Source organism: Pelmatolapia mariae, linkage group LG4 (genome assembly GCF_036321145.2).
Source record: "Pelmatolapia mariae isolate MD_Pm_ZW linkage group LG4, Pm_UMD_F_2, whole genome shotgun sequence".
Classification (NCBI taxonomy): Eukaryota; Metazoa; Chordata; class Actinopteri; order Cichliformes; family Cichlidae; genus Pelmatolapia; species Pelmatolapia mariae.
The window spans coordinates 14,014,073-14,086,161 of NC_086230.1; the positions used below are offsets into that span (position 1 = coordinate 14,014,073).

Sequence of the window (72,089 nt, forward strand, 5' to 3'; positions counted from 1 at the left end):
CCTGCTCTTTATCATAGTATGCCAGATTGAATAGAGGCATTTCGGGTCAAAATATTAGAGATTTTGGCTTTTTGGATTATATCTCTGCGCTGAAAGTCCAGAACTGGGTGCCAGAAAACAGATTTAGATAATTCCTGTTAACGTTCTCTTTGAACTCTGAGATGATGGTTACACTGTGGACCAAACAGTGCACTGGCTGATAACAAGACGCTAACAACAAGCTTACTCATATCACTCTTAGCACTTCTACATTTTTAAGTTTCTTAAGCTTTAAAGTTGTGAGCTCACGCTGACTCAGTTTTGGGAAAACTGTTGCAACAGTAAACAAATGGATAGGCAACAGTCATTAATAGAATAAAGTTTGGAAATGAAACCAGTGTAAGTGCCTAAAAAAAAAGAAAACTACAAGGTACAGGCTGAATTGTTGTACTGGAATTCAGGTACTAATTGCAAAAGTATCATACAGCAGTCTCACAAAGTTTTCATAGTTTGTGCAAAGCGCTCCAGCTTTCTATCTAGATTGATTTTACATTTATTTTCTTTATAAATGAATAAAAGGTAGTTTCAGGTTCCACCTTTTATTATTTTAATATTAATGTCTTTTTGCTCAGCATTACAAATGTGTAAGATGAATGCCTGTTTCGTGACAATGAATATATTTTTGCGTGACAGAAGCTGGTGAACTGCAGTTTGTGTGTTAGTGGTAAAGATTATGACCTGACTGAAGGTACCTGGCTTTTAAGATATAATGATATTTGATTCTTACAAGAAGTCTCCTTATACAGAGAGGCATCATATCACGCTAGATGAAATATGCAGGCATTGTAAAGCATAAACTGTGTAGTATTACAATGTGCCAGGTAAAGGCTTGTTTTTATTAGTCCACTGTGTATTCCTGTGTTTCTCTGCTTGTCACTGGGGAAACATAATTGCACTGAAATATGTATTTTGTAAAAGCCACATCCTGTATCCAGCAGGGGAAAATTCAAGGGAAACTCAGCCAAGACTCACACAAAAGCCAACTTTATTAACATTTCTTGACAAAGCCGCTACTTGCCCTGGCTTGGCAGACCTGGAAAAAGGTTACAGCAGGAAAGGGCAAACCTGAATGTGAGTTTTATGAAAGGATACTGCCATTTTTTTAAGGTGCTTAAAGGTTTATCAATTAATGGTGGCAGGTTACTGTATTATTGTGGGCCAAAAGCACCTGTCTCCTTTCATCTAGAGGGAGTTTGTGGCATCTCTCCCAGTTAGGGCTGTAATTGGGCGTTTTTTCATCCATATTTCTTTTCTTTCCAGTACACAAGTTTGGAAACCTTTTCCCTTGGTTTGGCATATTTTCACACAGAGAAAATTCCATATTAATCAAAATTTACCACTATAAGCCACATTCACCTCCATACTGGAAAGATGTGTCTATTTTGGGAACAACTGAAGTTCATACAAAAAGAAGGTGTTGTGTTCTGGAGACGTGGATCACTTGGAAAATTTCCTGCTGATGTTCATATTTATTGTTACAGTTTGCATACTCTACACATGTACGGCACTCTGATGCATTCCAGAATTCAAAATGTACTTGACTACAGGAAAGCCTCGGTGTAGTCCTTGTAGTTGGGTCAGATTGAGGTTGGATCACATTCTCACTATAAGTGAAATGCCCTGGAGTGTTTTGGAACCAGATCTAAACCTCCTCCTCAAAAGGGTCTTGGCATGCTCGTTTTGGTTCACATCCAAGTGCAATTCTTGTGTTCACTTGTCTACAAATGAATTACACTAAGTAAGTAACATTTAGTTATAAAGCACCACAGATATATGGTCACAAAGCAGGTCACAAGAAATTAGAGTAAAGAAAGAACATTAAATGCAATAAAAAATGCAAAGAAAGGTTGAGCTACAGAATAAATTCATTAAATGTAGCAACATGTAACAGCATTTTTTTAGAGTCAGCTAAATGTAATTGGTAGACTGCTCCAAAGCCTCGGTGCCACCGACTGAAAAGCTTTGTCCACCTGGTTTTCTGTCTCACAGGCGGAACAACCTGCAGATTCTGAGCTTATAATCGAAGACTATGAGCAGCAGTCTGCTCGATAAGAAGCTGGGATAAATAGTCTACAGCCTGGCTGTTAAGTGCTCCTATGCAAGAACAATGATTTTAAAATGAACTGTAAATACCTGAAGCCACTGTAAAGAGGACAAAATAGAAATGTGAGCTGATTTGCTGGATCGTGTTAATAGTTTGGCTGCAGCATTCTGAATCACTTGGAGGCATGAAGGAGGTAATTTATCTAAGCCGGTAAACAAGGCATTAAAATAGTCTAAAAGCAATGACACAAATGCATGAATAATTTCTGCTATAGAGACTATAATTCATAATTTACAAATGTTCCTTGAATGAAAAAAACAGAAATGGATTTTATATGCAAGTCAAAACCCAGAGAGAAATCAAATATTACTCCAAGATTTTGAACATTGGATTTTGTGGTTGAAAAATAATTAAGTAAGAGACTGACGGATTTTGGGATACAAAGCAGAAGGAGCTATGATCATTGTCTCAAATTTGTTGGTTTTTAAGACAAAATAATTGTTAGGAAGCTGATCCCGAATCCACTGGACAAGGGTGGACAGCTTATCCAGCTGGTGAGGCTTAAGAGATATTTACAACTTAATGTCATCAGCATAGAAATGATAAGAAATGTCAAAGTGCCAAGGGGAACAGCAAACATATGGTTAAATGAACTACACAGCACAGATGTGACAATATCGAGGCATTATAGAGGTTTCTTTCTTTGTTATTATCACTGGTTAATAATAAATTATACCTTGTTACTCTAATAGCTGTTGCCCATTTGTGTAATTATGACCCTCCATGCCAACTCCAGTTTCATAATGATCTTTTTCATCTTAATACTAGTATAATACTAGTATTTAAAATGATGTGTTTTTACAAGAAATGTCATAAGTCATGCCCTCCTTACTGATTATAAATTACTAATTATATTACGTTTTGGTTATTAAGAATTTAATGTTTGTTGAGGTCTTCATGAATTGGGAAGGCCAGAGATGGTCAGCCCTGTGGAGCCTTTTGGAGCACGACCATCTTCTCTTTGGCATTTTCTGTATAGAGGCCTCAAGACCAGATTGTTATCTAGTTTGGGAGATACAAAAGCTCATGGTTACTTTGGGATTGAAGAATAGACAGGGTAGTGGGTGTGAAACGAAACTCTCTGTGAAAGAATAAACCTCAGAATCGGGGTGATCATAGCTCCTGAAACATGTTTGCTCTCTTCTCCGTGATATCAAGTATTTCCATGATAAAAACATTCATCCTCTTATAGCTCACTTTTGAAACCTTGGTCTCACCAATTTATACTACAGTTATCCTGCTAAGAGGATGCTCTGACCGTGTGTGTGTGTGTGTGTGTGTGGGTGGGTGGGTGGGTGGGTGGTTTGAAGTCATAGAATGGCTTATTTCTGTGTAGTTTCAAGAAAATCACCTCTCATTTATCCTGACTGACCGCAAGTATTTTCCAAGGCTTTGAAGATACCAATGTAATGCTGCGATAACCTAGATACCGTGTTTATTTCTTGCTGAGCCCTTTTTGTGACTTATTCACAGTTTGACCGAGGCTATTGTCAGTGGGTTTCCTTTTTCCTTTTTTGTAATGCTTTATGGAATGGAGGCAGTCTGGGTCATCAGAGCAGAGCTATCAGCTTTTTGATGTGACTGGTTGGATTATATCTCTGCTACTAAAGTCCTCAACTGTGTGCCAGAGAAGAGATTTAGATAATTCTAGTTAACATTCCCTTTGAACTCTAAGGTGAAGGTTACACATCAGTTAAAAGGAAGAGGCTAATAACGGGCTCAGCTAATACAGCTAGCTGCATTTCTTCTTCTTTCATTTATTTATTTATATATTTTAGGCTCCTCTTTTCTTAAGCAGAGTTTTTCTGTCCCCTGCACTTTAGCTTAAAAGTTGTAAGTTTCCCATGACTAAAAGAAGCACACAGTTTGGTTACTATATCTATCCTCTTTTGATTACACTTATCAGGGTTGTGTTGGCCTGGAGCCTATCCCAGCTACCACAGGGAGAGAGGCGGGGTCCTGGAGATCACCAGTCTGTCACAGTGCTATATGGCTATAGCAGTAAAGAACACATATCTGTTTTCAAAAAGATGGAGCTGTGTATTCTGTGCAGAGCCTCTGTGTACTTATCCAGACTGCTGGTAGCAGCTCTAATACATCTCAGTCAGTACAGTCCAAGCACGACTGAGCATCAGGTGCCTCACTGGCCCACAGCTTTGATGTCCTTGCAGCAGGTTTAGAAAACCCTATTTTTCTGTTGTATGTAGGCATTAGGTGGTCGGTGAGCTAGTGCATCTTTTAAAATAGTCATCAGTGATCCAGTATGTTCACCTCTCTGATCAGGTATTTCCTTAATTGTCATTATTTTTCAGTTCATGGGTGATAACTATTACATAATATAATATCTTTGACATCAGACTATTGTCACTGCTGTTGGAAAAAAAATATTGAATGAACATAGTTAAATTCCAGTCAATTTCTGATACCCATTTTAAGTCCTATTACAGTTTTTATTACTATTAATTTAAAAAATTTTAGTAAGTCTAGAGTAAATTCATAAACAAACTACAATAAAAAGTCATTAAGTTTAATCCGACTCTCCCTGTCACGTTTTCAAGAGAATAGTTTTTGAGCCGACACGATGACAATGTGGGTTGTGGGAAAGCAGCCAGTAAATATGCAGAAGGGCTGGAAGAGGAGGCGAGTTGTAAAAAGTTGAAGTTGTCACACACAAAAACATACACACACATACACCTACAATGTGCAGGTTGCTCATTAAGTGTGCCATAGGGACTTGGTATGTGAACCTGCCTAGTGCTGCAGTGCCGTGCTGCAGAATGGAGGAAAGATGGGATAGTCATTGCCAGAGGAATGTTTTCTTCCAGGTGAAAGAGATGACTGTACTATTCTAGTCTACCTGTCAAAAAAGACTCACATAACTTTCCAGTCTTATTCTCCTCAGTGTGTGGCAACTATTATATAAGCAGCAGCGTAGTTAACAAGCTGGAGGTGGCTCTAGTAATTAAATCATCACAGATTTATGTGAAAACATATGCGCTCCAACAAGTGTTCAAACTCTTAAATGAGGCCTTTTATAACATGTAACATTCTGCAAGTAAGTTTCACACAAAGTACTTTCTGTACAAAATACCCACAAGCTGTCAAAGAAATCTGTTTTCTTAAACACATGGTGGACATCATTTGAATTATGCTAATGTATCACAAATGTGTTATTACAAATGAATATCCAATCCCCCACAGCCTAATGTGCACCTCCTGACAAAATGTAACTGCAGACCGCATGAGCTGTGATTGTGGCCATGCAAACGTGTGAAAATGTAATATGTAAAGGGCTGCAGTTGTTTCCGGCTTCCTCATAATGTTAATGCAGTAGCCAGCATTCTGCCAATGTAGCCATCTGCCATTTCCTCATTTTCACTGCTCTGCCAATCCATGTTTAAACTGATTAGAATCCAAAATTCTCTCGTTTTAGTACAGCAGTAATTTCAATATTGTTTTTGGTTTTTTTACATTCATTACCTTGATCCCTAACATAATATTGTCATGTCATTTTACATTCCTTATTAAAAGAAGCAGCTAACGAATGATGGTGAAAATATCGGATAAAGTGGGCTACACTGCAGTTCATTTACACCTGGATTTGCTTTGTTCAACGAGCCAGTAACCTGTTGTTTGTGTGAGAGTGATCTAAGCCTAAGGTCCTCTCATGGTCAGCAGTCAGTGTTTTATTATGAACATTAATTGACACGTCAATTTTTAAAAAAGCTGCTTAGAACTGGTTGAAAAAATTGCAGTTCCTACAGTTTTTGAAATATAATGTACACATATTCTTACAGGATATAACTCTTGAGCAGAAAACAATAGTTTGCAAAAATAAATGCACTAATATGCATGTAGAATATAGGTAAAGAGAAAGGACACCCTCTTTCTATCTGTGAAGGCTCTCAGTCATCCGGGTCATCATAGAAACCCTGGCTGATTGTGACCCACACCCGTTTTCACACCTTGACTCATGTGATTAGGTAGAGGATCAATAAGAGATCCATGACCCTCTTGGGGACACTCCCGTAGGGCTTAAATTCTGCGACTCTCCACCAATTGCTCTTAGAACTGAAGAAGCTTCTCGGATGAGAGGTGAAACGTCTTCAAGGAAACTTAAAGAAGTCCAGACGCTTTTCTTTTTTACACATTTACACAGGTTTTTAACAGGTTAAATTAGGGAAAACACAATCTAACAGGATCAAAACTTCACATATTATACTATGTAATTTATTTAACAAAAAGTAAGCCAACATTCATAAGCAGTGAGTGAAATCTTAGTACACCCTTACTGTTTCCATAGGATATAATGGGGTAAGTAGCAGCCAGGTGCTGCCAATCAAATGCGCTTGATTCTTTGATCATCGGCAAGTGTGAGCACCTCTATGAAAGCAGAAATTGTGTTCATTTGCAGGTCAGATGTGGGCTAACACAACGCCAATGAGGAAAGATATCAGCAGTGACCTTAGAGAAGCCATTGTTGCTGCCTGTCGGTCTATTAAAGGTTATAAAGCCATTTCCAAGCAATTTGAACGCCATCTTTTTACACTGAGAAAGTTTATTCATAAATGGAAAGCATTAAAATTCAAGCCTTTGATTTATGCAAAGTACTTAGTTTTTCACACGCTGGTCCTACATTTTGGCTTTTTTAATCATCTGAGATGCTGTATTTAACTAAATGTAAAAGGAAGTGAGGACTTTTTTCATTTGTAAGGCAGACTCAGTATTTTTTATTATGTCCTGATTTGTAAAACCTTAGAACTGAACAAGAATGTACTTTATTTTTTGCCACGACTGTAAATTCTATATCAGAAGTGACCCCAAAGTACTAATTGGGTGGCATTATTTGGAGTGATGTACATTATTTTATTTTATTTTATTTTATTTTATTTTTTTACTTCAAGCATGCATCAGTCTTTGTACCATTTTGTGCATTAACTTGATTGTGCCTAATCTTTCCTTGTTAGATGACATTTCAGTGGGTCAGCGCTATAGGTAAATATTAGCTTCACCTTGTCATATAAAGGCACTTAATTATAATGTATATTATTTCCATTAATTAATATAGTGAAATATATTATTATATAATATTTCTTTTTCTTGTTGGCAGCTTGTGAAAAAGCAGATTGTCTCACTTATAAACAACCCTGCAAATACCATAAACAGTAATTGTACACAAAGAGAACCAAAACAGCTGATGACCCTTATCATCAGGTCTGATTAGTGAAATTGTTGTGCACACATGTGTCACAAAGGGGACAACTGAAGGGTCTGTTTTTTTAATTTTAATATTTGTTTATTTATTTTCTTTCCAGTTTTGTGTTTTTTTTTTTTTTTTACTGATATTCTTAATTAATCTGCGTGTATTTCAGGCACACCCTCAGTAGTGGCTTGTTCATTGCCGTCTGCAGCATCCTGAGGCCAGGGGCATATGATGCAGCAGTGAAAAGGATCTCTGTGTTTGCTGTCTGTTTTTGTAAAGTAAAATCTGTAGGAGTGCTGCTTGAAGCTGAACAAAAGCAAGTAGGCAAGAATTTCAAAAAGTGACATCACTGGAGATGTCTGCTTTTCAATTAAATATGCCAAGGCAAGTACAATTCAGATATGTCTAAAGCGTCACCCTGCTGCTATGAATCAGTCAGTTGCTGGCTTTCATCACAGTGAAAGAGGACTTCTATCATTTAATCTTTGTGTGTTAGATGGATTCTTAGATTTTCTTCTTTTTTGGGGTGTTTTTTCACTCACTTCCTCTGGTAGTATTATATCCACCCTGCATCTAATTAGGAGAAGGATTTTTGTTTCTACTGGCCACACCTTTAAGTATATTATTACAACACATGCTACTGATGTCTTGTGAAACCAAGACCAATTTCCCTACATCAACTTTAAAACTCACATTTTTAAAAAAATAAATAAATAAAAAATCTGTCAATTCTGCTGTGTGTAATATCCTTGAGACAGTGTTTCAACAGGACTGAAGGCTTGTAGTAGCAACACATCTTCCAACCACTCATCGTCATTCATCCTGTAGCCTTTCTGGTCTTTCTCTGTCCTCCAATCTTCTGGCTCTTCTTCAGTCCATTTCTTTACTGATGTTGCTTAGCACTACATTTTTATATTTGCTGATATGTTTGTGTCTCTTTCTGAGTGAGCAGTAGTGTAGGTACATTCAGTATTGTGAAATCGGAATTATTAATGTGTAATGGGGGTACCACTTTTAGCTTAAGTGAAATTAAATCACCAGTTCATTTTTACAGGTTTCAAATACCTAACAATTAATATTTTAACTTTGAGCATAAGGAAGTCAGAGTGCACCAACTTCATTGTGTATAAAACATCTCTTATATGATAAAGTATGTTATAGGCTAGTCAGACTTTTGGACTGTGATGCTGTTAAGTCTCATATTTGTGAGTCTCATGACAGCTTTGAACCCAACAGCACTCAAAAAAGAATGGAGGACAGCAGGATGAGACATAACTTATTTTCTACTGCAACAACACAAAAGTCTGGTTGAAAATGGTTACCCTAATAATAGATGGTATGAAAAATGGATGTAGTTGCCATGAAAAGATGAGGGATGTGATACAACTACTAGTTGCTAGGGAAACCTGTTTTCTCCAGCAGGTTGGAGATGACCGCAGTGGTTCCTGCAGGTTTCTGGCTCTCAATGAGTAAAAATGGGTTGCAAAGAAATTGCTGCACCAAAAACATCTTAGCGATTGCCACGGTTGCCGATATTGTTCGTGTTTGTTTGCAAATATGTGCTAAGTGTTAACTGAATTGTAGTACTTGAAAACTCGAAAAACTGTAATGCAGGTTCGCCTTCAAAGTAAAAGCCTCAGCACTGCAGCCAGTATCTTTCACATGGTGCAAACTTGTGTCGCACTTTTCACAGTTTCATTACAGCTCAGAGAGTATTTGCCAGTGTTTGGGAAAACTTTTCTCTAAAACTTTCCCTAGCAACAGGTCACTGGCCGGTCTGTAGGCTTGTGTGACTGATGCTTTAGCAATCATTTTCCCAGCAAATGCCATCAACCTCCAGCAGCCAATCAGGGAATAGTGGTACTATCACTTGGCTAGCTGTTAGAGAGTTTTAGCTTATTGTGACTGGGGTCTTGTTAATTTTTATCTCACACAGTCACTAATATTGTCATACAGCCAAAATAGCGGACAAGTTAGTTGCAATGTTGGGTGAAATGCATTCCAAAGTAACCTGTTACTGCAATCACATACATTTTTTAGTAACAGTAATGAGACGTGATATATACTCAGTCACAATTATGTCGTTACTTGCAGTACAACGGTTCATAAGTTATCTGCACACCAGACGGATTCAATGAAGAAACGTCAAACTGTCTTTTTCTTAAATGCGCTTATGCTATAATCACCTGATCTGATTTAGCGTGCAGGGAGTAGGAAAATGGTGGAGCCTTTGTGTGTTTGTCTGTTGGGGTTTTTTGCATGAAAGAAATGATGGTAAAGTGCAAACTGTGTCCAGGATAAAATCAGCCATATTGTACAATTGAATCAAGGTGGTGATCATTTTGAAGACTAGATTTCTATTTTGCTTGTTGTTGTTGGTTTTGTGCTCATACATAAACACTAAAAGAAAGATTACATGTGTGTCCTCATCAACATAAAAATGTGTCAGTGTGGGTGACTGTAGCCTCAGTTTTTTATAGTTAATAATCTTGGATTATGGCTAGTTGTTAGATAATAATGTGACTCTCCATTTACTGAATACTTTCTCTGACAAGTAATTAAGTAATGTCCTGCATTACTTTAATGAAAATTAATGAGTAATGCGTAATAACACTTAAAAAGAAAAAACAGCAACACTGTTTCATGGTCACTTGTCCAGGCATGTTTTTGCAACCATCTTATGGTGGCCTTTAAAGAGATTGCAGGCTTAAAGATTTGCAGGCTCCACGTGGGCTTCACTTTTCAGTCTGAGAATTTACATCTATTTGTTACACTGTCTACGGTGCAATCATCACCTACAAGTATAAACAAGTTTAACTAGTATGAGCAGTTGACATTACAAGCAAGAGCAGCCCCAAAGTTACCACTTAATCCTAACAGGGAGAATGAAATTATTGATTTTTACACCTGAAAATACTGCATTCAGTGATCCAACTGTGGAAACACCATCTAATGAAGAAAATCATTAGCTGTAATATACCTAATTTTTGTTTCTTCTTTTTTTGTGGTATTTTTTTATTTTTGCATTCAAACTAACCTTTGGTAACCTGGCAACATTATCCCACACAGGTTATGTTGACTTGGCTTAATTAACAATGACATTATTGAGGAAATTCAAAGCTACCCTCTGACCCTTTTTTTTATCCCAATTCCTGCATCACGCTCGTAGCCTCAGTCCCTGTTAATCTTTACCTTTTGCTTCACCTTTGTGCCTTTCCAGCCTTTACCCCCCACTCTTATCCTAAAGCAGCATTTCTTTAACCTTATGCTTGTCCATTAAAGTTCAATAACTTTATCATGCGCCATTTTTCTTCTAGCATCTAGTAGAGAGTACTCTCCAGCATGCTGAATTATTCATTGTTATTATATCAGTGGCAATGGTCAAACATCTGTCTAAAATAGTGGAAGCTGTTTCTGATGTGCTAGCAGTTGAGGCTAGTGTAACACAATCAGTGTGCTTTTAAGCTTTCCAGTCGTCCTTGTGTTTTTGTGCTGAGTGTTAAGTCCTTTGAAATTTTTTTTTGCACAGTCACCTTTTAAAGCTTCACTTCTGCATCCTTGAGCAACTCTGTCCAGTCCATCCCTTTGCAAATTGTCATCATGGTGCTTTAGAAAACGATAATAAAGACAAAAAGGCTTATTCATTTATTTGTACAGCACATGGGAGAAAAACATGACCTTCAGTTGTTTTAAAGGATAAGCTGATTGAATTTGTGTGTTTTGAATACGGAAACTGTCAAGTGTAGACTAAAGCCAGATTACCTTGACTAGAAAAGCCATCTATTCACTTATGCTGTTACCCTTTTTTATTAATGTTTTGCACATACAGTCATATGAAAAACTAATGACACCTTTACTGCTTGGACAGGAATTAATAGGGCAAGTAGCAGCCAGGTGCTGCTAATCAAATGCAGCTGATTAATTGATCATCAGTGCACTGCTGTTTGCTCATCTGGAGCATTCAGGTGTACCACAATCTTACCAGGAGTGGACATCACAGCAAATTCACCCCAATTCACCCTTTACAGAAAACTGGAGAAAAAAAAAACAGGACTAAAATCAGTGACTACATTGAGCTTCTTTTGCAGTCACAGGACCTGAGCAGCTGGCAGTCATTGAGTCAGCCATGAACTCCTCTGTATAGGAATCAAATGTGAGGCCATCTGTCTGACAGCTAAAACATGGCCCAAACTGGATCATGCAACAGGATAATCACCCCAAGCATAGCAGCAAATCTCCAACAGAATGGCTGAAAAAGAAAAGAACCAATGTGCTGCAATGACCCAATCAAAGTCCAGACCTCAGTCTGACTCAAATGCTTTGATGAGACCTTGAAAGAGCTGTGTATAACCAAACGCCCACAACAGTCAATGAACTAAAGCAATGCTGTGCAGATAAAGATAAATGGTGACACTCATGTAAAAAAAAACTTTTTTTACATGAGTGTCACAATGAAACAAAATCACAAAGAAAACATCATATACACCTCTATAAGGTAAATTAGTATAAGACTGTTACAAGGGTAGCAATATCCTTCATCACTCATGTTAAATGGCAAATGAACTGGTGCTTATGTGCTTATGCTTTTCTACTCAATATGAACACTGAAAGTGTTTTCTTACTACAAGCCTAATTCAGTCATTTAAACACACATTCATACAGGTGGGGAGTTTTCTGTGACTAAGTACTTTTCAGTAACTTGCCCAAGGATACTTTGTCATGCAGGCTGTAGTACTGAACCACTGACCTTGTGATTGGTAGACAAGCCATTCTACCTCCAGAAAAACAGCTGCCCCGACTTATGTTACACTTAACTTCACTCTCTGCTAACATCATATTTCAGAACTGCATATAAGGTTCTCCCACACATTATCACTTGTGAGTTGAACACATAAGAAGAAATGTCCCACTTTTCCTTTTCTATAAGATTTTATTTTTCATATAATTTCTGCTTCGCACGCATAACATTTCTCACTTGACAATTACTGTTAATTTTCTTGCGTTTTGGGTAAAAAAAAAAAATCGACTTTGCTGCTTCATGGTGCACCTGCTCTGTCATCTTAGGAGAGGACACCTGTGTTGCATCTTTCTCTGCTTGCCTTGGTGCTGAGTACTCACACACAGAGCAGACCTCCTCAGTCCACTCCCCAAGCAGTGTGTGTGGGGTGGATGTAAGGCATGGAGGGCTTTGCAGTGGCTGTTTTTTGATTGACCTGATTATGGAAAACAGCCCCTGGCATAACTCCCAGAGGGTGTAGGGACCGTGGCATCTTCATGAAAAATATTCCTGTTGTGCCAGCTTCTGTCATAAGATGCCTGTGGATAAAGCCAGGGCAGACTGCCAAGAGGGAGAGTGAGAGAGACAAAGATAGAGAGAGAGAGAGGGAGAGAGGGAGAGAGAGAGAGAGAGAGGGAAGAATCAGGAGGGGCATTTCAAATAAGGAAAATGAGGGCAGGAGGCCGATTGATGATGAAGAGGAGATGGACAATGTCATATAAGATTTACAGGCAAAATCACTGATGTTACTAACAATATTTATAACAGTGTGTAATTTTCTTCTTTGCACCATAGAGGTTTAATTCAATTTTCAATTCAGTTTTATTTACATAGCACCAGTTCACAACAAGACAAGAGAGAAAACCTCAAAAATCAGACAATGACCTATGAGCAGCCTTTGGTGACAGTGGGAAGGAAGAACTCTGTTTTAACAGGAAGAGACCTTCATCATAACCAGATTCAGCGAGAAACAGCTCTCCGCCTTGACTTTCTGTGGGCTGAGAGGAAAAAGAAGAAGAGAAAAAAGGCATGTCATTAATGACATGTAGTAGTGGCATTATAAACACACGGGAAGTGAAAAGAGGTGAGTGAACAAAAAACTGCATCAAGGGAAGTCTCAGCAGCCTGAACCTATAGCCCTCCTGAACCCAAACTGTGAGCATGTTCCACTGGAGTGGAGCCTAAAAGCTAAAGGCTCTGTCTTAAACATGTCAACAAAAAAGGGCAAGTTGTCAAGGTTTGGCTGTTTTGTGACGTAGATGGACGGTGGACCCAATCGCAGGACTCTAGAGACAAAAACGTAAACTCAAAAAGACAGTTTTATTGCTCAACTCTTATAAAGATACAAAATGCTGGACTCAAAAGCACTAGGAAATAATACTGTAGTCAAGGGACACAATATAAATTATATCTCACTCTCAAAATAATATATCATGAATCCCACAAAAATCAAAACGGACACAAATAGTTTAGAAAATAAACCGAATCCAGCTGTTTACAATAGCTAAATCCTTGATTTGAATGCCTTTCACAAGAAATTTTATGTGATTCTTCACATTCTACTGTTAGGAAGAATCACCTGTGGGTGAAAATTTCACTCACAGCGTCTGAACAGCAAAACTGAATCTGTACTTGGAGTACAGTCCAGTCTAAATGCATAGATTAGTCAAAGAATTCCTTGTAATTGATCCCATGAAAAACAGTCCTATTTTCAATGTCAGGGCCGCCTCTGAACACTGGTGAATATCGGTGCTAATTTCAATATGATTGGAGAGGAAAGTGTAACCTTTACTCTTAAGGCAAAGGCAGCAAGCCAAGAGCTGCAGAGGTTGGATCTAAGCCAAAATAAGGGAGGCAGCCAGGAAGTGTTGAAAGGCACAATTAATCTGCTCTGTCATCGCTTAGGCAAGACGAGCTGTTCTCCAAGGAGGTGTACACACCGCCCAAGTTAAGATCCCCAAAGTTACTAAACACTGATGTGTTGGCAGGCTCTTCGTTGGGGGTCCTGAGGTTATCTAGTCTACACATGTTTTGTGGGTTTGGAAAGGTCAAAAGTTGTGATTACCCTAGAGTAGAGTCCTGGAGCTGTTATGCCAAACAGTTTCTTGGGTTTTTAATAATCTATATGAAAGTTAGATTTTCTGCAGGCTTTAGACTCAGTTGAACACCAGTGTTGTGTCTCTGACTTATTCATTTTTTGATTTTAATTATTGTAGAGAGTGGTTGTCTCTGTTTTATTGTTGAACTAGAAGCAGTAAAACACTCTTTTTGTTCAATCCTTCTGCACCTTAGACTTAGTGAGATTGCCAAACGAGTCAGTCACCAAAGGTTTGACTGATTCATTAAGATCCTTTTCTTTCTTATTATAGTTATCGGCTTAACTGGCTGGTTTGATTCTACAAACAGCTTATCGATAGCTGTGTTGTATAGTCTTACCACTTTGCTTATTTAATATACTGTATATTCTTTTGTTTGCATGCAGGCCTATGAAATGTAAATGTCTCTTTTCTGAAACACACAGTTCTGTGCAAAAGTCTCGTTATTTCTTGGAAAAATAAGAAAAAGGTGCAGTGATTTGTTAGAATGTACAAACATTTTTTAAAAAAAATGCAGTTTATGAGGCTAAAGCTGATGGCTGTAGATGCTCACTCTCTCCACACCTCCTTTGTACATATTGACAACAGTTTGAATCGACATTTTTCAAATTTGACTTCATCACTCCATCAGACCTGTTGCCACTGATTTTCAGTTCTGTTCTTGCGTAATCTGGTATACCTCAGTCTTTTCTCCCTGTTTCACTTCTTTCAGAATGACTTCTCAACAGCCACCTTTCCACTGAGATCATTTTCCTCTGTTATTTTTTTCTCCCATTATATGTATCCATAAAGAATTCTGTCCAATAAATCAGTATGAGAATTGTTTCCGTCAAGCTTTAGTTTGTAGCATAGTTATCTTAGCATAAGTCAGCTTGACTCAACTGTAGCCCGTGGAATCACCTGAGGAAACGATCATAATACATTTTCCATCAGTGTTTTGTTTTTAGAATGTGCAGCGGGTTGAATCAAAGCTGGGCAACTAAAGCTTTGATACTTAAGACAATCAAAAATAATTCTCCCTCTGAGAAGTAGATAAATAGGCATATGCCTATTTATCTGGCACACACTTCAAGGAAACATTAAAGAAACAGTAGTTTGTGTTTGCCCAGAGGAAGGACATTTTTGTATACATTTGGACAGAGACACATTGGTTGATGGTGTGAAAGGGAATATCCCATGTTGGGAGGAAATCAATTATTCATTCAGGGGCAGTACCCTGACTGCTGAAGTAGCTGTGAGATTAAAGACAAGTATAGATGGATGTGTGCCTCATGTATATTCTCTCCAAGTAAGCCAAAATCCTCTATGACTGTATGCTAAACAACTAATGCTCTGCTATCAGCAGCTTTTAAAACACTTGCACAACAACCTGTTATGGATGAAGAGTTTGTCCACTTCACAGACAGTCAGAGCTCCCAGAACGGGATGTTCTTTGTAGCAACACTGAGATTAAATTAAAAAATTTAAAATGACCACCCCTCTTTAAAATAAAAATAGTATCAGCACTTTTGCAGCAAGTGCTACAAAAACTAATTTCTTTACAGGGATTGAAAAAAATAAAAACTCTCAGTATCACAGTTTTCCTATTTGTGTGATGAATCTCTTTTCCATTAAAAATGCATTCCTCTCGGCAACATTCATCAACAGATTGCCTGTGTCATCAATATTACATTTTTTTTTTTCGGCAAAAACAGCTCTTACTCAGCATCAGTGGGCCAGCTAAATTTCTCTCAGGCCCACATTGGGCTTGTGTTTGTTTTTCAGATCTGTCGTCATGAATTTTTCATTAGCCACTTGATGAGACATTTCATGTGTTTTCCTTAAAGTATAAAGCACAGTGAGTGGTGTTATGGTGTGGGATTTTTTCCACTGTGCAACTGCTACAGTGGCTTTGTTTTCATTCAGGAGGAAGGAAATGTCTGGCAGTAGTCAGAGTAGTTTTAATAAATTCATCAAAACTTAACCCAAATGGACAGTTTTCACATAACAGCAATACACTAATTTAGCAATACACTACAGCATACACAAAGGGCAGTTTAAGGATATAAAATGTTTTTGTACCTGATAGAGATGTTTTATTTTATTTAATTCTTTAAGCTTATTATTTATGTTTAATAGCCTGAAATATGTTCATAACTATGTACTAGATTACAGTGACATTTAGTATCGAGACACTCATGGTCCCCAGAGGACAAACTGGAATGACTCTAATCTACTGACTGTCTTCTATGAACCTTTTTGTTCAGTACTTTCATTCAAAACTGCTCAAAGAAAAGTGAAATTCTTACTTCGTTTGAATTGTAACCACTTCTCCCTTCAAGATAACCTCCTACTGCACCTCCAGATCACTTTTAGAACTTCCAGCTTCCACCTCTGCTATTTTTGCTCTACAATTCCACTGAAAGCTCCTTTCTGGTCTCTAAGTCATAGCTCATTTCAGTAAGTGATGATCCTTGAAGTGATGGTTCTTTGTTCTCTGTGTAAGTTTTCAAAGTGGTCCAGGATGGATGGTGTAGAGGATAAAAAATATGGAAGCACTGTTGTTGTCATTACTTTTGCTAAAGGTTATACAGTATGTTCTTTAATTACTCCCCAGATAAAGTAATTCATTACACTGCTTGTTACATGTCCCTCTTAAATGAGGTCTGAAATGCACTGTTACATAATTACTAGTTAACAATATAAAACTGAGCTACAATCCAACATGCCGACACAAACACGTATTCTAACACAAAGCCAGCAACACAAAGCAAAGTTAATATCACCCAAACTAGACTTTAAGGCAATCGCCACAGTGATTCTACTGTGGAAATATGTACAGGTGGAAATGGAAGCTACAATACTACAAGACTGACTGCTCATCAAGGTCTCTGTTATTTGTGGGAGGTCAGGCTCTGGCTGCTGAGCTGGGGTCAGCGTACACTCAGCTTTAACGTCAGTCTGGCTTCTTTGCTAGCTTCGTGTTAGCAAGTTGTCTGAACAGATGCTTGCAAAGAGCATGCTATGATTTTTTCTGTCCTTGACGCAGTTTGCACTTTAATATCTTACTCTTGTTTTTTCCTTATAAAAAACAAAAGTAATGCTCGTTTAAAAGTCCTTAAAAGTTTGCCATCCTTCTTGCACGCAAACCAAACTCAGGTGCGCAAGAAGAAGACACATTTGATTGTTTTTTCTTTCTATCCACCTGTTGTCCTGATAACTGAAGAACCTTTGCAACACAAGTAACATCATAATTGTAACCGGAAAATAATTATTGAATTTAGTAAAGAAATGTATTACACTGCTGCATTACTGAAAAATGTCCTGTGATTACTGTACTTTTGAATTGCATTATGCCTAAAATTGCATAGTGTTGCGTACATTAGCCTCTGGATCTGCCAATGCATAGGTCCCTAAGAACCTGCATTCTGTCTGAAGGCCACCAGATGGCGATAGTTGTGGTCGCAATAAACTATCCTTCCTATACAAGTCCATGAGAAAAATGTCTTTCTGACTTGACCTCTGTAAACACTTTCCTGCTGAGTTTATGGTCTCAGTCACACATTTTGGGTAATTTTGAATAGAAAAGTAAGTCTGTTTTGTAAATCTTTAGCATACTATAACATTTAAGTAGATTATCTGTGGTATGAAACCTCATGCTAATCGGCTAAAGACTGGAAAAAACACAAGCTGTTAGCCAATGAACCATTCGTTTCAGAGTCAGACACACGCACAACCATTAACATTTCTCTACACACCTTTAGCGTATCATTGCATTTCTGTGCCACTTTTCACTAGATGAAGATCTAAAACTTAGCTTCTATGCTAGGATTTAAAGTGTGAACAGAAATGGTTGTTTTTAGTGTGTGAGTGAAATGTATGAAATGAAATGAATTTAATAATTTCACAGAAGTGAATGAAGTGCACCCAATACCAGATGTCCTTGTTGTCTACACTGCCACCAGCAAATACTGATTTTCTGTTTGTTAAAATATCGCAGCTCTGTCTGCATCTCCACTGTGCAATTATATAACAAGGACACTAACAGATAATTCTCCATGAAAAAGTTTAAATCATCAGTCACATGTGATGGATTTATGCAATCTACGAAGGCCAAAACATTGAAGTAAGAGGAGCCAGATATGGTGGAAAATGAATCGCCTTACATCTGACATTTCCTCTGAGCTAATTTGCAGTGGAGTGCATGCAGACGCAAACCAATTAGGGCTCAGGAAAGCTGGGGAGAGGTCAACAGGCTGGCTATTATCTTGCTGTGCCAAATATATACCTGACGATATCTGGGGCAAGATTTAGGTCAAGAAAAAATGACCTGAATCGGACTAATGTGGTCTGTGGATCAACGGGGCCAGGTGGATGTGGATAAGAGAGTAGGAGTCGATTTCTAACGAAGACTCCAGGGGCCACGCTGCAAGAGTTTATACTGTGTGAATGCCTGTGTGTGTTTCATTATGTGTCTGGATGTACAGTTCCTGTCCTGTGATTGTGAAGAACTTTTGGCTCGTTATTGAAATCCAATCTCATTTATGTCAGAGTAGCTGTCTGCAATGCCTGTGCACTCGGCACAAGTTAAAGCTGGTCCCTATCTAAAGGATACAGAATAGAAATCAATTTGTGGGACGCATGACCTGACAGCTGTGGGACTAAATGACCTCAGAAACAACACTCTTAGGACTTAATCTCTGAGCAGTGTCAGCTATAATTCATTTGGAGAGAAACTGTATAGACAGATGCATAACCTCTGCAACAACCTTTACTTGACAGAAACTGTCACGTGTTTGCAGTACATGTGCAAGTATGAGCGTGTCTATATGATACTTTCCACAAGTTATTTCCCTTTAGTCTAGACACTGTAAGCAGTCAACAGCAGAGGTTTCCTTGAACTTCACAACCCGGAGATTGATTCTTCAGTAAAGCTTGATGGTGTTTTTGAAACTTGGAGTTTGCTTTCTGAGTGCTCTCTGTTCAATCCTTCAAATCCAACAAACAGATGATGTTCTTGTCTGTTAAAGTGATGTTTCAGAATATATTTGTCCTCATGATATGTAAATGACAGTGAGATTACTGTATAAGGAATATTTTATGATGAGAACACAATACAGTGCCTGTTATGATATCTAATGTAGTTTATCTTGAATTCAATTTTGGTTTAAATTGAGTTGTACTGGATTTTATGAACACCACATAAAAAAAGAATAATTTAATGATTTATATTTTTTTAAGGTCCCTTAGAAACTTTGTGGGAATCAAATGAAAAATCCAACGCTTTAATCACTAAACCTTTAATAAATTGGCTTTGTTGCTTTATTCATATTGAATGATGACAGGAGGATACTTTTTAGAGGCATAAGAGAACCTTTTGTGAGGAGAACCGTTTAATTGTAATCTCTGGTTGATTTTTGAAGATGTTTTTGTTATGTTGACAGTGAAGTGTTTTATAAGTGAAAAAACATTGTGTATTTTGTTTTAAGTGAAAAATCAATCCTACGTTTAAGCTGGCCAGCTTTTTGCTCTTGCTAGCATTTTTTTCTTTGTATTGTTAACATGTATATAAATTTGTAAAAGCAAAAATATTTTGGCCTGAAATTATTTGTTCCAAATATCTGGATAATCCATTAATATTCAGAATTTTTTTTCACCTTAAACTGTAAACTGAGTATATCCTGATGGAAAAAAAAAAAAACTAGACTTTTGGATTTAGCTTTTCTCTGTATGTTTTAACTCAGTTGACCAATTGATAACTAAGCAATGAATAAAATAATGTTCAGAGCTATTCATGTTGTGTAATTACTAGTCCTAAAATCTGTTAATAATTCTATGTTTGCAATCTTTTGCACGTAGCTAAGAATATAGCTCTAAAACAAAACATTCAGTTCAAAGTTAATGAGCCATTTGCTAAACATACATGGCACATACAACATATATGCATCATTTAATGTCTGTCATGTTTATTAAGTTATATGTTTTTAAAAGTTGCTTTTGTTGTGTTGCCACTCCCTGAGCCTGGTTTTGCCGGAGGTTTCTTCCTCTTAAAAGGGAGTTTTTCCTTTCCACTGTGGCCAAGTGCTTCCTCATAGCAGGTCAGTATATGTCTCTGTATTATTTTAGAGTCTTTAGAGTCTATAAAGCACCTCAGGATGACTGTTGTTGTGACTTTGTGGCATATATAAATAATATTTAATTGAATGTTTCAAAAATCACTTTTTATGTCTTTTGTGTAAAAATACTTATAAACTTACACCTGTATTTGATTCAAGTATCACAATTTATTACAAAAACTAGAACTTTTTTTTCATCTGTCAGTGTTGCCATGCTTTAAGCATATAACAATACAGTATAAAACCTCAACCCAAAGGTAGAATAGTAAAAGCAGAGATCATAGATGCTGACGCAGCATTACAGAAGTTAAGACATGCTGTTACTGTACAGGAAACATTACGACTGAAGTACAAGCATCTGTAAAATGTGCCATTGGCATCAGTGATTTGCATTTTACCATAAGCAATCTGACCCTTCCTCAATTTAAAGTGTCACAGGAAACTCCCCCTTGGAAAATAATTTACACGAAAATAAATACAAACACAGAAATACTCTGCAAATGATCATGGATGTGCTGAGATATTTTTCAACAGCCCAAGGCACTCAGGCTCAAACATTGGCAATAAATATACATCATTCTTCAGACAAAAATCACGTCAAGCAGGGTGGTGGTTAGAGAAAGAAGAGTGACAGAGAAACAATGTTGTCTAGTTCGTAACCTCTTGAAGAACACAATCCTTTCAAAAAACAAAAAAGTCCACCTGGCCTTTTTTCACAGTGAAAATCGCTGGCAGTCGAGACAGAAAAAAGACATATGAAGGACTCAGTCATGACAGCCAGACTAGTGTGACATCTGTTCTCTAAAAACTACATGACCTCTTACTGTATTTTTGATGCTGGCCTGTCATTTTGGTCTCTGAGGGCGACCTCTGCTCACTGGAATGGCATCACCTGCTCCTCCCGGATGCGCATTCAAGCACCACAGGGTGTCGGAGCGCTCCCCTTTTATTTTTCAGTGGCCCATCCCACATGAGAATCTGGTAAAATATCTATCAAACTGCCCACAAGTGATGTTTTCAAATATCTATGACAACCCAGGCGCTATTCACTGACACAATCTCCTCAGATTGGCTGACCTTTTGAATGAGTTTACCGAGGCCGTGACAACACTGGTTTTAGCAAAAACCACTGAGATTCTCTTCCCTACAGTTCAGTTCAGTTGAGCTGGCGACAGGCTTCGAATGTCCACTTCGAGGCACCACCATAAATATCGAGGCTGGTCTCCATCCATGCAAAAACGTTGCCCACTTGTGCTTTGCTGCTGCATGTCGCTAGATTGTAAATTTCTCCCACGGACAGTTTACGATCCCAGATGTGAAAATTTGCCAGGTCTCCTACAAAAGCTTGCGTGGCGTCGAACCCTCCTCCAAGCGTGTCCTGTGGCACACACAGTTTGATTTAATAAAAGGATGATGAGCCTGCTTCGTGAAGAGAAACCACAATCTCTTTAACTATTTGGATGTTTATTTGCCAATCCAGTGGGATTTTTTTGATGAGCTCTAACCTTATATTAAACCTTATAAAACTTAAAGTACTGAATTTTTTTAAGGCTCAATGAATACAAATTTTCCAGCTGCTTATATTTTGTTGTAATATAACATAAAATACTATAATGTATGATATGTTGTGTGTTACTACGTCATGACATTTTTTAAAAAAGGTGCTTCTTTCGACTGGCAGGTGTGGAGCATTAAAACCAGGCTGTGCTTACTGCTTACCTGCTCTTGGCCAAGGATCAGCAGGCCCTGAGATTTGATGGGATGATAGGGAGCCAGGTTTTCTCCACTCCCCCTCTTGACACCATCTTGAAAAGCCTCCCAAACACCATCACGAGTTGTCCAAGTCACGCAGATATGATGCCACTTTCCGTCGTTGATGAGAAATGGCAGCTTTGCTACCTTTAAGAAGTTCAAATGCAGGAATTATCAGACCTACAGTGGAAACGAGAATGTCATACAGTGTAAAAAAAATCGAGTGTGATTCTTCTCGTACCTTGTCATTTATTAGAATCTCCATTGGATTGTTCCCCCACTCTATGAGAACCAGCTCGTTGGCCTGTCCAGGAACTGCGTAGGAGAAAGGTGTGCCCACTCCCGGGGAGGCGTTGGACTTGAGCCACATGCACACGGTGAGGGCATACATCTCTGGCAAACTCGTTTTCACTTTTGCGTACATGTAGTTGGTCCTCAGTGGGAACGTGAGCTGAAATTTATCCAGCGGCCTGTTTTCTCTCTGACCTGTGGTAGAAGAAGCAGAAAAACAGGCTTGAACTCGTTTTAGAGGACGTGTTCTACCCCCCACAGATATATCATTCCCAGCGCTCACATCCTGGGGATATTTCATGGGAATTATTCGTTACACAACAAATCCACAACGGTGACGCGCCAGATTTGTTTTAATCTCGCGTGCTAAATCCATCACAGGAGTGGTAACGCTGTTAACGGCCATCTCTTCTTTTCAAATTTGCTCGCACCTCATTGACTATATTTAAAAGAAATCGCCGTAGAGGGGTTTTCCGGAAAAATGGAAGAAAGAAAAAGAAAAAAAGCGAAAGAGAGCGAGTGAGCGGATGTTGTAAATTCTCGTGTGTCTCTTGGAGCAAATGGCGGTGGCATGTCACTTATTGCATGTTTGAAATGGTCTAATCTGGCCAGAGTGGGAGTTGAAAACTGCGGGATATACACTGTCCCACCGGCTTTGTGCTCAACATTAAATCGGATATATAATAATGTAGCGCACAATCCTAGATTGGATTTTCCCCCCTCTTTACTTTTCATTTTTTTAAATCCATTTTCTCATGATTGTTTGATCGTTACAGTCCCCAGCCCATATTGCTTACAACTAATCCCCCACAAACTCTTTCCATTTACCTTTCTCCAGGTCGGTGATCCTCTGGTGTAGCGATGTGAGTGTGGACTCCACTCTCCCACGCTGCTCGGTCTCATTCCGGAGTCCGGGTTTGCCCTCTTCGATGCTGTTCACTCGGGACAGCACCTGCTTCTCCAAGTCGTCGATTTTACTTTGGAGCAGGTCTTTCAGGCTGTTTGCCTGCACCGAGTTGTTGCTTCTGCTGAATTGCTGTCAGGGGGTAAAAAGTACGCATTTAGGTGAAAAAGGTTCAGATTCCAGATTATATTTTATTTTGGAGGGTCACAGCCGTAAACTTGGACGAGCAATTTAACCTACGCAAAGAATGTTTTTATTTTCATCTTATGTTCACACTGCGAATTAATTTTAAGAATCTAGACTTGTTAACCTATTGTTTTATTATAATTTTTGTATGTTTTCCATCTTATTTGTCGCAGAACGAGCTGTGCGCAAAGTGTTTATATTCTCCCCGGAAACTGCAGCCCTACCTCCAGATTCTCTAATCTCTGCTTCAGCGACTGCAAAGTCTGTGATAGTTGCGTCAAAGTGTCCGCGGGGCCTCTGGACACGTCCCCCATCGTGTTTTTGGTCCCCGCTTCTTTCCTCCTGCCCCCGGGCCGCGCGTCTCCGAGGTCTGCGCCGCTCTGGCTCTCACACCGAGCCAACTTGGAGGTGAGCTCTCTGATAGTCTCTTTTTGGTTCATGATCGTCTCCTTCTGCTGTAAAACCGTCTCCCGCAGCTGCATAACCGTGGTCTTCAGGTCCTCTCCCGGCACACTGTTCTGCAAGGTGGCCGAGCATATGTCCATATCCTTGGGTACGGACGTGCAAATGAACTGCGTCTGTCCGCCAAAGTCTTGAGACGAGCTCTCCAAGAAGACGCAGGAAAATAGAAAAAGTTTCCAGCAGATTCCTCTCTGTGCGGCCCGCATGTCGCCGTCTGTGCCGGGCTTCACTTTTTATTTATTAACGTCTTTAATTCTGTGCTTTATGAGCCGCAGTGACTTTCGTCAGTGTCCCCCTTGTTGTTGTACTCCGTCTCTGCAAGTGCGGCAGGTTTTTATACAGCGTGCCCGGTTCTGCGCAGAGCCGCTCTCACTGCATCACAACCGATGGGAAGGGAGGGGGGAAGGGGGGGATCGCGCTGCCCCCGTTTAAAAAGCTCCGGAATCCGCGTCACATTCAAGAGATGAAACCCATTTCGCTCGCGGACTCCCACGTGTTAAATCTTTCATGGCTTTGCCTGTTTGTCATTTCTCCCCGTGTGATATTCATCTGGAAAACGCTGATTTGTAGATGGTAGTCGTTTGGGAGTTGGGGGGGGGGTTGCTTTGCATGGCGGGGTGCCAGCAGAGCCAGCTGTGTTTTGTTTTGTTTAGGGTACACCTAAAAACTCTCTCTCACACACACACTCACACACACACACGCTGCGGGCGGATGCAGAGAAAGAAAGTTGCAGCAATTTGTGGCTGAGAGAGAGAAAGAGTGTCTCTGTCTGTCTGTCTGTCTCTCTCTCTCTCTCTCCCTCTCTCTCTCTCTCTCTCTCTCTCTCTGTGTGTGTGTGTGTGTGTGTCCCACAGATTCAGCACCGGGGACAGCTCCCACCACATCACAGTATCAGCAAGAGCAAAGAGAGCGGCTCGTGTGCGCGTTTAGTTCGTTTGAACGTGGAGAGCGTGTTTCATGTTTTCTTTTTAGCCTGTTTCTCCCTCTGTCATCTGGATCATACACGTCTATCTGATGGTGATCTGTGAGAATTCAACGTGAAAAGCACTCACACACACACACACACACACACACACACACACACACACACACACACACACACACACACACACACACAAGCCTTATTTATCCCCAATGACCCGCTCGTGCAGTCAGTGGTCTGCTCTGCGCAATAATTATCTCAATAATTCAGTTTCTAAAATGATCATCTGTCCCCCAGCAATTTAGCTGATCTATTATTCAGGAAGGGCATTTTCCCTCCCGTTTCTCATCTTTTTATTCGGTTGGTGATTAAAATAAAATGAAAATACTGCAATTCAGTTACGAGGACATATTGTCTTTCAAATCAAATTTGATCTTTGGAAAAAAATGAGCACAGGCAGGAGAGACAGGACTCCATGTGACAGAAGGATATTTGACAGAGACAGTTAAATAGTTAAATAGGTCATGCCATAATTATTCTCATCTATAGCGGGTCTCTGGGTTGTAGTTGCAGGTGCTTTTTTAGGTCAGGAATTAACACTGGATGATTCATTTGCTATATAACTGTGGTGTTAGTTTTATTATTGGATTACAAGCAAGTAGTCAAATAAAAAGTGTCCTGTTAGAATATTCACTGCTGTGCAAAAGTCTTGAACTACCCCTCATGACTTTATATTTTGGGGAATGAGTGCAGTGATTTAAAGAAACCTGGGCAACAATACACAATGCAAAAACAGAGTTTGTACAATTATAACGAACTTGAAAGTTAACATTTGTTATGACAGCCTTTATGCTTCAGCACAGTCTGAACACTCTTATGCAGCTTTCTTGTTATTTCTTTAAGTAGTCTTCAGGAATAGTTCTCCAGGCTTCTTGAAGGACATTCAAAGCTCTTCTTTGGATGTTGACTGCCTTTTTGTTCTGTTCTCTGTCTGTCTGGGTGCCACACTGCTTCAGTAATGTTGTGACCCAGGCTCCTGGGAGGTCAATCCATGGCTAATAATGTAGCCAAGTTCAGACCCCTTCCAGATGGTATTGCATGATGGACAAAAATCTGTTGGTACTTTTCTGAATTCACAATTTCATCAGTTTTGACACAATCCCCAAAACCCGTGGCTCATTTGCAGCCCCAAACCATGCCAGAGCCTTCACCTTTGTTCAAGCTTATTGCTGACAATTTGAACAAAGAATTTCAAACTTAGATTCGTCACTCTAGAAGACATGTTGTCACAGATTTTCGGTCCAGTTCTTGTGTAATTTGGCATACCTCAGTCTTTCCTCCCTGCTTCCCTTCCTTAAGAATGTCTCCTTGACAGGCACTCTTCCACAGAGTTCATTTCTGATGAGGCTTCAGCAAACAGTTGATGGATCCACCGATGGTCCAGCTGAATTCTCGTAGGTCCTGCATCAGGTCTTCGCTGGATTTTTCCCTTTTTCTTTAGGACATGACTTTTTGATATTGGTCATCTACCACCTGCTATAGACATTCTTTTTTCAGGCGTATCCTTTTATTTATTTTTCCAGCACTTGTCCAGTTTCCCTTAAATTTTGTCGAAATGAAAACACTGAAAGACTTTCAGGAAGCCTGGAGAACTACAACTCAAGATAAAGTCTGACTTCTTCGAAGTGAAATATAAAGAAATGAATTCAGGCTCAAGACTTTTGCACAGTACTTTATGGCTTTCTTTGCATGCCTCACTTGTCACCTGTCACATCACTGTGCTTCTGTGTCATAATATGTGACATAACCGAGCGTTATCAGGATTTACGTATGTATTGTTTACTTATTGTCCCCTGAACTTCTTCTCTCTGTGGATTACAGCCCATTTAAATAATGCAGCAACGTCTACTTTAAGTGGAATGAAAGGGCAGAGAGGTTTAGTGATTTTACTTTCCGATGTTAATCCATCACTGATAGACGCTCTTTGATATTATGAAAAATAAAGATGAAACCAGTGAAAATGGTTTCTTTTCAGCATTTTAGTTTGGAATGAAAGTTGTTATAAAAGATGTTAAGGTGATGTAACTGTCCGGGTAGAGTTGCAACTGGAAGGCCGCTTATCTGGAGGTTTTCAGGGACGGGATGAACAAAGTTACAGAGGAAAATTCAGGTCAGTGGTCAAAGCCATTATATTTTGTGAGAGACCAAGCAGAATTCATCAAACCTTTTTGTGGAATTTTCTTGCAGCAACACAACCGGAGCATTCACAATACACCAAGCAGAGAATGTGGAAAGCACCAGGCCTATTGCAGAGAAATGGTCCTTGGGTGAAATATAAACAGATAAAAACCCCAAAACTTTGATACATGTTGTGCAACATGAAGCCACGCTCTCTGGCCCTCCCAGGGCATCTTTACTGGCAGCACCAGAGATGTGAGTAAACAACTTTTTGTCTCTTCTATATCAGCCATCTGGTAAATCTGTGCTAGTTATGTAATTACTGACAATGGACCACAGTGCTTTTTTTTTTTTACTAAGTCTATTCATTATCAGTATCGCCTTCCAATAAAGTGATTTGCCAGAGCTGTAGCCATTGCCGAAATGTGCTTGTTAATGAGCCGAATAGACAAAGAAGGGAAACTGTGTTTTTATTATTTCGATTGACTTTATCCCACACAATCAGGCAGAAAAACCTAGACATCATCTACCCTGTGGGGAAAAGAGAGCACTGCAAAACGTCCAAAGTCTACCTCTCATTATAAATTCATTATTCAGGGCTTCCCACATAAACAAGTCTCGGAGCCATATGCTTAAAGTAGAAAAACCTTCTGTAGCTCCTCAGAAACACGCTGCACCTCTTCCCTTCACCTACTACTCCCGCCACTTCTCCTCCCTCCAGTCATGTGAAACCCGAAGAAGACACTTGAAGCAGACTGTTGTTTTGAAGAATTTCCAGTCTCTCAGGTTAACATTTTCCACCGCGTGTCACAAGTTCAGCCTGTAAACATTTCTGTTTTGCTGTGACTGCTGCATCAGCTGTTGAATTAGTAATGTACTTAGCTGTGCTGTGTGTGAAATAATATGATGGTTTGGATAAATGTTTATTTGTTGTTCAAGTCGTTGTGCGAGAGGTGACAATCAGTGACTCCGGAGATGCTAATCTCACGCAAGCAGCTGCCAGTCGTTCTTATCACAACCCTGTTCGGTATCACTGCAGCTCTGTCGGGTTGTGCTGCCAGGCCTCTGTCCACCTGTTCTGGTGAACAGCTTCTCCTTCTAATAGATTCAGACACAGAGGAAATGCATTCTACAGCACTGGGGATCAATACTTGTAATTGCACATGCTGTCAATGTGCAATATGGTTTTTCTCCCTGATCTCATTCCTACGTTCTGCTACAGTACTGCGATAATCTTTTTGGTTTTAGTTTGTCCACTGACATTGTATAATGCTGAGGGTCTAACTTCAGTTTGTTAGAACGGATATGAAAGCAGCAAAATACCTTCGAACAAATGAAACAAAAACTGTAACGTATCATACTACAAAGTTTGTATATAATGGTTTAAATTATTAATAAACTTAGCAGAAAAAGTTACTGCAAGTCTTCTTGCAGTAACTCTTATACTGTGGGTAAACCTGTTTATTTTCTCTTTGAATTGTGCCACAAATATTTTTATGCCCAAATTTGAGCACACTGGCCCTCTTTGAGAAGTCAGAAATTAATCAAGCATAACATTTAATCGCTAAAAATTCAAGGATAACAACCATAATTGTATCCTAGCATTAAAAATGTTATTTCGATTAAAGCGACGTCTGCATCTTTATGCACGCACGGCTTGACCGTTCTTGATTTAAATCATATTTGTGGAGGCAAAAGTCTTTTGTGTATTTATGTAAGAATATCTTACCAATACATTTTCTAATTTCTGCTGTGAGTTAGTAATAATAGTTATAAGGTCAAAAAGATCAACCTTGGCATCTATGAGTAAGAACGCTGGGAGAATTTTAAATTTCAAGTGTGGAAACTCAACTTCTGCCCTCAAAACTTTAAATTAGAGTTTAAAATAAAACAAAACAGCCGTATAATGCAGACATCTGCAAAGTTTGATGCAATAAAAATGCATTTCAGTAACACGAGTGGTAGGTGGCTATATCAGCGAACATGCACACTTTTTGCAAACTTTTGTAATAAACACTTCCTGAAGCCAATGCAGGGGGACCCAGGGCCAGAGGAGGTGTGTATTTTTATCAATGCTACACATGCTACAGGTATGTGTGTGTGGTTATTATACAGATACACACCCATTAATGTAGCAAAGTAACGCTAACATTGCAGAGCTTTATCACCTCGTCACTCTGCTTCATTAAAGCTGAACCCTTGCTGTTTGAATCACGCCAATTAGAGAAACATTTGAACACCTAGAGTGGAAAGATATTTACTGTATGCCTGAAGAAGCTGCAGGTTAGCGCATTCTGCTGTTTTCCCATTTTAGCGTGACCACTACTGCCACTGTGTCTGATAATTACTGGAAGGTATTTCATCATTTCCATGAACAAAAGCCTAATTAAGCTGCCTCTTTGTGCAGCAGGCCACAGCCATCCTCACTACTCCAGAGGAGGAAAACACTCCCCACTTTGGGGTCACTGGAACTTTGTATGCAGTTGCTGGTTTGAACAAGGAAAATGTCAGACAGCACAAAGTCCAAAAAAAAAAAAAAAAAAGCCCACAGAGTCTAATTAAAGTAATGACATTTTACTTATAACTTCTCATCACTTTTTTTGGTGATGGTGTTGGTGGGATGGGGATTATTTCCCTTATGGTGGGCAGATGGAGTTTTTTCATACTGTATTGCTTTCCTTATGTTTTATTAAAGGTTGTGATTTAATTGTTCGTTCCTTCTGCATGAGCCGAGCAGCCATCTGAAATTGATACAATGCATCATCTGACATCGGGATCATTATCTGCGCAACGTGGCAGTATTCTGCTTCTGCTCAAGAAGATGAGGAAATATATTACAGTGTGTGCGTGGAAGTGGGGTTTTTTTTCTCCTTCCGAGTGCTTGGAGTATGCGGTGATTTGATACAGAATGCCGAAAATTACTGTTATGAATTATCAGTATTTCTTTTTTTAAAAAATTTTACAAGTCAAGTCATTCATCATTTAATTCTTCTGATCTCACCTGCTGTCAAATGCATGCAAACTGTGAGGCGTTGGAATATGAACAGAAAGCTTTATGAGCTGTTGTTTGTGTAAAAAAAAAGCAAACCTCCTTTTTTCGTAATGCAATCATACCTCCACCGAGTGTCTTTGCTGTCACGGGCATGTTTAGATTTCATAGATTATCAGTTATTATGATGACATTATTGGTTTTTCTTCCTCTACACTGACTGTGTGCTTGCATCTGTGTTTCCTGCAGTGTTTTTTGTTTTTTGTCTGCTTCAGCCACAGCCAATGAACTGATCAATATTACCAGCTTAAAAAAATCAGTTATTTTAATATATATATATATTAAGTAAATTGCTTCTTAATCATGCATTATACTCTGTTTTACAATACTGTGCAGTTCAATTAACCAATATTATGCTCAAACAGTCGGTCTATTTGATTTTCGTGGACAGGAAAGCTATACTGAATGTCAAAAGAGGTGCATTAGGTCATCTCTGGCTCTGTTATGATGTCATAGTGATGTTATCAGTGGTTATTTAAGCCTGGGCCTGAGGATTTGGATACTTTGATGAGCAGAGCTGTTTGTGTGCAGCTTAATGACACATATGCATTAGGTTTGTAGTAGTATTTTGCTCTAAGAGTTTCCAACCTTTATTTTCTAAACTGTGGGAGGGTAATCCTAGCTATCATAGAAGAGGACATGGAGTACACCCTGGACAGGTTGCTAGTCTATTGCAGGGCTAACACGGAGAGACAGACAGCAATTCGTGTAGACATTCACACCTACAGCATGACCACTTTAGTTTCCACAAGGATGCTTTACTTGAAACCTTTAGAGAATTCCTCTTACCCATCAGTTACTCAAAACACTCTCCTTCTTTGTCTTCTCATTGCCATCTCTATTGAATTTGAATATTGTTTTGGGATGAATGCAAGAGGCACAGTATTCCTTCAGGTCCTGAAGGCATTCTACATTATGAATTAGGCATCACACATTCTTACATCCACATCACAAATGGCCTTGTGGAGTGGATTTCAATCTCACCTCGGATCCCTTCAGTGCAGCTGGAGGCTGACTGCAGACTCCACAGACACTATGTTGCTCACCTTTATTGCTTTACATGAAATGCCTCCTGTTCCATTCCTCCATGAGTGTGATCATTTTACAGCGATGTGAAAAATGATGCCCGCTAAACCGCAACTGTGAATTATTATTATTACTATTAAATACAGCTTAAATCAAAGTGCGAACCCTCTTCAGAGCCACCTTTCTGCTTGTACACAACAGGCAGGTTTCTATTTGGCATCCAAAGTGAGGGTTGTAAGAAAAGATTAGGCATAATGCAGAAATTGCATGCAAGTGTGATATAAAGTCATATCACTCACTGGTGCGGTGCACACTTCTCTGCTCAGCTTTAGTCATTATTTACTTGATTTCCACACGAGTCCATATGTTCACGGCACGTTTCTGTGACACAGACCAGCCAACCGGGCGGGCACAAGCACTGTGTAGGTGGGAGCCTCATGTTTGTGCACCACTCGGCTGTCAAAGAAGCCGTGGAAGCATGAAGCGCTGTCAGGAGATGCAGTCTAATGAAGGGATGTACTCTCGCCGAGCAACACAAAGGGAGAGTGACTGACTTGTTCAAGGCCTCTGTCTGGCACCTTTTCTCTGCAGGAGGGACTGAAGACATCATGCTGGATCACGCCTAGCCAAAAGGAAAAGAAAAAAAAGTTAAGGCGACTCAAGAAAAAGTTGTGCTTCGCCATCTTATTAAGATTCAAGCGCGCCCACGCTGTGTTAGTAGAAGGACGATTGATTCCAGCCTGTTAATCAAGAGAAATGACAAATTACAAAAACTTGCAGATTCTGTGAAATTTTGATGCTGTTTCAAATACAGACTAAAAGCTGAAAGTTAAAGTAATATTAGGAGTAATAATAATGATAATTATAAACAAGAAGCACTCAGAGAGTGCTTTAGGTATTATTTACTTGCACCGATGCAGCTCACTATCTGGGCAGTGTTTACGTTTAATAGAATCGTATTGTATTTTGTATATATTAATTTTAATTTCCTTGTTCTTTTTAAACTTTATCAAGTTTGTAGTGCAGTAAAAACAAGTGAAAAGTGCTTTTGCTGTTTGCCCATTTTAATATACTTGACACGATTTAGAGCATAATTATTTTTTTATTTAGCTGAAATACATGTTTAGCGTTCACTGCATTGTTCAGTAAAAGTCAGTTAAATGTTTAGCAAGAAATATTAAGTGGAAAAAGAATTTTTGACCATAAGTGAATTTTATTTCCCCCCCAAAAAATAAATAAATACAATCATTCAGGAATTCAAATTGTTATGTATTTAAATGGTTATAATCTGTTACTGGCAGTGATGGGAATAACGGCGTTACAAGTAACGGCGTTACTAACGGTGTTACTTTTTTCAGTAATGACTAATCTAACTAATTACTATTCTATCGTTACAACGCCGTTACCGTTACTAGCAAGAAAATGCGGTCGCGTTACTATTTTTCAACAAACAGACGGTTGAAGCTGTGTTCAGCTTACGGCATCTTATATCAGTTGCACGGAAGTAGCTGTAAGTAATCTGTGCGCTACAGCTTTAAGCAGCTGCGACCACTTTCTGCCCGACGATCACTTTTTGGCACAACACCTGGAGCTAAGGGGGCAAAACAATCGCATGAGTGCTGCTGTTTGACTGAGGAAGAATAAAGTAGTCGTGGTAAACCAATCACACGACCACTTCAAGATGACAAAGCAACAAGGTGACATATACCAGTTTTTAAATTGTGTTGATAGGCCACGTAAAACCAGAGTCATGATGAACAATATATACGCGGCGTTTTTTTTCTGAATACTTGTCAGGGTTCCTGGGTCGTTGACCCAGTGCTTTCAGTTTTGTTCATGTTCAGTTTATTTTGCCACTTCCATGTTCTCACTTCCTGCTTTTCCTGTGTCAGCTCGTCTCGTGCCATTAGCCAGATTATGTTCAGCTGTGTACTCACCGGTCTCTCATTATCATCCTTATCAGTCTGTGTATTTAAGTCCTCTGTTTCTACTCGTGTCGTGTCATTAATGTTGATGTTGTGTACGCTGTCCGTGTTTCCTATCCAGCCAGCCAGTTCAGTCATTTCAGTCCAGCCAGCTATCTCAGTTCAGTCAGCCCTCCGTTTCATGTTCTGTTTCATCACGTTTACTGTCTAAGGGCAGCGCTAGCAAGCACTCTCTGCTTATGACCAAAAGATAAAAAAACAAAACAAAAAACAGCCCGTTGGTGTTGGTGGAAAAATGTACCATGTCAACCAATCAAAAATGATATGGCAACATGACATTTGGTTGTTTAGGAAGAGGGGGAAGTTTTAGGAGTGACTGCGAGAGAGAAAGAGAGAGAGAGAGAGAGAAAGATAGACAACAAAGAGAGAGAGCAAGTTTTGAGATGTGAGACATTTGTGACATTTAGCGTGTTTAGAGTGTGTAGTTAATGTGTAGTGTTGTGTGTCAGAACAATGAGGTGACTGCTGTCTCCAGGTATCAGGCTGTGATGTTCTCCTTTAGTGGACAGAAATTATTTTTTTTGGAGCAGCACAAATAATTTGTGTGGCATCTTATTGAATGCAGAACACCTGACTGTTATGTAAATAGTTTGAAATGGTTATTTAAAAAAGGGTGAAAGGTAAATGGCTGCAAAAAAATTTGTTTGCAAAACTTGTGCATATGATTTTAAAATTGACAATTTATATTTGCATTTAAAATTATGAAGTATGATTCAATAAACATGTTTGTGGTTGTTACAGTAAAAATATCACTTTTTCTACTCGGATTTTATGTTTTTTGTCTAATTTTAGATCAATTGTGTTAATACAGTATGTCAAAATGAAAACAACTGTAAATTCAGACACGTGAGGTTGTGCTGAAAAGGATGATACCAAACAAGGCAAAGGAAATAGCTTTTAAAGGTGAAATGTGGAGGAAACATCAAAAGTAGTGAAAAATGGCCAATTATACCCAGGACCCAGTGGGTTAAACATTTTTTTTAAAGTAATGCAATAGTTACTTTTCAAGTAATTAATTACTTTTAGAATCTTGTAACTCAGTTACTAACTCAGTTACTTTTTGAAGAAGTAACTAGTTACTATAATTAATTACTTTTTCAAAGTAACTTGCCCAACACTGGTTACTGGGGTGTACATAACAAAGTCATCATAAAATTGATTAACTATTTTCAAAAAGTATCCCATGGCAACAGGTTCTACTCCGCCCGACAAGCTTTGATCTTTTTTAATTGGCCCATATAGCATTTTTATCACATTGACCTTCAGATGACCTCTCCTTCTTGAAGGAGAGGTCAAAGGTCAAATGTGATATAATATGATATATTAAATCTTTGTATGATACTTTCTACATGTTCACAATACACACCACACTTATAAGAATCACAGCTTTTCCAGTTACAAGGTTTTTTGTCAATTTTCAACAAATTACAATAAATCATAGGTTGACCTTGGTGGATGTAAATCAAATCTTAATGGATTGTTACAGCCCTACAAATTTTTTATCAGAATTAATTAATTAATTATTTAATTCTGATTAATTAATTCTGATTAATTAAATTAAATTAATTAATTATCAGAAAAAAAAGATATTTTATCATAGTTTAAAATAGAACACAATAAATTGAATCCAGGACACAGGGGTGAGCGCGTGCAGCTGTTTATTACAGTAATACAGACATTATAATGTAGGACCGCTGAAGTTATACATAGTGGTGGCCAGGCAGCTGACAGTACAATACTCTAAAGCACTAAGAAAGTATTACAGTATGAATCTGTCACTGCAGATTATAGTAAATAAAGAAGAAAAAGCCTAAAGCATGCAAAACAAGCTGCCACTACTTTTCTGTAACTTAACAAGCCCGTTTTATAATTTGCCTGAGTTGGCAAATGTGGAGCACTGCACTGATGTAAAACTACCTTTGCTAAATTTTCCTCTAGAAGAATATTCACTGAGCATGTCTGGATAAACACAGTGGGTTTAAAAGAAACTTGACGTGAACATGACTTCTGTTTGTTTACAAGAAGACTCGGGGGACACTTTTAAATACAAGATGAAGACAGAAGTGTTTAGATTGCAGGACACTGTCAGTGGAAGGCCGAAGCCTTATTGTATTATGTATGTGTAGCAGGTGGAGTCGCTACAAAAATAGATCAAACGTGTCCACGTAGGCAGGACCCGAAGAACCGTCAGTCCACGAGTGAGCAAGAATCTGTATGTCAGAAACTGAAAGCAGATGACATACTTCAAAGTTTATTCAGTGCCGTGTGATCCCTTGACAGGTCACGTCGAGCTTACGCATGTTTGATTAGTCTCCAGGCTTCCACCTGTATGTGAAGTCCATCAGACACGACAGGTATGCAGCTGTGCAGCCTTGATCCGGGATGCAGTATAGGAACCGGGATATTACTGTGATGTAATGTGGGAGCAGATAATCTGAGGCCAGGAAAGTAAAGATGTATTGATTTTTCTGTACATCAAGGTCACTTCCTCTCTCCATGTATTTCCCTCTTTGAGAGAGTGTGTGTGTGTGTGTGTGTGTGTGTGTGTGTGTGTGTGTGTGTGTGTGTGTGTGTGTGTGTGTGTGTGTGTGTGAAACTGAAAGCATGGCACATTGTGCACACGAAAGCTTTTCTCCTTGACTAAAGAATGTTTGATCTGAGGAAGTCACACTGTTAGTACCTTTAATGTTTTGTACAGTCACAGAGAGCGATTGAGAAATAATGCAAAAATAAAAAAATAAAAACAGTTAAGTCACACCTTAATGCTTTTAAATGAAACTGATCAGCAACTTGGTAATAAATGCTGTCCCAAGTCGATGCATTTTTAACCAGTGCTTTGCAGCGTCACAAACATCTTTGCTTTGAAACCATGTATTCCTGTATCAAGCTTGTTCATAAGTGTGTCTACATCTATGTGTGTGTGTGTGTGTGTGTGTGTGTGTGTATGTGTGTGTGTGTGTGTGTGTGTGTGTGTCTTTAGTACATAAAAAAAGAGCAGGATCAGTGCCTCCACATGAAGGCTCCCTCCCAGAACCCCTGCCAGAGAGAAGCCAGCATCACATCTGTGTGGAATACTAAAATCGTGTCAGAAAGTGCAGGCAAATATTTCTGTACACCAGCTCTTCTCTGCAGGGAATGAAGTTCACATAACTGCAGCAATCTCTATTTTTTCCCCAACTTCTCAGCCTCCTTCCTTAACGCTTTCAGTGTTTTTAGTGATCTCTCTGTTCAGATTTAAATGTGATATTGGACTGTTTTGCTTCAAAGGACGATTTTGTTCTCTTTTATTGCCCCATTTTGTCTTTTTAGTGCAATGACCACTCCCCACAGACACACACACACACACACACTCTGCCAGCCTTCTCTCAGGCGAGAACCAGAGAGCCCCCACTTGCACAGCAGCATCAATAATACAACTAGAACACCCCCCCAACACCACTTGCTTCTAAAAATAGACCCTCTTTTTTCTTTAATATTTAATTTGCCCCTTCTATCTTTCTTTCTCTTTCATTTTAGCCTTTTTCTCTATTCATTGTCTCTAAATAGGTGATGAGAAAAGATGTCAACAGATGAGTGTTTGTTTCCACCTTTCTACTTTCTACTTTCCATCAGTGACTCTGTTTTCCGCTACCTAAACCCTGCTGTCCAACTGCAGCGCTCTGCAGAACCCATCCTTTTAATTTGTATGTGAGTAAGGGCCAAAACTTTTAAACTATAGTGTTTTTGTTTATTAAAACACTGTAGTTTAAAAACACATGATAGATAGATAGATAGATAGATAGATAGATAGATAGATAGATAGATAGATAGATAGATAGATAGATAGATAGATAGATAGATAGATAGATAGATAGATAGATAGATAGATAGATAGATAGATAGATAGATAGATAGATAGATAGATAGATAGATAGATAGATAGATAGATAGATAGATAGAAATTAAAGAGTATTAAGTTGTGTGAAAATTAGTTTTCACCTGACTCTCTCCACCCTCACTGCTTCCACAGGGATTAAAAAGATAAATAGCAACCTGGTGCTGCTAATCAGATCGAATGCACTTGATTTACTGATCATCAGCAAGTGGGAGAACCGCTACAAAAGCAGCATTCACCTTGGCATTGTGCTGGTATTGTGCAGTTAACACACACATTAAGGTGTGTGTTAACACAATGCCAAGGAGGAAACGCATTGATAATGATCTGAGAGAAGCAACTGTTGGTGCCCATCCATCTGGGAATGGTTATAAGGCCATTTCCAGACAATCTGAAGTTCATCATTCTAAAGGTAAGAAACATTCAAGACATCCCAGCAAACTCACCCCAAGATCAAACCGTGCAATGCTCAGAGCTACATCAAAGTCTACAGACCTCAGTTAGCATGTTAAATGTTAAGGCAAAGTAAATTAGAAAAAGGCTGAACAGCTGTGGCTTGTTTGAAGGGTTCACCAGGTTTGAGTGTCCCTCTATAAAGCACATTAAAAAAAAAGGCACAGATGTCTTGGCATGAACATTTGCCCACACATCTGGAACAATGTCCTTTGGACAGACGAGATCAAAGTGGGGACATTTGGACACACTTCCATACTTGACCTCATACCAGCTGTTAAGTACGGCAGTGGTGGGGTGATGATGTAGGCTTATTTTGCAGTTGCAGGTGTTGTAATAATAACCCAGTAAATCCAGACTTCTGAAGCAACACTGTAAAGACAAGTGGACCAAAATTCCTCCTCAATCATGTGAGAGAATGATAAAGATTATTTCAAGTTATGGCGGCTAAATGTGGGTCTACAAGCTCTTGACTCATGGGGTGTACTTGGTTTTTCACAGGACTGCAGATGACTGCAGTGCAAAAATAGATTGTTTTCATCTCTTTAAAATAAAAACTAAACCATTGCTTATGTGGAATAATGCTGTCGCTAAACTTCAGGCGATAATTATTTAGAGCTTGCATTTGATTAGTCAAGCATTTCCTAAGATGATCCTGATACAGCATCTCCATAAATACACATTATTAGGTGTTTGTGGTTTAATCTCTACCAGCCAAATTTCCTCACAGCGCAGTTTTTGTATCCACCAGAACTAATTTTCTAATCTTATCATCCCTGTTTGTAGCTCATTAATATGCTGCTAATTTGATGAATTCTGTACTGGAGATATTAAGGGTTCCAAACAAACAGCACTGCAAAATAACATATTACTGAGTAAACAACCATGAAGGTTTTTGTTGTTAAATGGCAGATCCTTGTATTTAATTTCTATTCCTGGACTCATCATACTTGTGACTGATCTGCTGCTATGGTTTAAAATGACTGTTAATCATTTTTAGGTTCATTTCTTTCAGGTTTTGCACATTCGAGCCCACTCTAAACTCTGTGTATACCATGTCTTATAGCAGGAAAAGTACACGTAGTAACAGGTAATTGTGACTTTGATTTCAGTAAACTATCCCAGCAAAGAGAGCAAGAAATGCAATAGGAGTAAAAACTTAATAATAAGGCAGAGGATTTACATTCAAATAAGTTCATCTTTATTTGAATGATCAATAGATTGAACTTAAATATTTCTATATGAAAAAAGGGATTCAATTTTAAAAAAGAAAGAAAGAATATAAATAGAATAGAAGTAGCTGTTACTTCTGTTTGTTAAAAAGTACAAGAAAAAGATTCCTTGCTTCCTCAGAGTACTTCTCAAACAAGATGGGGGAATTTCCTACAATTACTGTCTGTAAGCTTTAATCTGCCATCACAGCGACAGATCCAAGCAGAAGGGAAATGCTCACAGAGAAAATCTTGTATGTTTTCAAACCAAAAGCAATCGTGAATCATGCGTTCTCGTGGTCTCCCCCCGGTTTCTCCGAGAACAGTTCATTTCCCATCGAACAAATACGGGTTTCATGTGGGAGGCGATTTCAGGGGTGGCTGAGTGCACCTTACCCAACGCTGGGTGCACACGTGCATTTTGCTGGGCGGCTTTTAGTTTTGTGCCCTGCGGCCGATGCTGCAGTTCTGCCCGTTAGACTCCTTTGACCCCGCCTCAGACCAATGGAGGGGAAAGAAGGGAGGAGAGGAACGCTCTGCTGAGAGTTGACGTACTGTTTGTTATATAAAGTGTCCTGATGGGGCACAAAGATGCCAGCTGATGGGTAGAGAGTTGCTGATGGTGGTTTCAGCTCTGCTTACACATCAGTGTCTTCTTTTGTAATTTAGATCTCTAATAAGCAGTTTTTTTAAATTAACACCACCTCTGGAAAAACAAATAAAGCAGTTGGATGGATGTGAAAAAACGACTTTAATATAGGATACAGGAACTAGTTTCAGTGGCATATTTAACTTCATTTTCTTCTTTTTTTTAAAGCTATTATTCTCAACACAGAATAGCCTTTACCTTCAGTGTGTTGACTAATTTAGTAAAATTACAATTGAGCTTTTCAAGGTGCTCATTATTCATCTCTTTCTAGTTTTCCACTCTGATACATTAACTTCAAACGATAGTAAACAATAGATTAATTCTCATTGTTTTAGCCTCATAAATCATTCCAGATTATTGTCTTAAGATGTTGGCAAACACATTTTCACGGGCACCATCTAATGAGGTGTGCAAATTGGTTCTGGCAGGCAGGATTATAGGCGCATTTGTAGTAGGCCACTGTGTCAGGATAGAGCTTACCCGAGCAACATCTTAATGTGATGAAGATGGACTAAACTCAAATGGTGTTTTTTGTGATGAAAAGCTGCACTGAATTCCAAATCAGGTGTCCAGAGAGTAGAATGCACAACATTGCAGCGTAATGCATCATTACTTCAGCGCTGCATCCTCGTTTTTGATATCAAATAATCTTTGATAGCGAGGAAATGAGAGCTTTTCTAGTCAATCATTCAAAAGTATAAATAACAGTGATGTGAGAGCAGATTCGTGATACCAGGAGGGACTTTTCTAAGGCACTGGATCCAGCAACCTTCTACCTACTTTAAAATCAATCACAGTATAAAGCTCTCTGTTCTCAGAAGACTGAACCTCTCACACAGGCTTTCTTTCTTCTGCTAACCTCAGAGGGATCTGTCTGTTACCAAGTCAAAAGTTTGAAAACTGTTTTCAAATCTAAATCCGTGGGAGAATATATATTGTCTGGCAAAGAACTCCCTCAGATTCTGAGCGAAACTTTCTGACAGCGCTTGGCGCGGCAACTGAACTGGCATTAATGAACGTGCTCGCCGTGATGCCATCCTCTGCTGTGTCACCAGTGTGAGAGTGAGCGGAGGGGTGCTTCCCCTCCACCTTCTTATTATTATAACGCATCAGTGGCGTCTTTAATGTTTTTGTTGCGGCACTCAGATGTAAATAACTTATTAATGTACAGTGAATGCGTCAGGGCTCGGAGCAAAAACATCCAAGTAGAACAAGTTGAATCAGATGAGGTTTACACAGTTCAGTAAATAGAGAATATGAACTGCTTGTTTTATTGTCTTAACTCTATGTATGATAGAGACAAGACTCAATAAAACAAAACACTGCAGCGTAGTACCAGTGGCACGCATGCAGTAAAACTTTGACTTTGACCTAAAACTATCAAAAGAAGATTGTGATTTCAGTCTGCAATCATGTTTGGTGGCACTGCTTTGGAACATTTATGGGTATTAGCAACATGGCACAATAGATGTCACAATGTCAGGTTACTCGTTCTTCACTTTTGATCCATTTTTTAGAAAAAGGACTCATGGTACTCAGAGGAATGACGAATTCTGACGCATTGGTATGTATCAATAAAGACGTGCTTTGACGACCATAAGAATAGCTGCAGAGAACAGGCAAAGACCACCTTCCCTAACATCTGATGCAGATCCTTTCATTTAGGTGTCTAAGCAGGGATGAAATATGACAGAAACTGCTGAGTTCAGAAAACATTTTCAAGGGTTCCTCCTACTAGCCTTTCATGGGGTAAAAAGTTAAGGCAGAAGTACTGAGTTTCCTTCTAACCCCATCAGGTCAAGATATGTGTTTCTAGGTTTGTTTTCAAGTATCTGAAAGCTAACTGCAATCCCATCAGCCACAGCTGTACTTAGAGCTCTGTTTTAATGTTACCATAGCAGCATGGCAAAGTTAAACGGGTCGAAGTTATTGTGAGCATGTTAACAAGCTGCTAGTGAGGGCTGACTGAATGATTTTTGTCCCTGAAAGTGTTTGTTCAAGGTTAGTTTAAGACTGTAAAGTCAGTGCAGATGAAGGCACCAGAAAGAAAGTTCAATCCTGTGGGCAGAGGGATAAGCAAGATATTCCAGGTTTTTTTCTACCCAGAAACACTTTCCCGTTCCTCCTCAGGGAAGGCAGTCTCTGCAAGAGGAAAATATATAATAAGAGATATAGAATCTCTCTTGTGGGTGTACCCCCAGCTCTCTACCCAATTGGGTAAGCTTAAGTTGACTTCTTATGTCACAGAGGAGCTGCGGTTCTACTTCAAGCTCCTAACCCTTCCTCTGAGGTTGAGCCCAAACACCCTACAGCGGAAACTCATCTAGGCCGCTTGTATTCACAGCCTTACTCTTTCAATCATTACCCAGATCTCACCACCACAGGTGAGGATGGGAATGTAGATGTACAGGTAAATCAAAAGCTTCTCATTTTGGCTAAGCTCTGTTTTCACAACCACAGTCCAGTACCTTCCCCACATTACCACTGATGCTGCCAGTGATGATTCTTGATTATGTTGGGGCCCTGAGGAAAATTTCTCAAGGGGCTTCTCCAACTCATGTCATATAATCTGAATCCAACAAGAAAAATAACAATAACAAATGTTAAAGTTCAAAGTAAACAAAAGAAATATTGCGATGCTCATGGAAGTTAAATTATTCAGTCGAGTGTCTCTCCCGCACAGCTGAGGCTAGACTAGCAGCATTTGGCTATTTAACATTATATTTAATGGTTATTAGCTGCTCCACTCGCCACTGTGCTGCTTTTCTCCGCTTCCTCTTTGTTTCCACTCACTTCATTTTCTTTGTGTTGTTATCATGTTATCAGTAGGTTTATTTAAACAGAATCGGGTCAGGTGGGACCCCGTTAGGTCTCACTACTGTCATTGCAAACTTTGCACATTGCTTATGCTCTGGCTTATAGTTTGTGAGCCTTCGAGGTGCCCCCACTGGCCTAGGGCCCCAAATAGTCCCTATTTCCACTTAGTCGACTAAGAAGTCCCTAATCTTTACCAAAACAATCTCGAAAAGTTTTAAACTAATACCTTCTGTGTGTCCAAATTTTCCAGAAAAGAATGACAAACAAAAGTTAAAAAGTTAAGTAAGAGCAGCCTTTTGGCTCTTGTGTGTTGTCATTTGGGATCAGGACAGACACCCTTCCACAGTAACTGATGAAGGAAACAGCAAAGCAATGACGATGAAGAGTGGCCATCGACTGCTGAGGCTAGGGAACGAGTCTATGTTCGTGTTAAATGTAATGTTTCACAGATTTGTGAAGCCCAGCTCGTGCTAAGTCAGTTTATTTACCATTCTCTTACTCCCTCCTCCCTTGCTCACTTACTCACTCAGCTAGTTCTCTGGGCTTTTTCTCTCATTTTCCCTTTTTTCCAACTCATGTTAAACCACCTTGGGTCAAGTATTGTTCAAGGTTTCGATCTTCCTGCTTGTAGAGCTTTTGCAGATATTTTCCAGTGTCAGCATATTTTTCTGCAGCAGTGAGAGCATGGAAACACGTTAGCTTGTTTCCACTAGCATGCTACCTTCCCAGCACACAATATTTTAGGCTTGCTTTGTACCTTTGCTCAAGAAGACCTTCAATTACATCAGGAATTCAAAGAGACGCTGCCTTGCGGTTCGTAGTTACACAAGTGAAGTCTCATCAGTGAAAATTCTTGGATGTCAGTGCTGAGATGAAAGCTAAAAGCCATCTTCTCCCAGCAGAGGCACTGCTGGTATGAATGCTAGTACTAAATCTGAAGGGGAAAAATGGCTGCAGATGCTCTACATGCATATAACAGTACCTCTATATTTACTTTTTAAAAGCCCTGCTCGTCATGCATGCGGGATGGTTTTGGCCCAGGCATCGCAGCATCTTCTTTAAAGTGGATAGTCCTCACTCCTCAGCATTTCTTGAAAAAAGTGTACTTTGCCAGTTTGAAATATGTGTGCAACCAAAGGATCTTGCACCTTTTCTTAACAAGACCTTCAATTACATCAGGAATTCAGGGAGACGCTGGCTGGTGGTTTGCAGTTACACAAGTGAAGTTTCATCACTGAAATTTCTTGGATGTTAGTGCTTAGATGAATAATAAGCCTCACTGCGAGTAACTTTTCTAAATCCTGATTTTGAGTCCTGAGAATGGGTTTCTTTTAAACTCAGAGCCCATGTGATTCCTGTAAGAGCTCAATATTTTTATTGTATTTGCCTCAGTAAGGCTAATTTAATATCTCAACACCAAATACTGCCTGTCTACACTGGAGACACCTCTCAGAGCTCAGCAGCTGTCAATTCAAACTCAATGTGCCTCACAGGTGCCAGATCCACTCTGCCTCTTGTAAGCCTTGGTGCATCGATCAAAGCAAACTTCCAGCCAGGGATTCAAAATGCAATACTGTGCATTTCTGCAAAGTCAAACTGACCAGGCTTTCAACTTACTGAAGGTTCAATATTTTCAGAGAGCCATGCTAACACCAGAAAATAAATGTGATCATGTGGAGTTTTGGTGTTAAAGTACAGGATACATACATACATTATTGTTTGTGGGACTGAAACATGTATGTTCTGTGTACTAGTAACATACAAAGCACTGGTCCGTGCATATTTCTGTCTCAGTTTTACCAGGCTTCCTAGAAAACTCAAAGAAATGTTTCCATATCCGTCAAAGCTAGTCATCTGTGACGTCAAAAGGAGGCAAAAAAAATTTAGAAAATAAAACAAAATACATATTTGTCAATACTTAACACGTGGTTGAAGTTTGATTGGTACAAAACCTCTTTGGTTAGTTTTCTGGTTCATAGTTTACGCACTATGAGATGTGAGGTGTTATGTATTAGCTCCATGGTGATAATCATAAATACATAGTACACACAATTAACACAGGTAACTATAAAAAAACATCAGCAATGTTAGAACTAAGAGCTTTTTTTGGTTTTAAAGACTGATGTTTTGTTGACCCGTCCATCCACTATAACACTTTGCATGTAGACTTTATGTGCTCTGAAAGGTCATCACATCAAGTTTATCATCCTTTATGATAACCTAAGGTTTCTGGAGAAATGTGTTATTTAACATATAGCTTCTTTTAAAGCACTAATGACTGATGAGCCACTGGCATCTAAGAGGTAAGATTAGTCTCAGTGCTGACTTCTTAAATATGGACCCCTGTTATGGGCCCATTTTTCATTATGTTAAGTTTTTTGTGTTATTTTGAAATCTGTATTTGTATTACACTTCATATCAATCATCTTTGGGTCTTTTTTTTCTGTTTCCTGCCCTTGTTGATTCCGAGGTCTTAGTCTTAGTACATATGCATTGTTGGGGAGTAACAGAATACATGTACCAGCGTTACATATTTAAAATCCACAATATGAGTAACTGTATTTCATTACAGTTACCATTTAAATAGGTGATAATGAGAATACAGTTACTTTTTTGAAATAAATCGATTACACGATGGTCATTTCCTGTTTCATATGTTAGGCTGTCCCCTCTCTAATTTTGGTAATTAAATGAATTGCTAGAAACCCAAACAAAACACACAATAAGAGGATCTAATGTAAGCGTCATGTTAATGTTGGTGGTCAGTTACACATTGGACCCCAAGCCAGCAGCTGGGCAGGAATGCATTTCTTACTTGGAAATTCCAACACCACTTCACATTTAAAGAAGAAAGGGATGGGCGAAATCTGACCATGCAATGCAAACTCTGTTTGCCAGCAAACAAGCTGTTCTCAGCGTCAAAAGACTCCAACCTCCAACCTAAAGAAACACAGAAAAGACTTTTCTAACTTGCTTTTCATGCACAACAAACCTCTTTGGTGCCAAAGAACTCTGTATATAGACATTTGTAGTCCCAAAGACTGACCAATACAGACTTTGGAGATCCCCTAACCTGTATCCTTACTCTTCTACAGCCATAAGGTGGTTGTTTTGACCTTGATTGTAGTTGACACTTGTAAATAAATGTTACCTTTATCTGTGCATTAGCTGATATTTATATAAACTAGATTTTCCAAGACTTAAGTTAAACTGTCCTGCAGAAGGGGTTATATTTTGAAATGATAAATAATCCAGAACAATTTCTGCACAGTTACTTTAAATGAAGAAGTGCCTGTGGTACTATGTTGAGTTCTCCACCGTTAAAAGTTTTGTTTTTAATGACTCATGTTTGCTACAAATACAAGTGCAACAAATAAGCTGGCAAGAATAAGAAAAATGTGTATATGTGGTCAAAAAAAGTTTAATTTAAAAAGAAAAAAGTATCATCAAATATTTTTTTCCTCCCCACTTTCCAGAGCAGGATTTTGGCTCTGTGCTATAGTGACTCATTGTGTATCTGTGTGAGCAGGCATCAGTGTGAGCTATTTAAGGAGGTATGGTCACAGCGCCTGGCCTGCTGTGTCTGTCTGATCTCTGATGGAAGAGCTAGCTCTGGCTGAGTGGTCATGACCCTCCCACATAGTACTGGAGGTTGGGTGGATGGAAATGCAGACTGAATGGCAGGGAGCACAATACCCACTCTTTAATATCACCGCCTAATGCATTTGCGGTAGAAACACCTGCTGGTGATTGCTTTCATCTCGTGGCCTGAAGAGATCTGGCGTCATTGTCTGTTTGGGTCTGTTTGATGGCGACTATCACAAAAAAGAATCTTTTGAATAGCTGCAAAGTTGTAATGCACACCAATCTTTCGCTAATGGCTTCCCAAACATTTCAGAATTTAAAGAGGATTTTTTTCCTTTTTCCTTTCTTTGTTTCCCTCTTTTTTTTCCAGCTCACATTAAATCTTATGGGCAGATTTCACAGCTACAAAGAGTAACTGGGTGGCCAAAGAGACGTGCTGTGAGGTGCACTGTTCGATGAACTGCTCTCAGCTCTGACTTAACCTGACTTTTTTCCGTCCCCAGAAACTCTTGGCCTGTCTTGACCTATCGATTTGTGTTCTGTGCCTGGTGCTTTGTTTATCTGACCCAAGCTTGGCTGGAATTTATTAGGAAGACTTCACTCTGCTTTCTGCTTTTGTTTCAAATGGTCGTGGCAGTAGGATTTTCTTGTTTCATCTGAAAACTTGTTTCTACTGGAAAAATGGAAAATGCGTGGGAGTTGTTTCTTCGGTATGGTGATTTTGATTTTGGAAGGTTCATTTACTCAAACACGGAGCCAACTGTTATTGTTCATTCTCCCCATCATCTGTGTGCATTGCCAGGGGCATGTTTACAGCTTAGACTGTGCCCTGTATGATGGAGTTACAGAGTAAAGGCAAGCTGTGGCTGATGGAGGGTATCAGGTGTTTAACTGTGACCTTTCATTTCACTGTCTTTAAAGGTTATCTTCTGATTGGAGGGAATGCATTTCTTACTGGATACAATATGACAAATAATGTACCTCATGCCATGGCAATGTAGAGCAAAGTGACTTTGAAACATATGCTGTATTTAAATTAAAGGGGGCTCCAGAAAGGACTAAAATGGACGAAGGCATATACCCTTCATTAAAAGAAACAGTCCTTATGCTGATGTGTCAGTGTCGGGCTTACTATCCTGACATGTCAGTCATATATTATAGAAACTTATAGTTTACCTCCTTATAATTACACTATACTTGAATTAGAATTAGATGTGGAATAGAAGATTACATTTATGTGCCTTCACTCTGAGGTAAAAACCTCCACCTCCAACACTTTATCAGTCCCAGTTGCTGAAAATAAAAATGATCTGATCCTTAGCAGCTCTTAAAATTAGGTAAATAAACCTCGTGGCATATTGCACCAAGTAATATTTTTGTAAACAAAAACTAAGCCAAAATTTGGAAGTCATCATGTGTGGAAAAACTAAGCACACCCTTACTGCTTCCATACAAATTAAAAGGGTTAGTAGCAGCCAGGTGCTACTAATCAAAATCACTTGATTAATTGATCCTCAGCCAGTGTGAGCAACTCTGTGAAAGCAGAAATTTGGGCAGGTTGCAGGTCTGAAGTGTTCAGGTTTGCCAAAGAGGAAATAATTCCACAGTGATTTCAAAGAAGCAATTGCCCATCAGTCTGGGAGTGGTTACAAGGCCATTTCCAAACAATCTGAAGTTCATCATTCAACAGTGAGAAGGATTCAACACAGTTGCCAGTCTTCCCAGGAGTGGATGTTCCAGCAAATTCACCCCAAGGTCAAACCATACAATTCTCAGAGAACCTGTAGAAACCCAAGAGCTGCACCTCAGACTCTACAGGGATCAGGTAGCATGTTAAATGTTTAACTACATGATAGGACAATTAGAAAAAGACTAGCTGTATAGCCTCTCGTCTGTAAAAAGATATCCTCCACATTGATGTGAGCTTATAAAGTCATACAGAAAATCATTACTGTCTGTGTTAAATAAATAATGATTTGGCATAATATGTGATGATGATGTTTATTTGTGGTTGTATTTACCCAACTTTAAGACCCGTTAAGGACCAGATAATCTTTTATGTCCTGATATTAAAAATCAGACATTGTGCAAATTTAAATACAATATATTAACGTGCATAATTCTGAGACTTTGAGTTTTAAATTAGCTTTCCTGTGTAACTGGAACCAGCGACTTTTCTGCTAGATGGATGAATCAACCACCCATGTGAACATAAACATTTTACTCCCACTCCAGTCTTTTAAATGCATGGCTGAGTGTCAAAAAGAAACTTAGTTTAACTGTGTGCAATCTTAAAGCTTTGAATTAAGTTAATTCTGGATATGTTGGTCTCAGATAAATAAAATAAAAATGTCTGACACTTGTTTATACTCTTCAGAAACTGTGCTTTGTTTCTGTGTCTGGTGTCTTTCTTTTATAGATGGCCCAAATCTAGAGTTCATGGAAAAATGTAAAGTTAGTGTGGCTTTACACAACTAGATTAGAAGATACGATTTTATATAAATGGCTGCCTTTACATCAGGGGTGGGGAATTCCAGGACTCAAGGGCCGGTGTCCTGCAGGTTTTAGATCTCACCCTGGGTCAACACACCTGAATCAAATGATTAGTTCATTACCAGGCCTCTGGAGAACTTCAAGACATGCTGAGGAGGTAATTTAGCCATAGAAATCAGCTGTGTTGGATTAAGGACACATCTAAAACCTGCAGGACACCGGCCCTCGAGGCATGAAATTCCCCTAAACCGGCTTTACGTGATCTTCCAAATTAAAGATGGTAGAGAGATGCATCATGAAAAACAACCACGGCAGTAAGATCACCTCAGATATTTTCAATTTTAAGATGTTTTCACACAGTACATAAGGGACCTGGTGCTACTGATGTGAATGCCAAATTAAGTACCTTTATAAAACTATCTACATATAGAACAGGGATGTCAAATTCATTTTACAGGGTGGACTACATGCAGGCCACTTTGAACTCAAGTGTGCCGGGCCAGTGACACTTCCCTTTCTGTCAGTGTAAAGTCATTTAACTACACATTTTAAATCCCTGAAATATCTTAATGTAAGAAAAAGAAGTGCAAATTCAACAGTGGGTCTGTTTTAAAGAAATGCTGCTGTAGTGTAAAGGAGAGAAATCTGCCAGCATGAAAAAATAAATTGCTAAATTACAAAAGAATTGCAAGGAAGCACTCCTTTTGGAGTCTTCGCCGGGCCAATTCTAGCCCATGGGCCTTATGTTTGACACCCCTGATATAGAGAGAGGAGGTAGATGAAAAGAGACTGGAGGGAAATAAAACTGTCTAGTAATTTCATGCAGGGCTACTTGGAAATAAAAACCTAATCTCCACTTGGTTCAGGTGTTGTGGAAGACGCTTCATTACAGCTCAGTCAAAAGCAAAACTTAAATCTTTTATTTTGAGCTGTCTGATCATTCATTTCAAAACACTGCCATCCAGGGGTTTGCTGCCATTGTTCTTGGATGTATCTGCAGTAAATGTTTTCCTGGAACTGCACTCAAAAGAAAATGTGTGGAAGCTCTGATTGAAACAGCTTAGCACAGAGCGGTGCATCCTAGATGCATGTTAATGTGGATATTTAGTAAATCAGCAAAGTGGGTTGGATCTCTTGTCTCCACTCATACTCTCTCTGAATTTGACACAACAGTTTTTCTCAGTGCAGGAATCGTGCACTTTGCTCGTAGCAGAAAGCACAAAGGCATTAACCCCAAAACGCTCCTCTGTTGTCGAGCAGCCCATTTGCTTTAACTTCCACGCTTTTTTTCAGATAACTGGAAGCAGCAGAAACAAACAACGGGAGACGTGTCCAGCTGTTCCTTTCCTGCTGCTGCATGCAGTACTACTCCAGCAGCGGTGTTACTTTAAAAAAACATTTTTCTGGAAGCTGCAGAGAGCCTCCAAGAGACCGCGAGCCTTACCACGCAGAGGTTTAAAGGAATAGCCTTGTAGGCAGAGCCTGTCAATACAAACCACAGAGAAAGCTGATCCAACCTGATGCCGTGAGCGTGGTGAGCAAAATTTGATACAAGCGAATCCATTAAAAATTGACTGAATGTCGTCAATAAAAGCGTAGAGGCCCACTGCAGTCCTTGTAACAAGAAGACAACCAAACTCTCTCCCAGCAAACCTCTAACTACAACACAAGACAAACCCCAAGGCTGAAATCTTTGGCACTTTCTCTTTTTTTTTTTTGGACCGCCTCCTCAGAGTATCTCCTTAATCCAGTTAAAATCATTTCTGTAGCTGAAGCATCTACATTTATATTAGCTGAGCCATGTGTTTTCACATTCACATGCACCATCCTTCTGTTTATTCATGAGTTTGTTTCCATCCAGAGAAGGAGATAAACACACACACATTTTCCCAAGAGGGGAGAGTTATAAAAAAAACTGAATTTCTCATGCAAGTTTATAACGTCGACACACTGACTGATTGTCACTGATTGTCTGCATCACCTCCGGGCTGCGTCCATCCAAATTTCGAGGGCCGTGCCGTATTAGTAAGGGGCTCTCCTCATCAACACAGCTGTGTGTGGGTTGTGCACTGTTGATCCTCGGAGACGCATCCGAAGCGAACGTCTCTCCCACCGCCTTTTATCTGCGCTTCAGATGCAGCTGGAGGCAGAACTAACAGGCGCAAAACTTCCATCGAGTGATATCATTATTTGAGAACTTCTGAAAAGCCCCCAGTGAATCACAGCGACATCTGACTTGCCATATATTGATAGTGCAGTTTTTGTTAGCTCATCAGATGACAAATTCCATTTAATCCACCCACAGCTCAAGTCATCCATACAGTATTCAGAGCGCGATGGTGTTTACCCAGAGTCACGACGCAAAGACCCGTTTCATTGTGTTCTGGTTGTTTTGTCATTTAGATGAAACGCGATGCAGTTTTACCTCTTCGGCCCTTATCAGATGCCGATCTCTTCCTGTCAGCGAGGCGCTTCTTTTAAAATGGCCACCAAACTTGTAGACACAAGACTGGCAGCTTGGTTTTCTAGTCATATTCAAATCTCTTTGCTAGACGTCCACGCAGGGCCTGCAGGAAAGAACGAACAATTGTTCTCTGAAGCTACGGTCTCCTTCTGAAAAGCGAACTTTAAAATGGGTAAGAATGGCAAGCAGAAACAAAGACTGCTGCTTACTTGACACGATTCCAGCAACTTCTCTTCTCAGTCTTGGCTCCAACAAACAAACGGCAAACAAAAAGCACACAATGGCAAAAAAAAAAAGCCCTGTAGGTTGTTTCATTATGTTGCTACATTTTCTGGAGTTCACTTTTTTCTTCCAGCTTGAGCCTAAATGAACCCACCAAATAAAATTCTACCAGCTTGTGTGTTTGTGTTACACCGAGTGCTTCAGTTTCTGTAAGGTTTTTTTTTTAAGTATTGACATGAATTCCCCCCCGAAAAAAAAAAAAAAAAAAAACCTCTTAGATGAAATCGAAAAAAGTTTTTGCAGGAACTGTGTGGAAAATATCCACCACTATTGACCCAAGTCTTTGATCTTGAATGTCTATGTAAGATTATATTGATTTTCTGCTTTTTATGCAGGTCCAGGTCAGTTTTGGTAATTCAGTAATGCATTATCTGTCTATAGTGTTAAAAATAAATAAATAAAAAAACAAAAATTAATAATAAATAACAACAAAAACAAAAAGGATCTTTTTTTAAACATGAAAATGTCCAGGTGTTCTACCAGTATTATAATCCATCTTTTTACAGGCGTTCCTTTTTTATAAATGATCAAATTCACCATGTAATTAACAAATATAGAAAAAAAAAAATGAAAATTCTTTCACTTTATCGTTCTACTGTAATAAAATGTTCATACTATTGTTAATCAGCTGTGTTTAACAAGCGTGTGTGTGCATGTGTGTGTTTGGTATTTATGATGCAGACGTGAGGTTGGAGGACAGGTGACCTGTGACCTTTGCCTCCCCCCAGATACCAGATGCTGGCATCATGTGGCAACAGCCAGCTGGAGGGATCAATGGCCTACATAGCAGCTTGTCAGATGGGAAGGTTTAACACGGGCAGCAATTAACCTGCAAACGTGGCAGAGATCAGAGGTAGCTCTGTTCAGAGCATCTACCGGGCTGGGTGGGTGGGTGGGCGGGGGTTGTTGTTGGTTCGGTAACCAGCAATCCCAAATTAAATGTCAAGAGTCAGAGCTCACAGACAAGAGGGTCTAGCTGCTGTAGCTTGACTGGACTCATGATTAAAACAAACAAAGAAACAAAAAAATGTTTACTATTTATAGAAAATTGGGGGGGGGGGGGGCGGGGAACTGCAATCTCTCACAATCACATCAAACAGCCTCTTAAAACCTTTATTGCTTTAGCCAACCAACAGAAGCTAACATTTTTTCACAGGATCTGTTGGAAAATAAATAAATAAAAAACCAATAATAGTTTGATCAGCGTGTTTGGCGAGTGTAGCACTAACCTGGGTCTAGATAATGAGGTCTTTTCTGACTTTGGATGAGCACATGCAGCTATGCAGAGAGACGTTTGGGTAATGATGGTACCTATTCTCATTTTTTTGTGAGGAGGAATGAGGGGCAAGCATGTTTCCAACCTGCTGTGTCATTAACGTGCAGGTGGGTGATTAAAAAGGTCAAAAGTGACACTGAGGTGGGCTGTCTTGTTACAGCGCTATGGCACAGCTTTATATAAAGCTCTAACTAGGGCAACAGAAGCTGTCAAAGTGTGACAGGACAGGTGTGCGGTTTAGTCATGATGTGTGTCTGTGCTGGTATATAAGCTCTTCTTCATTCTGTGCCCTATTCTAAGTTTCTAAACAGACAAATCAATCAATACTGTCTGCCATGGCTGGCCCACTGCAGGTCTTCGTGGTGAGGATGTGGGCGTCGCTGTGAAATGCTCCTTCTCGCCCACTACTGCATGTATCAACTTGACTCATTCTTACACCACCCTGTTCATCCTTATATGCACCAGAGCCGAATCACAGGGAAAATCTCGCTGCAGTGAAAGGGATTCAGGAGATCGGACTGAAATCTGCACACACAATCCTCCTCCTCCTCTGCTGCTCTTCCTCATTTTTGTTCTGTGTGCATGTGTGTTCGGCATATCAACGATCTCACCTCTTCTGTGAAAACATACGCTTCTCCCGAGTCATGTGACAGTTTTTGTTCTGCAGTGCATCCCTTCAAATTGATTTTTCAGGAGCGGCGGCCTGCAGCCTGATAATTCAGTGTGACTTGGACAGCTGTATGACAAGACAGAGACTTGATACACGCAAACCTCATGTATTTCTCTCTTCGTCTTTTTTTGGCCTGTAGCACTACAGCTCTACAGCTGTCAGCCTCTCCCTTTAGTTATCAATCAATTCCCTGCTAATAAAAAATTTATTTTGTTATTTAAGATACCCCCACCCCCTCCTTTTTTATTGTAGAGGCAGTGCGTAAATCATTACAGGAGTGAGACTGGGGAGGGAGAGAAAAAAGAAAGGTTAAGGAAAAGTGAGAGGAAAAAAATAGAAAAGTGGGTGGATGGGTGGGGGGGTGACATTCACTTGCAGGAGGGGAAAAAATGCAGAGAATTGATAGGAGAGAAGCTCGCTGTCTCACATGGAGAGAGGTAGAGAAGGTCAAGGGGATGGGGGTCCGCTGCTCTACAAATTACCGCTCAGCTAGTCATTGACGTTTCCTGATAATTTGCAGCCCAGGGGGAGACGGAGATCGTTAGTGATTGTATGGGATATATATGAGAGGGGAAATATATTGCTGTGGACTTTTCTCTGGGTTTCAGTGGCAGATCTATAAAGACACTGCTCATGTGACAAAGGGCCTGAGCCGGAGCTCTGGTCTTGTACCTGTTCAAATTAGTGCAAATTTTGGTATCGATCCGATACCAAGTAAATACAGGGCCAGTACTGCCAATACCAGTACAGATACAGATACTTTCAACCTATAAAGGCAGCTTATGTGAGGGATTTATGCAATGAAGCGTCATCAATTTGCAAATTCTGGACACAATTTCATGACCATTAAAATTTTACTTACCACAAAAATTAGTTAACAAATCAAAAAACCTTTTCATGTACTTTGAAAGTGAGTTTTTGGGGCACTTTGGTCAATTTGTGTTGTTTAAAGGTGCTTTAGGGTGTAGATAAAATAGATGTGACCGTCAACACAAAAATGTTCAGACATTTTTCATAGTGCACATGTGGAAGTGTATTTCTTTTATTTCCAAAATTAAATAATTTATTCAACACAATTCATTGGGCTACATACTGAACTTAGAGGATAGAAACAAAGTATCAATGGCACCACTCTCGAATCAATACGATATTAGGTATTATAGCGGCATTAAAATATCTCTGGACACAGTATAAATGTAAAGTAGCAGTGAATGAGCTTGTTTGTTGTTGTTTAGTACTATATTTCAGTTGTACTGCACACCTTTAAACACATCATTGAAACATTTTTTCATACAGATATGCAGTACATCCAATAATTAACGCTCCAGTTGTTTGCACACATGATAAAACCATGGCCATAACGGATTATGTATAATTAGGAAGATCGCCGAAAGCACCCTTATATCATTAGACAACATAAAACTAATAACTTCCAATATGGAAGACTGCAACACATACTAATCCCGATGTGGCAAGTGGGTGTGGTTTACACTCAGCAGCAGGAGCAGAGGTGGAGCAGAATGATTAAGTTCAGCAGTGGCGGGACGGGTGATTGTCTCAGGTGATTCGAATTCACTAATCAGCCTCTCTTATATGCAGTAGCATGCTGAGACCTTGAGGCTCGCATACAAAAGCTACATCAGTCGCAGCTACACCAGGCTGTGCAACAAGCCAATAGGAATCCAGAGTTGGTGTATTAAATGGCTTCTAAAAACAGCATGAAATATCAAAATGACTGAAATGTTGCTGTTTGTCACTTGGTATCTCTTGGTGTCAACAGTAATTGAGTGTTAAGTGCTTGTGATGCCACTGTCTCCATAGTAAAATGTTGTTTGATACTGTCTGTGATACTGTCTTCTAGGATGCAAGCAGCGTTGCTGCAGCAACAGAAGGGCTTAAGGTCAAATCTGCTCTATTTGGATGTGTAAGAGATGTATGTCAGTGAGAATGCCTTAATGGTCTGTAATCCTGATGAAAACGAATTACAAGTGTGTCTCACACTGGCAGTTCTGTTTGCCTGACAACGCATCGCTTTAGAAAAATACAAAAATGTAGTAATATGAAGTATTTGCACTGAAACCCATAAAATCATATCATCTCAATGTCTGGATCTTTGATAGAGTTTCACAGGCTTAGAACAGAAAGTAGAAATTAAATCTTTGTGGTTCTAGAGACAAAGGAAGCAGCCTGTTATGTGAATCACCGTGACTCACTTCTGCTTCTTGTAAACATGAAAAGGATGTCGTCCTTCCTTATTTACCCTTCATTATTTATCATTTAGCATTAATGATGCCCTCACGGATGTAGAAGTTTCCCACGCCAACCACCACATTCTTACTTTTTGACAGTGTGCTGATAACACTGGTCTGAACCCAAAATGCTTCTGCAATAAATCCAGTGAAGCTTTACTAGTTTTGGGTACATTTTTGGATGAACTGAAAATGATGCATGTTAATTTTTTTTCTAATTTTTATCATTTGCTACTTGCTACAGTTCAAAGGAAAAAAGGTTTCTAAGTTTCTATATGAATCTAAAAATGACTGAAGTACATTTTAAACCCAAAACTTAGGCAAAACTGCCTCAAATGAGGGTAGGTGCTATTTTAAGATGGTCACTCTTCCTAAACTGTTCGTTGAGTTTTGATGAAACTTCTCAAAGCAGAAAATTTGCAATGCTGCAAAGTAAAGTTATGTTTTTTAAAGCATTTTTTAATCTCCCAGATGTAATAATTAATCTTCTTGCTGATGAAAGCACTTTAGCTTGCAACCGTGAAACGTGTGTAATTTTTACATTCCCTCTGTTGGTGCACTGCATTGTTAAATAATTAAATAACTTTGGTTTTGGAAATATCCATTAAAAAGCCACATATCCAAGTGATGAAACCAACTCTGGGTAGTTGCTGAAAATGATGTTTCTCCATGTCATTGCCTGTATACAGATTTTTCTCTGGATTCATTGAATAATTTTATGATACAAATCCTACAGTTTTAAACTGAACAAAGTTCAACCTGTTAAATCATTTGCCAACAGTCTTGCATGGAGAATCTATTCACTCAACTTTTTTATTTTTATGTAATTCAAGGTTGATCCATCAAACAAGGTTGAGGTATGCCAAATTACATAAGAACTGGACTGAAAATCTTCATGATTATGAATCCAAGTTTGAAATATTTTTTGTTGAAATCATCATCGGGATGTATGATGGATGTCCAGTAAAACATGGTGGTGGCTCGGTCATGGAGCTTGTCAAAATTGATGAACGTTTCTGTTTGTCCAATCAGATGTTGTTCTATCATGCATTATCATCTGGAAAGAATCTAACTGGCTACACTCCCAGTCATGGATTGGCCTTCCCAGAGCCTGGACCTCAACATTATTGAAGCTGTGTGGGATCATCTTGACAGAGGAAAAAAAAAACAAAAACAAAGGCAGCAAACATCCAAAGAGAGATTTCAATGTCCTTCAAGAAGCCTGGAGAACTACTTCTGAAGACTACTTAAAGAAATTACAAGAAAACTTGCCTAAGAGAGTTCAGGCTGTGTTGAAGAATAAAGAAGGCCATACCTAATTTAACAAACAAGCTTGTTTGCACCTATTTCTCAATTTCTTAGAGATGAGAGGTTTCTCGACACTTTTTGCACAGTGCTCTATTTTTCAAAGAAGAATATTTGACTGAATTGCTTTCACTTTCAATCTACGTTTTATAAAACCTCCACAGATTTTTGGGAGAGGCTTTAGAAATGTGTCCTTGAAACATTACTCTCACACGAGTACTAATAATTCTGCTGTACATCTTTATTTTTCTAGCTTCAAACTGAGTTGTGTGTTTCATCCTTAAGTTTAATAAAACAAGTGATAAATGCACTTTGAAAAACATGCTTTTGTGTGTCTAAATCTGGAATAATTTGGTGTATAAAGTGTATATAACATGTATAACAAATAGGACAGACCAATGCCGTAGGTGGAACAGGCAGATCTTTTTAATATACATAGATATAAAGAGACAATCAATAATATTGTGGCCAAAATATCAGTGTACTTACATTAATCACTAATTTTGTCTCTGCATTTTACTGGAATTTAAATTGTCACTCAAAAAACATCCATCTAATATGGGTGGTTGTCAGATATGTTGCAGGAGGTATAGCGTATGATACATTCCTTTTTTTTAGATCTGTCTGTTACGATGCACATAAAGAAGTAGAATTTTATGAATGCAGGTTTTCCAGGAGAAGCTGTCTGACAATGCAGTGTCATCCCCATTTTTAAACCAGGTCGTGTCTCCACACTCCTCTCTGTGACAACCTGCCTTTCCCTCCACCTTCAAGTGTGAACTGTTTGGAACGGCTATGAAAAGTCTTCACTTTGCAGACGTGGTCAGACTCTGCTTTGCAAACTAGCGTATTTAAAGCGTAGCTCCACCTTTAGTCTTATTTGACCAGTTTTGAGACGTCTGTCTCAGAGGTTTGAGGTGGAAGTTTATGTTTTCCCTTTGCTCACCTTTGCTTGTCAGGAGCGTTGGTAACAGTCGCTCAGGGCATCGGTGAAGGTCAGGTTTTTTACAGGAAGTCAGCGACACAGTCCAGGGAGTGATGGAGTGTCCATCTGCTCAACTTTATCGAATACGTTGACAAGTGATTCATTCTTTGCCTTCTAAGCATTTTTTTCCCTAAAATGACAGATGCCTCCAGTCCTCTACAAAGAGATGAATGTCAGGTGGTATCTAGGTCAACTAGTCGCAGTGCATGTTATAAGTAGCGCGCGCGCGTGTGTATGTGTGTGTGTGTGTGTGTGTGTGTGTGTGTGTGTGTGTGTGTGTGTGTGTGTGTGTGTGTGTGTGTGTGTGTGTAATTACATATACATGACGGCTTGAGAATCACTGCCTGTTCATACAGATTTATGCTCATGTTACCGGCAGCTCTGTTATTAATCACACAGTTTGTGTTTTAAGTTGCGTGTGTGTGTTTGTGTTTGTGGGGTAGACTCAGCAGCAGGAACACACAAGTTAAAGTACTCCTGCATACACATCACAGCCCAGCCACACACACATGCACACACATCTAGGGATCCATGCATGCTCACACATACACACAGAAATACACCCTGAGCACAGGTAGACGCAGTTGAGCTGACTGTAGCACGTTGGCACTGGTCCCCCCCCCCGGGTGCTCTCCTGTTCCGTCACCTCGGGCCTGACTCAGCCCCAGCGCTCTCTCCTTAGCACACCTGGACCCAGCTCACGAAACCGTATCATCTTAATTCGCATCTCCCAGAGAGAGATGTAATTATTTCACATCACTGTGTTACCTTCCCCTGGAAAATTCGTTTTGCGGTCTCACAGATACCTGCAGATCTCGAGTAGATTGCAGATTTTTAATAGCTGGAACTCTGCTGCTGACACTCGCTGGAACAGAATTAATGTGCGGCTCTGCAGTGTGTGTGCCTGTGTGTGTGAGTGTGCATGTCTGTGTGAGGGTTTTGTTTGTTTGTTATGGTGGTGGCGGTGTTACGGCATGTTTTTGGCGCGGCCTTGTACCATTCTCCTCGCTGGCAGGCTGACATGCTCCTGGAGCAGATGGTACCGACTGAGAACATGAACACTGCCATGTCCTTGGAAGGGACAGGAACTCTCTCTTCCCCCTCATTTCCCCTGATTCCATTTTTGACCCCCCGCCCCCCTCATACTTATTGTTTTCCTCTCTTTTATTTTTTTTCCCCACCTTTTCTGTTTACGCCAGTATGCAACTGTTTCCAAAAAAAAAAGAAAAAAATCTGACACTTTATTGCAGTAAATATGCTAATAGAAAATCTCATGCGTCCTATGCTTTGTTTGGAGTTTGTTTGTTTCAGTGTCCTGCTGCTAAGCCGCTAACCTCTGCCCGCTGACCACTGAGAGAAGCTGTAAGCGTGGCTTAGCCTTCATTAAGCCTGTCTTGCCTGTCCAAGCCGATTACCACTGCTTGTAGTTAACCCACAGCTGCACATGTGACCTAACCAACGTCCACCTTTCTCCAAGTCCTCTCCAGATGTCGCAGTGCAGGTTTGTCCTTTTGCTTTCTGACACAGTTAGGATACATTTACTGGCTTTGACTGGCTGTCAGCTGTCCCATTATCCTGGTGCATAGCTATCCCCCATCTTCTTTTGTCCACTGTGTCATGTCACCAATTGCCCGTCTTCTCTTCTCACTGTCTATAAGCCTGCAAACTAGATTTCCGTTTTTCCATCAACAGTAGCTCAATGAGTTTCTCAAACTGCCAACTGTTTGTTATTTCTGCTGTTCGCATGTATCTGTCAGTTGGGTCCACTATCTGCATCTTGTCAGCCAACGTGTCGTCACCTACATAGTTTGTTTTGTCTTCCTGTCTGGCATTTTTAACAGGGGGGTGATTGACTCAGCTCTCAGCGGGGACGCAATCCGTACACCACTTTTGCATGACACGACACATTTCTGTCTGTTTCACAGCATGATATTTTTAACACGCTGCTCTCTGTCGCAGCGTTTTCCATTTTTTATCGTGCCAAGGTGATAGCGCCCATCAGTCATGAGTTCATACTGAGTTTTTATTATCTTACAGCGCTCAGTGCCTTTATTTATCTTTGGAAACCACGGATGCATTTACTCCAAGAATGCAGAGTTGAATAGGAACGAACAGAACTTACTGGGGTTAAACTCTGATGCATGTTTGCTTTGACTGTCTGTGCTGGAGTGCATGCTAGTGTGTGTGTGTGTCTTATGGTGTATCTGAGTGCAAATAGTGTTAGGAGACATAAAAGGGATGAGCTACAGAGGTCATCAGATGGAGAGATTATCACTCTAGACACAACTTCTGATTCGGATAACCCAGATCCTGATGGTTGTGGACTGAGTTCATCGTGGAAACTGAGACCAAATGCATGAGGGTTGGCATAAAATATGCATCCTGCAACCCATCTTTTTACCAGTGTTCTGCATATGTAATGTTTTATTTTAATCATTTTAACCACTGTAAATCTGAGCACAAGTGAAAAAAACCACAGTGAGCCATAAATCTTGTGTTTGTAATAATTAATATTTTGTCTGCTCTGTCAGTTAATGTATTCGTCAGAGGAAAGGACTGTAAAAAATAAATAAATAAAAGGCCATCAGTATCAGCATCATCAGTTGTATCATCTTAGAGAAATTCAACAATCAATCACTACGTGCAGTGCAACAACTGTTTGTGGGATTGTTAAGTCACATGTGCTTACATTAGTTATTGGCAGTGATGTTATATCAAAGACTGTATGAAAATGGTGGATATGTTAGCTGCCAGAAAATCACAGATAGGAGCTGCCGTCTTCTGACTGTGCTGAAGTCAGAGTCTGCTCAGTGAAAAAATACAGCTGGAAAATTCTAGATAGCGGGAAAGTACTAGTTGATTTTTTATATTGATAAACATACAACAGGAGTCTATAACTGTCTAAGACAGTAAAGAATACAAAGTACTCTATGTTCTCATGTTCTGAATTGAAGAATTGTTACAAATATTCTGCCTTTTTTTCAAAAAAAGTTGTGTTTTAATCTCTGCTTTTTTGCAGATGATGTTGTTTTGTTGGCTTCATAAGGTGGTGTTCTCCAGCTCACACCCGAGCGGTTCGCAGCCCAGTGTGAAACAGGGAGAAAGAGAATCAGCGCCTCCAAGTCTGATGCCATGGTCCTCAGCCAGAAAAGGGTGGAGTGCCCACTCCAAGTCAGGGACGAATTGCTGCCCCAAGTGGAAGAGTTTAAGTATCTTGGGGTCTTGTTCAAGATTGAGGAGAAAAAGGAGCAGGAGATTGACAGACGATCAGTGGTGATGAGGACGCTGTACTGGTCCATCATGGTGAAAAGAGAGGTGAGCATAAAAGCAAAGCTCTCAATTTACCGGTCGATCTATGTCCCTACCCTCACCTATGGTAACGAGCTTTGGGTAGTGACCAAAAGACCGAGACTGTGGATACAAGCGGTGGAAATTAGCTTTCTCTTAAGGGTGGCTGGCCTCTCCCTTGGGGATCTGGGAGGGGCTCAGAGTAGAGTCACTATGCCTCCACATCGAGAGGAGCCAGTTGAGGTGGTTCAGCCATCTGACAAGGATGCTTCCTAGGTGCATTCTGGGTAAGGTGTTCTGGGCATTGTCCCACTGGGAACACCTTGGTGTTCCCGTGGACAAGCTGGAGGAGGTGGCTAAGGAGAAGCAGGTCAAGGGTTCTCTGCTTAGGCTACTGCCGCTGCGACCTGACCCTGGATAAGCTGAAGAAAATGGATGGATGGATGTTGTAATAGGATCTCCATATCAGCTTGGAAAGTGATGGTATGTAAGTTGTGTGCAACACATCAATTCTTCTTGCTTCTCACCACAGCACTTCATGTGTCTCTATCTCATCCTATCGTTAGCATCCTACTCTGTCACACCAACCCTCTGCATGTCCTCCTTCACTACCTCTATGAACCTCCTCTGTTGTCTTCCTCTTTTCCTCCTGTCTGGCAGCTCCATATTCAGCATCCTTTGTCCGATATATCCTCTATCCTTCCACTGCATGTCCAAACCATCTCAACCTTAACTCTCTAACTCGGTCATCAAACTGCTCAGCCTGAGCCATCCAGGCTGTGTCAGTATCACTTTTCAACAAAGGGTACCTGTGATGCACCAGCCTACTCCATCATGTGTTTTCTGACTTGCAGATTATAGATCCAGCAGCATTATTAAGGGAGAACAAGACATTTGCAAAACATGACTTCAAACCAGAAGATGAGAGTTTGAGTTCTGTCTCAACTTTCTCAGACTAAAACTTCTACTTCACTTTTGTTTTTTATTTTTCTATTTGGGACACCCTTTGGGTTAAAATACAACCTTTTATAAGCGTTATAAACTTGTCCACCTTTTCCTGTTACCACAGTAACAGAGGAAATGGTACCAGCCGAGCCATCTGCCCACGGCCTCATGGTGTCTTTCTGATTGTTGAGGATCTTCTAACGAATTGGGACAAACCTTCATATTGAAAACTGAAGCTAAAATTGGTGCTCAGTGGATTTTAATGTTACGCCTACACATCCTGACCAAAAGTCTGTATCTTACAACTCGGGGGATTGAGCTCAGGGATCAGAAATCAGCTATTTTAGGTGCAGTGAAAACAAAGATTACACATTACAATTTTACAGTTGTGCCTTTATAGATGGGTTTTATGTGGTATTATGTACATAAACCCACTCAAAGGGAGAAATTGGTCATTTGAAAACAAATAAATGATCAAATTATTATTAGTGACTGAGTCGTTCATCTTATTTGTTACTCCTGTTGCTCTATTGATCTGTACACATCACTTACGCAGTACACCTGGCCTGAGAGATCTCAGTTTTGCTCTGTTTTCTCTTTATTGATCTTCACATCAGAAATTTTTACCAGCAACTTTTCATGGTTTGCAAATTCTTCATATGGTTTTATTAGCCTTCATTTATTACATCACACAATATAAAAATGTTTATAAGACTTCTCCTCATGATTTTTTTGCTGCTGCTTGTCTTCCACTCCTTTCCATAACTTAAAGTTTAGTAGGAGCAACTGTCAGGATATCCAAGAGGGGAATTATCGGAAAGGGGACATTTCAGATTGTGTCTTAAAAAATAGGAAATCTCTACTCTTTACCACTTACTTTCCCATTATGCACTTTGATTTAGCACTGGTGGCAGAGTGCAACCATTTTTCATCCAACCAGTGGTGGATGCCAACCAGATGCTGCCATGTTTAAACAATGTGTAGTCGATACTGTAATTCATTGTTTGCACCCTGACTTTACAGTCGAGTGTGTGCAGCCTTTGATTCAGGTAGAGCTCAGGATTCTCATCAATTACAGCTCCTTGATTAGTGTAGAGTGTGCACAAGCTCTGCTCTTTGAAAGCATAATGATACGGTCCTCCCTTTCCCACCCATACTTTACACACTAATAGACTCAGCCAGAAGCAATCTTACTGCATCTTCATGTACAGTAATTGGGGGAATACTGAGCAGTATGTGGGGCAGGCTTATGGGGAGAAAATGGGCCTCCAACATGTGTAGCGTAATTAGTAACCCTAAAGGAATTTCACTTCTCAGCTTTCCTGCAACTGAAAAACTAATACGGTCTCATAAAAATACAATGTGTTTGGCAAAACGGATTTTGGTTATGCCGAATATTTCCTGTTTAACTGCAGTGGTGGTGTGTGTTTGTGTGCTTAGTTTCAGAAAATGATCAAAAAGCTCCAAAAGACATGAGTCGACAGCAAGCTTTTTCTTTTATCTCTAATTTTATAACTGTACAAGCCCCATGGGAAGCACACAGTCACCTCTGTGTGATGTGTGTGTTTGCAACCCTCTGCTGCATATTACTGCAATTTCTCCTGGTCTCATGGCTGCAGTTCAGTTTATTAGCTGATGCTGGATGAAAGCCAGGTGTGTTTAACTAAGCTGGGCTTCTGGGGCTCTCAGTAAGGAGTCACATATATTGAATAGCTGTCATCCCTTTGTCAAAACACTGACAGGGCCCCAAGGAACATCATAATGCTTTAAGGCAACAGTAAATGTCCATTCTCTCACTGCTTGCTTGCTTCAGTGAGGTTTTTGGATCCAGGTTTCACATCCTCTGTCGTCACACAGATTTCAGTGCATATCAGTGATGTTCAGTTGAGGGTTTGGTTAACTGAGGATCAATATGCCAGGGCTTACAGTGCTGTGAAAAAGTATCTGCCCCCTTCCTAATTGACATTGTTAAGTTTCATTACTAGTATATTACTGTATTGCACAAACTGAAGAGAATTAAAACTCGTGGGGAATGCCCGATGTGACCTTAACCTTGAGCACAATTTGTGTGATGAACTTTCTTTTTCTTCAAGATTCAATTCAAAGTGTTTATTGTCATGTGTCACAAGAGAAAAGGCATTTCTTTGTGCAATGAAATTCTTTCTTTGCTGTCCACTCACAGATGCCAATTAATATATACAATAGAAATAGAACATATAAATACAAATAGTACAAATAAATAGCTGAGGACAGAAAAGGAGATAAAATATGGAGATTTGAAACAGATGTGTGCAAAAGAGCTATAGCTTAATATGCTGGCTTAATATGTAAGATGACCAGACGTGCAAATAAATTATTATTACTATTCAAAATGGGTCAGCTGTTCAAGGGTCTGATGGCAGTGGGGATGAAGGAGTTAGTGAGTCTGGATGTTCTGGATTTCACACTTCTAAACATTCGTCTCGAGGGCAGAAGTGTGAACAGTCCGTGTTGGGGGTGTGTGGGGTCTTTGAGGATGGAGGCAGCTCTCCTCTGGACTGCGATGGTAGATGCTCTGCAGAGAGGGCAGCGGAGTTCTGATGATCTTCTCTGTGGTTGTTATCACTCTCTGCAGGCGTTTGCGGTCCATAGCAGTAGTGCTGCCGTACCATGCAGTGATGCAGCTGGTCAGGGTGCTCTCCACAATGCAGCTGTAGAAGCTGCTGAGGATCTTGGCCGACATACCAAATTTCCTCAGCCTCCTCAGGAAATACAGCCGCTGCTGAGCCTTCTTGACCAGCTGTGTGGTGTTCAGTGTCCAGGTGAGGTCCTCAGAGATGTAGACGCCCAGGTACCTAAAGCTGCTCACCCTCTCCACTTCAAGGCCCCAGATAGACAGCGGTGGGTGAGGCCTCCTCTTCTTCCTCGTGTCCACTATCATCTCCTTTGTCTTGTCAGTGTTGAGGGTGAGGTTGTTGTCCTCACGCCATGACACCAGACCGGCCACCTCTCTCCTATAAGCCACTTTGTCCCCTCCAGTGATGCGACTGATCACTACAGTGTCGTCCGTGAACTTCAAAATGAGGTTGTCTTTGTTGGAGGCGACACAGTCGTGGGTGTACAGGGTGTAGAGGATGGGGCTGAGGACGCAACCTTGTGGGACGCCAGTGTTTGTAATAATGCTGGCTGAAGTCCTGTTGCCGATCCTGACAGACTGAGGCCTGCAGGTCAAAAAGTCCTGTAGCCAGTCACATAGGGTGGGGTGCAGGCCGAGTGTTGCCAGCTTGTGAGTGAGTTTGTGTGGGATGACAGTATTGAAAGCGGAGCTGTAATCAACAAAAAGTACCCTGATGTACGAGTCTTTGTTTTCCAGGTGGGAGAGTGAATAGTGAAGGGCAGCAGCGATGGTGTCTGATGTGGACCTATTGGATCGGTAGGCATACTGCAGGGGGCCCAGAGTGTCTGTGATGTTGCTCTGGATGTAGGCCAGCACCACTCTCTCAAAACACTTCGCAATGATTGGAGTGAGTGCAACTGGTCTACAGTCGTTCAGGCAGGTGGCTGAGCTTTTCTTGGGGAGAGGGATGATGGTTGTGGTCTTGAAGCATGTGGGGACAGTGTTCTGGCTGAGGGAGAGGTTGAAGATGGAGGTAAGAACCTCTGCCAGCTCATTGGCACATGCTTTCTTTTTGTAATTTCATGAATGATACAGAATATTAGAGAATATTAGAGAAGTGTTTTTATACTGATAAACTGTTATACCAATTTTAACGTCACTTGTTTCTCACAAGTTCACAAATGTATGTTTTTATCCTGTATGGTTGCTTTGTAGCTCAGAAAGCAGACAACTATAGTAAAACGATGACGTTAATTAGTTACAGATGCGTCTATCTAGGACATGTGCCTGTCAGAAGCAAAACATCAGACTGGCTTTAGGCTGCGTCCCATTAAAAGCAAATGTGAAACCGTGTTTATTTATATAATTTTCAGTCTGCTCTGATTCTCATAATGACTGTCACTGAAACAGCAAAAGGATGTGCCTGAACCAGGTCCCGAGATTGCAAGTCAGAAGTCGATTTAATGCTCCCGTTATTATTCACAAATTCTCCATCTGCAGGGACGAGGCCAAAAGCTTACATTGAATGACCATGATTCTCAGACCCTGAGACAGCATGACATTAAAAACAGACACAATTCTGTTGTGACAATCACTCCACAGTCAAAGAAGTGAACAAAGCTGCTTCATCTTCAGTAACCATTAAAACTCTATGAAAGGAGAAAAAACAAAGAAGAAGGTCCGCGCCTTGTCTGGGCCCTAGATCATTTAGAGATGGATTGGATTGGAGGTTAACTGAAAAATTGTCCCATTCAATCAAGAAATTTCAGAATCTCATTGAAAATAAAGATAACCAAGCTTTTTGGAATAAGATAAAAACAGCCAGCATACATGATGCTATGAGGGTTAATTAGCAGTGTTTATTATACATATCTGTGACTCAATAAACAATGATTTACACTCATAGGTTTGATTTTAGTGATGCAGAAATCACCATCAGTACATTTTGCAGCAGTATGGCTCTATAATAAAAGCCTGCTTTCAAAACCACAACGTACAGCCATTTGTAACCTCAGCGTGCAAAGACAGTGTTGTTAAAAGACGTAGCTCAAGTAACATAATGGTAAACATGCCCCTATCTCACCTTACTGGAAAATGTTGCTGGCATCTAATTGAAAATGAGCATGTTTTTCAAAAAGCAATATACCTTCAATATTTAATATTATATGACATACCCAATGTGCTGAAAAGCTATTATGGACAAAAGTATCAGGCCACATCTCTGAGTTCAGATGTTGTCAGTCCCATTGCCCCAGGTTATAAAAATCAAGCAAAGCCATGACAGTAATTTGTTGTATTTAATTTCAATATAATACCAGGATAAAAGTTGAGCTTTGAATTGAAATAGTTATTTGGATTATACTATATGTAATTCAGATCTAAAACAAAAGATCAACCGTGATATTTAAGGTCATTTTACATTGTTTTCAAACATTTTTAGACCACTTAATTTGATTAAAATTAATGTGAATTTATTGTAATGTCAGTAGATCTATGAAGCAGTTTGCTTATGACTAGTGGTTTATGTAACTAAAGGTTTATTTGGTAGAAAGTTTACCATAAACAGCAGGGGTCTAAAGAGAGTTCAAACTCTGTTTTTTCACCTTTTCAGATTCTCTTTTGCTCCAGTCTTTCCTGCCTCTTTCTAGCTGATATCCTTTTGATGCATCAGATATCTGTGTCTTCAATCCTGACCTCCTGGTAAACACTTTCTGTGCTAACAGAAGAATGAGGCTATACACACACATTCAAGTCCTCACTCGCAAATACACACATCCTACTGACTGCTGACAGTGTGGTCCCCGGTTCAGTGCTAAAACAGCTGTGGGTGGCTCCTCGGGGAGCTCAGTCCCTTTGATGATGTACGTTCAGCTAAAGATGCCAGCGCAACATAATGAATGTTTTAACAGATGTGAGTGCGTGTCTTACAGCAGGGGGGAGGTCAGAGTCAATTAGGTCCAAAGAAGGTGCACCATCGAATGGGTTTAAAGGGTCCAATATAACCGATGAGCTTCGTGCCATCTTCAAAACTAAAAAGGTTAGCTGTACAAAAAGCTTTGCTGGGACCCACTCACCTGTTGTGTCCATCAAGAGATTAAATATAGTCGTATTATTCATCTGTTAAGCTGACTGTAACAGGGCAGGTTCTGCTATAAATGATGTTGCCGCTTTTCATTATAAGTTGTAAATGTCAGAGCAAGCAGTAGTGGCTACCAATCATCTTGGCTCAATCTGAAAATGAAAAGTAATTTTTCTGCAGCTCACTTCTCATCTCTAGCTGCGCGAGGAGTTCCAAATTAACTGACAGTGCCGTTATAATTTCCTGTCCCTTCTTCTTGTTTTCATGCGACTAACACTGGGATCTTCCTTTGGTGTTTTAATCCCCCCCGGCTGTCCAAGTGCATCATGCATGACTGGTTGGGCTCTTTCCCAGTTAGTGTGTGTGTGTCATTGTGTAAATGAGCATGTCTTCCTGCAGCCAGGATTAGCAGGCTGTGTGTTGCTGAAGTCTCTCCAGCATATGCACAGTGGGGTGAAAGGAAATTAAGCGATCAGTGGCGGGGCTATAATAAGCAGTGACGGTCCACCTCAGGACCACCTAGCAGGTGATTTGGAGGGACAGTCCACACATCTGTCATAATGTCATTGTAGTTGCTGCTGTTGCTTTGGTGCTGATTTCAAAGCTTTTATTGTAGTGCTGTCAAAATTAACGCGTTAATTGTTGAGATCAATGCGAAATGTTTAACGCGTTTGTTGTGCCCTTAAACAGGGGAAATAGTGAGGAGAGGTGAAAGAACGGCACGGACACGCAGCTCTCACTCTCACTCGTCTGTATTGAGTTTCAGAAGCAATACAACCAAAACAATATTCTTATGGATGCACTCAGTCTCAGGACAACTGTGTCCAAACTAAGTCACTATTGTTCGCTGCATTAGCTGATGAGAATACTTTAGATAACATGAACTGTAGCATTAGACAAAAACATCTTTTTAACTCGCACATGTTAGCTGACACAGTCACTAACTTTCCACAGCAATGAAATAATACTTTAAGTACTGCATGTCTTTCAGTAGTTAACTTATACAGGTAGTAACAGAAAAATCTTCACACAATATGGCGGAGTAATAGCGAAGACTAGCATACACAGCAACAGCGTTTAACTGGAACTTCTCAGCCAAAAACAGTCCGCAATTCACATCTTTCGCTACAATGAACAATGATAACAACGTAATAATCAACAGTAACACACATTTGTACAGTTCTGTGCATGGCAGTTACCTTAAACAGGGGAAATAGTGAGGAGAGGTGAAAGAACGGCACGGACACACAGATCTCACTCGTCTGTACTGAGTGAAGGAGGAGGCGTGCGAAACCACCTACTGGAGCCCTGAGGCATTAACAATGGATCGACGCACAATCAACCCAGGCAAAACTTTCACTACTTATCTCCCTCTATATTCCCACTGCATATTCTATTCGAAAACACAGTCAAAACAACAAATAACACAATAATAAAGGCATCACATGAAATGTAAGGAACAGAGATGTATAACTCCAAAACTAATCAAAATTATGATCCACCACACGTTAAAAAAATTTAACACTGATTTTTTTTTTTTTTTTTTTATTTCCTGAAATCTAAGACCTTTAAACTCATGAGCACCTCTGGAGGAGGGGCAACAGTGTGCTATGCTGGCGTTTGGCCTGACAGAAATGATTAGAAGAAGAAGAAGAAGTGACACCATGCTACTATCTAGCTAACACTAGCTAACACACGCAAGCATGGACGAGGGCGGACTTTTGGGTGGAAAGTTTCTCTTTAAGAAGTTGCCTGATGGCTTGTTGGACAAAACGAGAGTAAGGTGCACAATTTGCAAAGCTGAATTCAGGTACCACAGAAGCAGTTCATCACTGGCATATCACCTGAGAGTAAAACACCCAACTGAATCCGCCTCTACGGGACCTCGCCAGTCTACGCTTCAGGAGTATGGTGCTCGTGGACGAATAACAAAAAATGTGAGAGAAAAATTAACCAATTCTTTGGTTGTATGGATAGCTAAAAACTGCCGACCAGTTAGCATAGTAGAAAATGATGGACTGAGAGGTCATTCGCGCTGCATCAGGAGATGTGTGTTACAATCTGCCCTCGAGAGGAACCATTGTGTCGAGACTGCACACTTTGTATGAGGACCAGAGGGCTCAGCAGTCCAGCAAGCTTGTGCAAGTAAGGAACGTCGCTCTCACCGGAGACCACTGGACTTCAGTGAACAACGATAATTACTTGGGGGTCACGGCGCATTTTATTGATAACGACTGGACTGTGCAATCGTTTGCACTAACAGTGAGTAAAACTGAAGAGAGACACTAAGCTGAGGCGTGTGCTGACCATTTTCTGAATGTTGCAAACGAATGGAAAATCAAGGACAAGGTAACCACGCTTGGCACCGACAGTGCTCGTAACATGGTTGCAGCCGCCAGACTATTTCCATTTGAACACATGCCCTGCATCGCCCACATTCTGCAAAGAACGGTCACAGTTTCTCTTAATGACAGCGCATTTGAAAGGGCTCTGGCCAAATGTCGCAAGATTGTTGGACATTTTAAGCAGAGTCCAGCAAACGCTCAGGAATTAAAGGCACAGCAAGCTGCACATGGACATCAAACAGAACCGCTTGTTCAGGACGTTCCAACAAGATGGAACTCCACCCTAGAGATGATCAATCGGATCCAGAGAAACAAATCTGGGCTGACCACCATCCTGACTCAGCAAAACAGCAAGGTGACCATGTTGACTGACCAGGAGCTTGACAGACTGCAAAAGCTGGAGGAACTACTTGAACCTTGCAGGTAAATCATTTTGTTTCTCATGATTGTGTGTAGAGCTGGGCGATATAAGATTTTTTCATATCACGATATGTTTTTTTCATTTCAGGCGATAACGATATATATCACGATATAAGCCAAATAACTATATTTGTAAGATTTAAATGTGCCGTTGCTCACAAGTAAAATGTGAAATAATCAGCAGCTTGTCTTGATTTTACTATTTATTTCCCATAATAAGTTCAACAGGGTAGATGTACTTAAGGAACATGAGACTTTTTCAGATAAATAAAGGCAAATATTGCAAACTACACAAAAGGCAGCCGCTAAAGCGTTTAAGTTTCAAAATAGAACAAACAAAACAGACTACGAAATTGCCAATTCCACTTAGAAACAAAATGTTAATTCTAAAAATAAATCTTAGTTTGTTTTACAGAAGAACAGACAAAATTGACTAACTTTTGTCAATATCAAATAAACTGAGAACTAAAAGGAAATTTTCAATCTCTCCTTGTTGTATAGATTTCTGAATCCTTTATCATCTGCAACTGAAAATAGTTGTGGATGATTACTATACCTTTCTAATGTAACGTTGTTGTCCCTGGCTCTCTTTCTCTCTCTCTCCCTCCCGCTCTGTTCCTGTGCTACTGCGAGTGTAACTACCACCCCTCCCCCCTCTTCCCAGCGCAAAGCACAAGGCTCGCGTGCAGAGTGAAGCGGAAAAAAAGTGCGAGAGAGAGGGTGAGAGAAGGAAAGAAAAAAACCCCACGGCTCGCGATAAGGAGCCGGCTCGCGTCGTTCACGTCAAAAATCCGGCTCTAAGAGCCATTTCGTTTGCGACCGACACATCACTACGAAATACCTTCGCACTACGGAACTTCTATGGCCCTTCCGTTCGACAATCTCTCCGGCATTGGAACCATCATCTCTTTTCTCTTCGGTAACCTGGTCACCCACGCTCTCGGTTGATTTTTCTCTAGTCGGCACACTCATTTCCTCCATTACCTGGGCAGCCCGGCTGGCTGCTTCCCAAACAACTACACATGTGCGGCTTGGCACTTGTGTTGTACGTAACAAGTCACGTGACGTGACGCTGCAGCTGTGATTGGTTCAGCTCTGCGCTACTTAATTTGGATTGGCTGTTCTTTTCTCTTTTTTTTTTAAGAGAGCAAGGTCTTTCGCAATAGTTTATTTTTTCTATCGAGAAAAAGTTATTTCGCAATACATATCGTTATCGTTCTATCGCCCAGCTCTAATTGTGTGTTTATCTTTGTGTTCTAGCTTTGTTTTCAAGTATGTTCTCCAACTCTCTGTGTATTTTCATATGTGGTATTTATGTTTGTCTCTGTGTGATTAATAGAAAAATACAGACTTGATCTTTCTATTGCAGATATGTGACCGAACTGCTGGGGGGAGAGCGGTATGTCTCCTGTTCCATGGTGTTGCCAGCCTTGTGTCATTTGTTCAGGATTATGGAGCCCTCAGATGATGACCCAGTCTACGTTTTGAGGTTTAAGAAGGTTTTTACCACAGACCTAGCTCAGCGGAGGGACAGCAGCAATCTCACATGGCTGAAGATCGCTACTGCCCTTGATCCCAGGTTTAAAGACCTTAAGCGCCTTTCCAAAGATGAAAGAAGAGAGGTGTGGGCATCAGTACATGACCTTCTGATGGCAGAAACAGATGCACACCAACCATCTGCTCAGACAACAGAGGAACCATCACCAAAGAAGAGCAAGATGTCCATCTGCTTGCTGGGTTCTCCTGATTCAGAGGAAGAGGAAGATGCTATAGACCGCTGTCTGAATCTGTACAAAGCAGAGCCCAAAATTGACATAGGAGAGTGTCCACTACAGTCCAGGCTGGCACCTATTGCACGCAAGTACCTGTCAACCCCTGCAACCACAGTGCCTTGTGAGAGATTATTCTCACTCTCAGGTCACATCATTCAAAAGAAGCGTGCTTCTTTGTCATCAGACAATGTAAACAGAATAGTCTGCCTCAGTAACTGGCTGAGTGCAAAGAAGGACTAAGCCAGATTGTTCCTTTGAAGTG

At 40.0% G+C, this 72,089-nt stretch overlaps 1 protein-coding gene across 1 annotated transcript; it reads right to left on the reverse strand.

Annotated features, from left to right (window-relative positions):
- Positions 1-20,477: 20,477 nt before the first annotated feature.
- nptx1l (neuronal pentraxin 1 like) lies at positions 20,478-24,230 on the reverse strand. Its single transcript, XM_063471539.1, has 5 exons — positions 23,672-24,230; positions 23,186-23,393; positions 22,308-22,552; positions 22,034-22,213; positions 20,478-21,692 (listed from the first exon to the last, which is right to left on the reverse strand). Exons 1-5 carry the CDS (start codon positions 24,113-24,115, stop codon positions 21,471-21,473), a joined length of 1,299 nt encoding a protein of 432 aa, XP_063327609.1. The 5' UTR covers positions 24,116-24,230; the 3' UTR covers positions 20,478-21,470.
- Positions 24,231-72,089: the final 47,859 nt, after the last annotated feature.

What these genes read in the sequence shown, in the direction of transcription:
- nptx1l (XM_063471539.1), bottom strand. Translation starts at nt 24,115, where the DNA reads ATGCGGGCCGCACAGAGAGGAATCTGCTGGAAACTTTTTCTATTTTCC. An exon ending in AGAGATTAGAGAATCTGGAG is followed by an intron (nt 23,394 to 23,671) that starts GTAGGGCTGCAG and finishes ACCCCCTGACAG; the next exon opens with CAATTCAGCAGAAGCAACAA. An exon ending in GATCACCGACCTGGAGAAAG is followed by an intron (nt 22,553 to 23,185) that starts GTAAATGGAAAG and finishes CTTCTACCACAG; the next exon opens with GTCAGAGAGAAAACAGGCCG.